The sequence below is a fragment of the Cajanus cajan genome, chromosome 3 (assembly GCF_000230855.2).
Source record: "Cajanus cajan strain Asha chromosome 3, NIPB_CcT2T_4, whole genome shotgun sequence".
Classification (NCBI taxonomy): domain Eukaryota; kingdom Viridiplantae; phylum Streptophyta; class Magnoliopsida; order Fabales; family Fabaceae; genus Cajanus; species Cajanus cajan.
This window is the reverse complement of record NC_138519.1, coordinates 63,452,274-63,524,362: the sequence shown is the minus strand read 5'-3', so window position 1 is coordinate 63,524,362 and position 72,089 is coordinate 63,452,274. Positions and strand designations below refer to the sequence as shown.

Below are 72,089 nucleotides of genomic sequence, written 5' to 3'. Positions count from 1 at the left end.
AAAAATAAACAAATTTATCATTTATTGTGACTTATGATGGGATGAAAATGCATGATTATGCATCACTATTAAATCATAATTATGACGAGTATGCTTACGAAAATTTGATTCATGGGTTGCTGCCTTTGCGTAGTTCTCTTGAGTTGTATAGCCATCGGATTCAGAGAGATTCAAAATTAGTGACCTGAGTGATTGAATGAATATGTGACGAACCTGATTATGTTTTTAAGACAACTTTTTTGACTTATCTTTTTGGTAATGACAAATGAAATGTTGATATATAGTGTTTGATGAGATTACCTTTGCCGTTGGTATAGTCTAAAGAAATCACGAAATCGTTTTATTTTGTGCTTTTGACTAGTCCCTTCATTCAATTACCTTAGTTGAAGTGCAATTAGGGGCAGGGGAGAGGAAAATCTTGAATGTGTAGAATGCATAGTTATGACACGAATTTTCGAAACAAACTTTATAAATTCGGAACCACAAATCAATCAAAAAAATATTCAAATTTATATTAAAAAAATGGCTAGACGAGCTGCCTCAAGCCCTTTCAAGTAAGCTTTAATTAGGAGTGTGTACATTTAATATTTTTTTCTTATAAGAAACTTCTTTTAATAAAACAAATACTTATTTATTTTTTGATGTATTTGCTTAAAAAAATTAAAATAAATATTTTTTTTTACTGCAGTGATTGAAATTATTAAAAACTACAGTAAATAAGTTGATGAAATGTCTCAGTCAAGCGTCATTCAATTTGTTAAGAAACAGGTGATGTAATACATTATCTACAACTTTAACAGTCATATGTGCTATCAATCCCATCATGAATACATTAGCAGGACCAAATTCACAATTTCAAATAACCACTCCTTTTATATCAAGTATAATAAATAAATTTATATTTATTATTTCTTTATTCTTATTACACACTTCTCTTCTCTTCTTTACTTTTTCCATCTACTTTTCCTTTCCCAAACACACCCTTAGGAATCATTTACTTCAATGGATAACTTCAAAAAGGCAATGAACATTTTCTTTTGGAGCTAAATCGGTTGAATGATAAATTTGATTGCCCCTTCTTTGTTTTCATTTGATACAATAGCAAAGTTAATTTCTTTCTCCAAGTTTGGACTTTTATATATTTTTTTTTCAAAAATAAATATATACAATAATAACATAAGTAATACATTTTACTATGCTAGTAACTTTTCCTACCCCTCAAACCCAATTTTTGTACGTTAGAGACATTGTTTTCAAAATTTTCTGTTCAGAAATTGAAATTGGCCACCCCAATTTCTAAAAATAACTATTATTTTATTATTTATATTTTTAAAATTTTGGTTTCCAAATTTAAATTTTCTTAAAATTATTTTATTAATTTAATTTGTGAAATCTATTTTAATAATTAGTTAATAAAATTATTATTTTATAATTAAAATTTTTATTTTGTATAATTTAAGGATTACATTTTAAAAATATTATGATTTCTCTAGTTAAAAATACTTTTTTTTAAAAATTAATTTTATAAAGATTGTGGTAATAAATAATTAATTAGGATTTAATTGGATAACTTTTTGATAATTAGTTCCATAATTAAAATTATAAAATTAAAATTTTTAACGATCAATTAATGTTAATTAAATTAAAAATGATGAAAAAATATTATTTGATTAGAATTTAAAATTAAAATTATATGTTAATGAAAATATTAGTCGTTGTAAAGGTGTCACTACCAAGTAATGAATGTTGTCACGTCTTGAATTTTTATCAGGTTGTTTATGATGTTGGATTTGATTGTGTTTATTGGTAATTGTTATTGATCTACATCTTCTTGTAAATTTAAATGAGTTAATCACTTATACACTATTAGTGTAAAGTCTTTTTATATTGGCAATTAAATATATTTTTTAATTGTGTTATGTCACTATAAACACATTTACTTTTAACAGTGATATGACACAATTAAAAGATTTAATTGGTTGTTAGTGTAAAAAAAACTTTACACTAGCAGTGTATAGATGATTAACTCAATTTAAATTACTTGAAAAGGAGACAACCACCAATAATTTGTGTGACACCCTCTACCCCAACATACATATACAATCATTTAAAAAAATGCTTTAATTAAAATCTTTCATAAATAAAACCAAATTCTCAAATATCTTACATAGAGGATTCACATTCATAAACTCATAAACAATATCTTCAACACGGAAATTACAAAGAAATAAAACTGAGTTTTCAAATAGTTAATGGAAATATAGCATCCTAAACTAAGCCTAGCTACGCCCCAATGTCACTAGGGGTGGGTATACAGACCGATCCGACCCGTTTAAGGCCCGGTCCGTAAAACCCGCATTTTATACGGGCTGGATAAGTCCGGTCCGTAAAATAAATGGACTTATTTTTTAAGTTCGTATCCGGCCCGCCAAAATTCATAGATAACGGACTGGTCCGTAGGCCTAAATAATGGTTCAAAAAAATAAATTTTTAAAAAATAAAAATACATAAAATTAGAAGAAAACAAATATTTTTTATTTATAAGCTAAATTTTATCATACTAAAATTTATCAATAGTTAAAATGGTTTAAAATACTAAATATTAAAATGTTAAAATAAAAATAATTACAAATACTTAAATAATAGTACCAAACTTTCAATAATAAAAGCATCAAAATGTCATAAAAGTAATTCAATTAATTGACAAATACATACTAATTAAACATAATTTTAATGTCATCATAATTTAAAAAATTAAATACACAACTTAATATTAAAATCATAATATTTAAAAATATTAATTAGTGAAGTCCGCAGACTAGCTCGCGAGCCCGCGGATTAAATCTGCCAAGTCCAGACTTCACGGGCCGGGCTCAAAAATTAGACATAGTCATACGGATTTGAAAAAAATGGGCCCGTTATCCGCGAAATCCGCGGACTTACGGATCGGTCTACGGACCCGGGTCCGTCTACCCACCCCTAGATGTCACATATCCTATCAGAGCATGCACAACTGAAGCCTAAGCCTCATCATCAACATCCTCATGTTGATGATCACCTGCAACACAATTTAAACACAGACAAATAACAACAAGGGAGTGAGAAACATCTCACTCAGGTTCAGGTGCAGAAATAAAGGTTAGATAGCACACACACAACAAACATATTACAAGTCATAAACACCAATCACATATAAACAAAACACATACATAATCAGTATCACATGTACACTCATTTATTATGCAATGATATCATGGACTCGACTCATAAATGCATGTGGCGCTAGTCACATGTCTCATCACATATCTCATCATTTCATCATTGGTGACCCAAGGTACACCTTGCTAGTCTGTTACATCACCGGTGACCCTAAGGTACACCTTGTCAGCTTGTTACATCACCAATGATCCTAAGGTACATCTTATTAGCTTATTACATCACTAGTGACCCTAAAGTACACCTTGTTAGCTTGTTACATCACGTTTCACAATAACACATTTCATTCACATCATGTCTCATCATATCTCATGTCACATTATTTCACAATATCATATCACAGATCATACGTTCACCTTTCACATGCTCACATCATGTTCACATAGTCTCATGCAAGAAACTTCTCGTATTAATATACATAAATCATACCAAGTAATTATCCAAAACATGAAGTCATCATCAATTTTACATATATTACCTCAAAATCATCCAAAGATCATATTCCTAATTTTACTTCATAGGGTTTCCCATAAGAATCCACAGAACACTCTAATTCATATCAAAATTTGTCTATTTTCAAAATTAATGGAACACAACAGAAGAATCAGAAAGCGAAACAGAAAACATTCAAATTTTTTTTGTTTCTCATAGAGTTCTCTCAAGAACCCATAGAGCACTCTAATTCATATCAAAACTTATCTATTTTTGAAATTAAACACATCTTTACACTCAACATCACACAAGGAACACAACGAGACATTTAGAAAGCAAAACAAAAATCATTCATATTTTGCCTGTTCCTAGAAGCATGCATCAGGCAAGGGATTGAGGGTCAATCCTACTACCCAACAATTACTCTCACACCCCCGAGCGAGGTTTCTCACTCCCCCCTTACCTGGTTTAGCAGAAGATGAAGCTGGAGCGAAATCTTGTCAATCTTCTTCTCTTGGTTCTCCTTGGTCTCTAGAGAGTGTGTCCAGAAACACTGTCAGAGTGCTCTATTTATAGATTTTAGGAGTGGCCAGAACGCCCGTTTCGAATCCGGAACGGCCCGTTCTAGATCCTTTCATCATGTATTAAATTCTCATCTGGAACGGCCCGTTCTAAAATCAGAACAACCCGTTCTAAAGTTGCACTTTAACACATAACGACCATGTTTGGAACGACCCGTTCTAAAACCATAACAGCCCGTTCTCAACTAGGGTTATAAGCTTTTTTTGGTAGTTTGGAACGTCTCGTTCCAGTTTGGGAACGGCTCGTTCTGGGCTACTAAATCATGCTTGTTTTAGTAGTTTGGAACGACCCATTCCAATTTGAAAACGACCCGTTCTAGGCTACTAAAACCCTGAAAATTACTAAATTACCCTCAATAAAAAAGCATGAAAACTGAGGTGTTACAATTTGAAGTCCAAATCATTTGTTGGAAGTTGAACTATTGCTTATTTTGATACTCCCTCCGTTTTTTTCATAGTCGTTTTATCAGATTTTGTTGTTTTTTTTTCATTGTCACTTTTCTAAAATCAATGATTAATTAATTTTATTTTTTATTTTTATCCTTGATAATTAATACATGTTTACTAAACAATGTGTCTATTCATTTTCTAATGTACCTATTTCTTCTCCAGCCACCTAAAGGGTATAACAGTAAAATATGTAATAAATACTTTGAAAAACTAAAATATCAATTATTGTCTTAATTGTTGTGCACAACCTTAAAGACAATGAAAAAAAAAACAGAGAGAGTAGATAGAATGTAAATAAATGAGACCACTAGGGATAGCCTAGTCGTTGGGTGGGGAGGGGTTCGGGTAGTTACAAGCATGAGAATTTAGTTCAATCCTCATTGCGACCATCTTTGTAATCTTTCCTATCTTTAAAAAAAAAAAAGAATGTAAATAAATGATGAAGCAAAGAATAATGTGTTGGTTTATTGTCTTAATTTATATGTATTGCATTTTTATTTATTTAATATATTTGAACTATGAATGAATTTTATTATTCCTTTTTTAAAATACAATCATTAAATCCTATAAAATATTAATTTTAATCACAAAATAATGATTTTAATCACTTACTAATTATTACCACAAACTGAATTAAATTAATTTTGAAAAAAAATTATTTTAAATTTATAAATCAGATTATTTTTTTTAGAATATAATCCTTAAATTCTAAAGAAATAAAAAAATTTAATTATAAAACAATAATTTTATTCACTAATTATTTAATTATATTTTAAAAAAATTAAATAAATTTTAAGAAATTTTAAATTTATAAACTGGAATTAAAATATATATATTTAAAAATTTTAAATTTTCTTTGAGAAAATGGGTGATCAATCCCAATTTCTCATCAACAAATTTTGCAAAATATTTTTTATTATTATTGAGGGATTGAGATTGGGGTATGAAATAGTCACAAGCAAAATAAAATAAAAATATTAAAATGTTTTATTTATTTATTTTAAAATTAAAAAATTAAAAAATCTCAAATTTGCTCATATTTTTCTCTTTTTTATTCCACATTTCTATCACTATAAATCTCTAATTTGGGAGATATTCATTCATCGATCTCAAGCTTCCACCTGTGGTTTGAAGGGAAATTTTAACGAAAAGTAAATATAACTCAAGCGAAAGGTTTGTGATTAATAAAAGAAATGTGGAACAAAAAGAGACAAATGTTAATGTACAACAAAAAGATTATGAACCTTTTTTCTTTTAGTGAGTCAAATGAGAGAAATTTGATTGCTTCTTTATTTTCGTTTGATACGATAGCAAAGCTAATTTCTTTCTCAAAGTTTGTTTAATCTTATTCTCTCCTTTGTTTGACATTTTTGTTATTATAAATCTCTTGGGAGATATTTATTTATCTCTATTAAAGCTTCCATCAATCATTTGGAAAGGAAATTTGAAGAAGAAAAAAATGAATAAAACCCAAGCAAAAGGTTTTATAGTACAAGAAGTGTTGAACAAAAGAGATAGTGTAACATTGTAAAAAAAAAAAAAAAAAAAAAAAAAAAAAAAAAAAAAAAGAGGCTGATTCAATAGCCAGAACGGGCCGTTCCCAAACTGGAACGGGCCGTTCCACACTACTGAATTGAACTACATATTGTAGTTGAGAACGGGCCGTTCCTTGAAGGAGAACGGGCCGTTCCGGGAAGGAGAACGGGCCGTTCCGGAGGGAGAACGGGCCGTTCCAGAGGGAGAACGGGCCGTTCCGGATGAGTCCCGGAACGGGCCGTTCTGATTTCAGAACGGGCCGTTCTGGGCGTGGATTTTGTGCGTGATCTGGGAGTTCAGAACGGGCCGTTCCGGTATCGGTACGGGCCGTTCTGGCCACTCCGGATTGCCTATAAATAGGGGTGAGGGGGGGCCGTGAGGAGTTCTGGTTCTAGAGAGAAGTTTTAGAGAGAAGGTCTCTGGGTCAGTGAGCTCCTTTCTCTCCCAAATTTCTCTGTTTAACTCCTTTTCTCCTCTAGATCAATAACTCCTTCTGTCTTTTCTTGAAATTCAGATTAGAAAGCTTGTTTTGGGAGGATTGAAGTTTCGAGTTGAGCCTCGAGGGGAAATTCTACTTTTGTTCAGTCTTTGGCTATTTGAGCCAATCTTCAGGTAAGGGAAGCTAGAATGTTTGTTATTTAGGATGTATGTGAGTTTACAAACTCAATGGGATTAGGCCGGGCGCAGGTTGAGTGTGCCAGGCGTGGAAGAGCTCAGCGCTCTTGGGTTGGTGTTAGGCTAGGTGCGAGCTGACTGCGCCAAGCGTAATTATATTTATAAATAATTGTTTTAAAATGATGCTTAGGCATGTTTAAAGTTAAAGTTTTAGATCATATATGTATGTATGGTGCGATATGATTCATATGTATGTTTGTAATGATACGTATGAATGTTTGAATATGAATATATTTATTGATCATAATGATGGATAGATCATTTATGATGAATGATGCATTATTGCATGTGATGTCTTATGACATGTGTATGATTGTTGATCATGATGGTGGGCAGACCATTATGATGTATGATGCATGATTGCATGTGATGCCTATGGCATGAGTCTAGCCTAGGACTTGAGGAGAGGAAAAATATTTTCGAACTGGAAGAACTCACATAGAGTCTCTTAAGAGTGGTGCTTGGATAGACCACTGATATATGAGAGTGGTGCTCTGGGAGGCGACTGGATTTGGGAGAGTGGTGCTCAGATAGGCCACTGGGTTGGGTGAGTCTCCTCTAAGTCCTTAGCTAGTGTTGGAGCGGGGTATGAGGTCGAGGGTTATTCCCTTAACCAAGTACTCGGGAAGGTGCGTGGTTCCTTGCGGATAGTCGGTGGGCGAACTCCACAATTGACTTGGTTAATGCATGCCAAGGTCGTGGTAAGCCCGTACCCAGCTGTGCTATACCTGACGGTGGATCTGGACTTCCAAGTGTGTAAGTGACATCATCCGAGTAAACCCGAGTGAGGATTATATATCCTGTTTAGCTGTGACCGAGCGGGCGCATTGGGCGTGAAAACGATTGGGGTGGTTTCGGTAGGATGGAATGTCACTTGTACAACTCTATTGTTATGGAGATCTCCTAGGTGTATGCTTGACGACGCATTAGATGATTGATATGTATGCATATCTGTCATGAGTTGCATTCCTTGCATGATTATTAATATGATGAAGTGTGGTGTTTGACTTCATGTTTGGTGAATGAATGATTATTTGAGATGAAAGGTTCCTTAGGGACAGGATTTGGGATGCATGTGTAGTATAGATTTTTACTCTGTACTTGTATTATTGATCTTTGAATTCTAGCTTACCCTTCTGTTTTCCATGTGGTGGAACTGCGATGATCATACTTGGTATGGGAGCAGGTCAGGGATAGCTTGGGAGTAGAGATGATCGTTGTTAGACGAGGAGCTGAATCTCTTGTTTTGAGTTACCATTCTGGGTAACATTTTTTTTTGTCAGTGCTTGACCGGCACTAAGGAATATTTTGGGATGACTGTACATATATGGTGCTATATTTTATATACAGAAACTTAATTATTTCGATCTTTATATTTATGCCTGTATGTATGTGTTATCCAGTTTAATATTCTCTTAGTTAACTAGTTTTAGTGCGATTCCACTAAGTGTAGAGACCGTGGCGGGTCGTTACACTTTTATGGTATCAGAGTCGGTCGAGTCTTTTAGGATACTTTGTGGGGAGTGATCCTTCTAGGTTTCTGTTGTGTCATATCTCTGATATGTGCTAGCCTTTGGTGAATTGTGAGGGGTATTATGTTACTAATAGGATGTTTGAATTCTTGTAGTATGGTGAGACCCCAGTATGACCAGATTGCTAGGGCCATGGAGATGATGGCCATGGCGATGCAACAGCAAAGTGCTCACTTTGCTCATATGGAGGCAGGTAGAGCTGCGGCTGAGGCAGCTAGACCGGTGGTCTCTCAGGAGGGGAGAGATTTAGCAGAGTTCAGGGGATGTCAGCCTCCTCAGTTCAGAGGGGATTCAGATCCTGATGTGGCGGATTAGTGGTTGAGGGATATGGAGAAGATCTTTAGTGTTTTAGGATCTTCTGATGAGAGAAAGTTGGCTTATGCAGTTTACATGCTGGGGGGCGAGGCTGAGTACTGGTGGAGAGGCACCAGGCAGATGTTAGAGAGCAGGGGTGTGCCTGTTGACTGGGATTGCTTCAGGAGGGTCTTTTTGGAGAAATATTTCCCGGATAGCGTTAGATACGCTAAGGAGGCAGAGTTCATGAGATTGCATCAAGGGAGCTTGTCTGTTTCTGAGTATGCTATGAGGTTTGAGCATCTAGCTCGTTTCTACTCTCAGGCCATATCTGAGGCTTGGAGATGTAGAAAGTTTGCAGAGGGATTGAGGCATGAGCTGAAGAGGGTTATAGTCCCCATGTCCATAGTGGAGTTTCCTGCCTTGGTTGAGAAGGCAAAGACTGTTGAGAGTTTGGAGGGTGGTGGTAGTAGCGGTAAGGTTGCTAGAGTTCAAGAGGGATCATCTGGGTCCAGGAGGGGAGGCCAGCAGAGGGGACCCTATGACAGACCTGTACAGTCTCAGAGAGGAGCTGTTAGTAGGGGACCTCGACCTGCTACTCCTCAGGGCGGAGCACAGTCAGTGCGGTGCTACCGATGTGGAGGAGCACATATGGTTAGAGATTGTTCCCTTCCGGGGAATGTTTGCTTTAGATGTGGTAGGTCAGGCCACATCTCTAGAGATTGTCAGACACCGCCGACTTCATCTGGGAGTGCCCCGAGGCCACCCAGACCTACAGCTGCGGGGAGAGTGTTTGCATTGTCAGGTGCAGAGGCTTCCACTTCATCAGACTTAGTGAAGGGAAAGGGGAAGGCAGCAAGTGAGGATGTTTTATTTTTATTCGATTCTGGTACCACGCATTCTTTTATTTCTGTTGATTGTGTGAAGAGATTGGGTTTGTCAGTATCTTCCTTGCATGTTGATTTGTTTGTGTCTACTCCGGCTTCAGCTTCTGTGGTGACGTCGGAGATGTGTGTGAGATGCCCGATAGAGGTGTCTGGTAGGAGGTTTCGAGTGAACCTGATTGTGTTGCCCATGGTGGATATCGACATAATCTTAGGGATGGATTGGTTATCTGCCCATCACATCCTTATAGATTGTGCTCGGAGAGAGTTGATGTTTCCTCAGTTGGAGGATGAGGTGTTGGTATCAGCGGGTCAGGCTGAGCAGTTGATGAGGGATGGAGCTGAGTGCTTCATGTTGTTTGCAGCTTTGAGTATTGAGACAGAGAGAGCTATCGCTGGGATCGAGATTGTCAGTGAATTTCCTGAGGTGTTTCCAGATGATGTGCCAGGATTGCCACCCAGGCGTGATGTTGAGTTTAGCATTGATCTGGTACCAGGTGCAGGACCGGTATCAGTGGCTCCTTATAGGATGGCTCCAGCTGAGTTGGTAGAGCTGAAGACACAGATTAAGGATTTGTTGGAGAAACAGATGGTGAGGCCCAGTGTTTCTCCTTGGGGTGCTCCGATACTGTTAGTGAAGAAGAAAGATGGTGGGGCCCGTTTGTGTGTTGATTATCGGCAGCTGAATAAATTAACGATAAAGAATAAATATCCCCTTCCGAGGATTGATGATTTGATGGATCAGCTGAGGGGAGCTTCAGTGTTTTCAAAGATTGATTTGAGATCCGGATATCACCAGATTAGGGTGAAGGAGAGTGACATACCGAAGACTGCCTTTAGGACTAGGTATGGTCACTATGAATATGTGGTGATGCCTTTTGGTGTCACTAATGCTCCAGCAGTGTTCATGGATTACACGAACAGGATCTTTAGACCGTTCTTGGACAGATTTGTGGTGGTCTTCATTGATGATATTTTGGTGTATTCTAGATCATTGGAGGATCACCGTGAGCATTTGAGGTCGGTTTTGGAGGTGTTAAGAGAGAGACAGTTGTATGCCAAACTGTCCAAGTGTGAGTTTTGGTTGTCCGAGGTGAGATTTTTGGGGCATGTGATATCGGCAGAGGGGATTGCAGTAGATCCAGCCAAGGTGGAGGCTGTGATTCAGTGGGAGCGTCCGATGACTGCTACAGAGATTAGGAGTTTTCTTGGGTTGGCGGGTTACTATCGGAGGTTCATTGAGGGTTTTTCTCGAATAGTAATGCCTTTGACTCAACTGACTCGAAAAAGATCAACCTTTTGTTTGGACGGACGCTTGTGAGCAAAGTTTTCAAGAGCTAAAGAGACGATTGACCACTTCTCCAGTTTTGGTGTTACTTAACACTGGTGAGCATTTTGATGTGTTCTGTGATGCTTCTCACCAGGGGTTAGGTTGTGTGTTGATGCAGGGAGGGAGAGTAGTGGCATATGCTTCGAGGCAACTGAAGACCCGTGAGAGAAATTATCCTACTCATGATTTGGAGCTTGCAGCTGTGGTATTTGCCTTGAAGTCGTGGAGGCACTATCTGTATGGTGCAAGATTTAGTGTATACAGTGATCACAAGAGTTTGAAATATCTGTTTGATCAGAAAGAGTTGAATATGAGGCAGAGGAGGTGGATGGAATTTTTAAAGGACTTCGATTTCCAGTTGATGTATCATCCTGGAAAGGCGAATGTGGTAGCTGATGCATTGAGTAGGAAATCCATTCACATGTCGGCTATGATGATTAGGGAGTTGGAGTTGATTGAGCAGTTCCGAGATTTGAGACTAGAGGTGGAGGTTGTTCAGGATCACATTAGCTGTGGTATGATCACCATAACTAATGAGTTCTTGAAGCAGGTGGGAACTAAACAGTTACAGGACCCAGAGTTGTTAAGGACTTTGGGATTACTTGGTACTGAGAGGGCAGCTGGTTTTGAGCTTGGTACTGATGGGATTCTGAGATTCAGAGGTCGGATTTGTCTGCCTTGTGATTCAGAGTTGAGGAGAGCTGTTCTAGAGGAGGGACACATGAGTCGTCTTAGCATACATCCTGGTATGACTAAGATGTATCAAGACATCAAGAAAAGTTTTTGGTGGCCTGGTATGAAGAAGGAGATAGCAGAGTTTGTAGCCGCTTGTTTGACTTGTCAGAAGGCGAAGATTGAGCATCAGAGGCCCGGAGGGGTTTTACAGTTGATGGAGATTCCTGAGTGGAAGTGGGATAGTGTCACTATGGACTTTGTGGTTGGATTGCCTAGGACAACTAGGAACAGTGACTCTATCTGGGTGATTGTTGATAGGTTGACAAAGTGTGCTCACTTTCTTCCTGTCAACAAGAGGTGGTCCTTGGAGAGGCTTGCACAGTTATATATCCGAGAGATAGTACGGCTGCATGGAGTGCCTTCCAGTATTATTTCTGACAGAGATCCAAGGTTTACTTCAAGGTTTTGGCAGACTCTACATCAGGCGTTGGGAACGAGATTGAGGTTGAGTTCCGCCTATCATCCACAGACAGATGGTCAGTCGGAAAGGACAATTCAGTCACTAGAGGATCTTCTGAGAGCTTGTGTGTTGGACAATCTGGGTAGTTGGGAGGAGGTGTTGCCATTGGTAGAGTTTACCTATAATAATAGTTATCATGCGAGTATTGGCATGGCACCTTTTGAGGCTCTATATGGCAGGAGGTGTAAGACTCCATTATGTTGGTATCAGGAGGGTGAGTCAGTAGTGGTTGGTCCAGAGTTAGTTCTTCAGACTACTGAGATGGTGAGACAGATTCAGGAGAGGTTGAGAGCTACTCAGAATCGACAAAAGTCTTATGCTGATAAGAGGAGGAGACCTCTAGAGTTTGAGGAGGGAGAGCATGTGTTTCTCAGGGTGACACCTACTACTGGAGTGGGAAGGGCTGTAAGGGCCAAGAAACTCACACCAAAGTTCATTGGTCCTTATCAGATCCTTCGTCGTGTAGGTCCGGTAGCATATCAGTTGGCGTTACCTCCGATTCTGTCCAACCTGCATGATGTGTTTCACGTTTCACAGTTGAGAAAGTACATCAGAGACCCGAGTCACGTGATAGAGATGGATGAGGTGCAAGTTAGAGAAAACTTGACTTACGAGAAGAGACCGGTAGCTGTAATTGATCACAAGTTGAAAGAGCTTTGAGGCAAGTCCATTAGCTTGGTGAAGATTCTTTGGGATGCAGCTACTGGTGAGGCAACCTGGGAAGAAGAGAGTCAGTTCAAGGAATAGTATCCATTCCTCTTTTCAGGTAAGCCTATTTTCGGGGACGAAAATTCCTATTTGTTGGGGAGTATTGTAACATTGTAAAAAAAAAAAAAAAAAAAAAGGCTGATTCAGTAGCCAGAACGGGCCGTTCCCAAACTGGAACGGGCCGTTCCACACTACTGAATTGAACTACATATTGTAGTTGAGAACGGGCCGTTCCGGGAAGGAGAACGGGCCGTTCCGGGAAGGAGAACGGGCCGTTCCGGAGGGAGAACGGGCCGTTCCGGATGAGTCCCGGAACGGGCCGTTCTGGGCGTGGATTTTGTGCGTGATCTGGGAGTTCAGAACGGGCCGTTCCGGTATCGGTACGGGCCGTTCTGGTCACTCCGGATTGCCTATAAATAGGGGTGAGGGGGGGCCGTGAGGAGTTCTGGTTCTAGAGAGAAGTTTTAGAGAGAAGGTCTCTGGGTCAGTGAGCTCCTTTCTCTCCCAAATTTCTCTGTTTAACTCCTTTTCTCCTCTAGATCAATAACTCCTTCTGTCTTTTCTTGAAATTCAGATTAGAAAGCTTGTTTTGGGAGGATTGAAGTTTCGAGTTGAGCCTCGAGGGGAAATTCTACTTTTGTTCAGTCTTTGGCTATCTGAGCCAATCTTCAGGTAAGGGAAGCTAGAATGTTTGTTATTTAGGATGTATGTGAGTTTACAAACTCAATGGGATTAGGCCGGGCGCAGGTTGAGTGTGCCAGGCGTGGAAGAGCTCAGAGCTCTTGGGTTGGTGTTAGGCTAGGTGCGAGCTGACTGCGCCAAGCGTAATTATATTTATAAATAATTGCTTTAAATTGATGCTTAGGCATGTTTAAAGTTAAAGTTTTAGATCATATATGTATGTATGGTGCGATATGATTCATATGTATGTTTGTAATGATACGTATGAATGTTTGAATATGAATATATTTATTGATCATAATGATGGATAGATCATTTATGATGAATGATGCATTATTGCATGTGATGTCTTATGACATGTGTATGATTGTTGATCATGATGGTGGGCAGACCATTATGATGTATGATGCATGATTGCATGTGATGCCTATGGCATGAGTCTAGCCTAGGACTTGAGGAGAGGAAAAATATTTTCGAACTGGAAGAGCTCACATAGAGTCTCTTGAGAGTGGTGCTTGGATAGACCACTGATATATGAGAGTGGTGCTCTGGGAGGCCACTGGATTTGGGAGAGTGGTGCTCAGATAGGCCACTGGGTTGGGTGAGTCTCCTCTAAGTCCTTAGCTAGTGTTGGAGCGGGGTATGAGGTCGAGGGTTATTCCCTTAACCAAGTACTCGGGAAGGTGCGTGGATCCTTGCGGATAGTCGGTGGGCGAACTCCACAATTGACTTGGTTAATGCATGCCAAGGTCGTGGTAAGCCCGTACCCAGCTGTGCTATACCTGACGGTGGATCTGGACTTCCAAGTGTGTAAGTGACATCATCCGAGTAAACCCGAGTGAGGATTATATATCCTGTTTAGCTGTGACCGAGCGGGCGCATTGGGCGTGAAAACGGTTGGGGTGGTTTCGGTAGGATGGAATGTCACTTGTACAGCTCTATTGTTATGGAGATCTCCTAGGTGTATGCGTGACGACGCATTAGATGATTGATATGTATGCATATCTGTCATGAGTTGCATTCCTTGCATGATTATTAATATGATGAAGTGTGGTGTTTGACTTCATGTTTGGTGAATGAATGATTATTTGAGATGAAAGGTTCCTTAGGGACAGGATTTGGGATGCATGTGTAGTATAGATTTTTACTCTGTACTTGTATTATTGATCTTTGAATTCTAGCTTACCTTTCTGTTTTCCATGTGGTGGAACTGCGATGATCATACTTGGTATGGGAGCAGGTCAGGGATAGCTTGGGAGTAGAGATGATCGTTGTGAGACGAGGAGCTGAGTCTCGTGTTTTGAGTTACCATTCTGGGTAACATTTTTTTTTGTCAGTGCTTGACCGACACTAAGGAATATTTTGGGATGACTGTACATATATGGTGCTATATTTTATATACAGAAACTTAATTATTTCGATCTTTATATTTATGCCTGTATGTATGTGTTATCCAGTTTAATATTCTCTTAGTTAACTAGTTGTAGTGCGATTTCACTAAGTGTAGATACCGTGGCGGGTCGTTACAGATAGTGCAGATCGAACTATCTTGTATAAAAGGACTCAACATTCTTATTAGATAAAAAATAATAATAATAATAATAATAATATAAAAAAAAAAAACAAAGTGTAGCCAATGTAGGAAGACCTCGACATTCTCACATGACCATGCAACTACAAAAGAGATGAATCATGGTTTCTTTATTATTGTCTGTGCAAGCAACGATTCTTTAAGTGAATTGATTACAAATATTTTTTGTTGAGTCTTCATATATACAAAGTCTAGAGAGAGAGAGTGTATTACCTCATAAAGGTGCGAAGGAGATGCATCTCATGAGGCTTAAGATTTAAATGGAAGACTAACATTGATAAAAACAAAAATAAGAGATTATAATGAGAAAATAGTTATATAAGAGATAAATTATTTTATACAGATATATTTTTATCAGAGAGATATAATATTTTATTTATAAAGTCTCTATTTATAAATATATAAAAAACTATGATACAAAATTAAATATTTATTTTATTTTATTTTAAAAATAAGAAAATAAATCCAAAAATAATCAAAATAAATTAAATCTAAATATTTAAAATATAAATAAAAATATTTTTTATAAAAATTAATTTATTTTTCAAAAAATATTTAGGGATGTTCCCAAGCTGAATATTTTTATGACCTATTTTAAATTTGAATTTCAAATTTTTTTTCTCTTTTTGATTGATTTCTTCTTTTTTACTTTTCTTGTGATTTTTATTGTAATCCTTATTGAATGGAATTACCTTAATATTTGTCTCAAATTTCTCTTTTGAAAGTTATTTTTTATCATCTTCATTATTCTCCTCTTGATTATCAAACTTCTTTGGAAGTCATGGATCTTTGTGCTCATCACTTCTATTTCATTTATAATTGACTTCGCCTTCTCCAAATTTAAAACAAAACTTACATTGAAAACTTCTTTGTTGTTTATGCCTTTAAGCACACAATTTTATCTTCAAATAACACTTTATGCCTTTTTCCAACATGCAAACAACACTCAACATATTTTGATTAATATAAAAAATGTATAAAATATCAAATAATAATTTCCAACTTGTATACTCCATTCCCTATTTAGAGTTTAAATATATCAATTTTGTTGAGTTCTTTGAAGAGTTAGTTTTGTTGAGTTCTTTGAAGAGTTCTCACTTATAAGTCATATGGTTTGTACAAACACTAATAATAATTCAAGTCTTTAAGGGTTGTTTTGGTCATAAAACATGACATTGAGAATAATTGTTCTTCTTCCTTTTCTTGTTGATTTTTAGTAATGTCGGTTTCTTCTTCTTACTCATGAGATTTGCATACATATTTTAATTAGTATCATAATTGCCTGCATTTATAACATTTTGTGCCAGGTCTCCACCAACATCTTTGTTGTGGATGACTAGTCTTTTTGCAATAAGGACATGGTGAAAAATTGAGTGTTAATATTTTGGTCGTTCTCTTGGAACAACTCCTTGTAATTTTTACCACCATTGTTGTTCTTCCATTTGACTAATTATACACCTTTTAGAGTTCTTTCTTGTCTCATAAATCTCCTTCATTCAGATGCTTTCAATGCATGTAACATTTCTACCAAAGTGATCTTACTCAAATTCTTTGTATTTTCCAAGACTGTTATTGAAACTTCATATCTTTCAAATACAATTACTATAATTTTTTCAACAATTTTAGAATCAAAAAATTGTGCTCTTAGTAAGCATACCTTATTAACAATGACAAGTAAGTTGTTGAGCATTGTTTGGTTGTCTTAGCAATGACAAGCGTACCTTTATTCTTTGTAACTTAAATTCTCCCATTAAATTCAATACTTGCATGGTTTGAATTCTTTCATCTCCAACATATTTTTCCTTTAGATAATTTCAAATTGTTTTTGTCAATTTGAGAGTCATGTTACTGTTGAAATCATTTTGTGAAACATAGGAAAAGAGACAACTATTTGTCTTTGCCTTCTTGATTTTCCTTTCTTTGTGAATTTTCATTTGAGTTACGATAGAATTGTCTAGCAATGCAGAAACATCACAATCTTCTTATACAACTTCCCAAGATCTAAAGACTTTATGTCCCCATTCTCATCGTCCAAATTAAAATCATAGCTTTCTCCATCAAAGATAGGTGGAAAAATTTGTGAAAAGTTTATTTTGACTTCTATCTCCACATATTGTAACATTTGCTCTAAATAAGGTTATTTTATATTTGTATTTTGTAAAGATATATTTTTTATCGTAGGAGCGTAATCAAATTTTATTCATAAGATCTTCATTTATAGAGAAAAGTTGTGATACAAAATCAAATATTGATATTATCTTATTCTAAAAATAAGGAAAACAAACTTTAAAATAATCAAAATAAATTAAATTTAAATTTGAAACATAAATAAAAATTCTTATCAAAATTAATTTACTCTCTTAGAAATATTTAAACATATTCCCCAAGATCGATGTCGTTGAGATAGTATATTGGTTTGATTATCCTTTTTCTAAAGTGTTTTGGAACTAGGGAATGAAAGTTTAAAAATTGGAACAAAAACAAAAATATAAAGAAACAACTTATAATAAGTTTTCTGGATCAGTTATACTAAGAAACAATGTTAAAATTAGTAATATGATTGATCCAGAAATTCTTGCTAGAATTGGTTAAAACAAAATCCATCTAAAAAAATCTAGTGTGAAATTTTAACGATTTAAAAATGTATTCATACATTGTATATGAGTTGCTATACGGAATCAAAATAGAAAAATATTTTTAGATTACTTTCTCTTATAACTAATATAGAAAGGTTTTTTCTAGATTGATTTTTTTTTTTATCATCCTACCTAAAATATTCATGTCAATGTTACAAAAATTTCACTATTTAAATACTTTATGCGTTTCTAATAAGCTATTGAAGAATGATAATATTAAAAATAAAAAAATAAAAAAAGGTTCTTTTTTTCCTAATAAATTTTGTTGTTGTTGTTTTTTTTTTTTGTTTTTTTTTTATTGAATAAACGTGGTTTCAGCTCCAAACCTTTTGTACTAGTAGTTTATTATGAGTGATATAGCATGGCTTTTTCTAAAAAGAAAAACTTTACCAACTTGATATATAATACTTTAATAACCTTATTTTTGTAATTTTATTTTAAAAGTATCGTTTTATTATAAGAAAATCCATGTAATTTCAATTTATGAACCTGATCCCCTGATCCCTACCAAAGTAATATTTTTACATTTTTTTTATATATATGTGGAAAATAAATTCAATGTCAAAAGAATTTACAACAACTCATACATCCTATTCAATCAACATTGTTAGTTAAATTTCTTGATAAGTAATTTTCACATGCGATTACTTATCAATGTGATATTCACATGTTGGACTTTTATTAATGACTCATTCTTAAGTAAAAATGTATGAATGATATTTTCTTTATTACTCTTCAAATTGAATGCAAAAATGTACCATTGCGATTCTTTGTATGATAAAATATTGAACAACAAGAGTTTAACTAAATTAATTATGCGGAAGTTGGTTATTATGATGAATATCTTATGATATATATCAATTTTCATTCCGATAAATAAAAATATAATATATTAAACAATTTCTTGTACTTTTCTTCATATCTTATTACCTTGTAAGTAAACATGTCTAAATTATTTATTGAAATCAAAATTTAAATAAAGTTTGTTTTGAAAAATAGTTTAATTAAGTATTTATTTAATGCAGTAAATTCCTATAATGTAAGTATTAATTTTATAAATTTGACTATAAAATTTATCAATTAGAATAAATTAAAAAGAATCTATTTTTGAAATGAGATAAAAAGAACTCACAAAAATCATATGTTATTTATAAGCCTCAAAAATTTGTTTTTCAAAGACATATTTAACTTACCAACAAATCGTTACTCTGATTATAATCAAACTTAATTTCCTTATCACTTCAAATCTTGTAAATAAAAAAAAAATGATTGAGAATAAAAACTTTATTAAAAGTGACCAACCATATTTTTTTATATATAGAAATAATGGTTACTTAATTTAGAAATTAAAAAAAAAAAAACTCAATGCTAGAAAAGAAAAAAAAAATCTTCTGTGATGAAGGGATTAGTGTGTAGTGACAGCCAACAGTAGCAAACATATAATTATTGATGAACATGAACTTTTCCTAAATAACTACTTTAACCACTTGTTTTCCGAAGTTACTGCCGCTGAAAAGCCCAACAAGAGCTGCAGGTCCTTTCTCAAGCCCTTGAACCACGTCTTCAACATACACAATTTTCTTTTCTCTAATGTAAGGCAACACAGTTTCCATCAACTTTGGATAGAGATGGTGGTGATCTCGATGTGTGAAACCTTTTATGCTTAGTCTCTTCCATACAATGTGCATCAAATTACTTAGCACTTCTAGCTCAGGAACATTGTACTGTGAAATCATTCCACTAATGGTGATACAACCATGGACTTTCATGTTCAGCATCACAGCATCAAGCATTTTGCCCCCAACTTGATCAAAATATAGGTCAATGCCATCAGGGAAGTGCCTAATAATAACACACCAAATTAATACCAGTGCAGTAACCACTTACTCAGTACTTTTGTTTTTCTGTTTTGAAAAGTTTGTATTGGAAATAGTGAAAATAAAAAATAAAAACAGAATACAAGCTTAAGAAAATACTAGGAAACAAAGTAAAATAAGGTGGCTTTTTGGTTAACAAAAAAATGGAAACAGAAAATGTTTTTTTCAAAGTAAACAGACCCTGGAATATACTTTTTGTATCCATGAAAATTGAAACACGATTTAAAGAAGATTTACTATAATTCAATACGCTACTCAACCAACTGAACTAGATCTCTTGCTACAGACTCAAGTTTACTATCTTTTAAGATGATGGATAATAACTAGCTGCATTTTGTTTGTGCTGACCTTTTCAAAGCAGCATCCAAGTCAGGCTCTTCCTTGTAATTGAAGGCATCATCAAACCCAAGTTTATTTTTGAGCAAATCAACCTAGATTGAAATGATGATCAATTCTTTCAATGTAAGGAAATAGAGGATTTATTCAGTAGACAAATTAAGAGCAATACTTACTCAGTCTAAGATGAATAATATAAAAGAAAATACATGACTGCAGAAGATGTGATGTTCAGAATATATTAACAAATACTATGTTAGATATTTGATTTTGTCTTGCACACGTAGCAGTTTTATTTAGTTTTATTTTAGTTTTATTTACTTTTCTTATTGTTTTGAATTAGTTCTAGACTTTAGGAGAAAGTAACCACTTAGTCCTAGTGACCCTAGACTTTAGGAGAAAGTAACCACGTTACTTTAGTTAGTTTCTTTTTTTTCTACAAGGCATTATAAATGTATTGGCAGTCAGAATAGTTGAATTGAATTCCCATTATTTTCACTCCAGAGTTAATATATTCATCTTAATACTTTGTTTCTTCTCTGTTTTTGTTGCTGCACTTGTCTCTCAAAACCAACAACTGGTATCTAGAGCCCCATTCTTACGGACCTGTGAGCCCTATTCTTACAGACCTGCGAACCATTTTTCGTGCTGACTTGTGAAAATAGAAGCCGAATCAAATTTCTCTCAAATTGCACCTCCGATCTTCAACGAAGAAAATTATGATCTTTGGGCTGTCAAAATGGAGGCTTACCTAGAGGCTTTGGATCTTTGGGAAGCTATAGAAGAGGATTACGAAGTTCTTCCGCTGCCGGATAATCCCACCGTTGCCCAGATCAGAAGCCACAAGGAGAGAAAAATACGAAAGGCAAAAGCAAAGTCATGCCTTTTTGCGGGTGTTTCTCAAACAATCTTTACAAGAGTCATGGCTCTCAAAACGGCAAAATCCATATGGGATTATTTGAAGGAGGAGTATGCTGGAGATGAAAGAATTCGAAGCATGCAGGTACTTAATTTAATGCGGGAATTTGAGTTGCAAAGGATGAAAGAATCCGAGACAATCAAGGAATACTCTGACAAATTGTTAGGTATTGCCAACAAGGTGAGGTTGCTGGGCAGCGATTTTGCAGATTCCAGAATTGTCGAGAAAATTCTGGTGACGGTGCCGGAGAGGTACGAAGCATCTAAAGCTTCGTTGGAGAACACAAAGAATTTGTCTAAAATCACTTTGGCTGAAGTGTTACATGCCTTGCAAGCCCAAGAGTAGCGAAGACTGATGAGACAAAATCATGTTGTAGAAGGTGCTTTGCCGGCCAAGCATCATGAAGTTGAGCAGAGCAAAAAGAAACATTTCAAGAAGAATCAAGCATCAAGCAATCAAAGTCCAACAAGCAACCAAATGAAAGGCAAAGGAGGTAAGAAAAACTATCCACCTTGACAACACTGTGGCAGAAAAGGTCATCCACCTTTCAAATGCTGGAGACGACCTGAAGCAAAATGCAGCAAATGCAACCAGATGGGGCATGAAGCTATAATTTGCAAAAACAAAAATTGTCATGATGAAGGAGCTCAAATTGCTGATCAGGAGGAGGAGGACCGACTGTTTGTGGCTACTTGTTTCCTGAGTAGTGAATCAAATGAAAGTTGGCTAATTGATAGTGGGTGTACCAACCACATGACCTTTGACGAGGCACTCTTTAAAGATTTGAGGCCAACCAATATCACTAAAGTCAGAATAGGAAATGGTGATTATATCACAGTCAAAGGAAAGGGGACAGTTGCAATCACAAGTTGTGTAGGCACAAAATTCATTCCTGATGTTCTTCTTGTTCCTCAACTTGACCAAAACTTGTTGAGTGTTGGTCAACTGATTGAAAGAGGATTTAAGGCTATTTTTGAAGACAAATACTGCTTGATTCAAGATGCAGCTGGACAAGATATGTTCAAGGTAAAAATGAAAGGCAAAAGCTTTGCTCTAAATCCATTGGAGGAGGAGCAAGCTGCCTTCTCACACAAGGAAAATATCACAGAAATCTGGCACAAAAGGCTTGGACATTATCATCACCAGGGGTTGTTACAGTTGAGTGAAAAAGGATTGGCACGTGATGTTCCTGAGCTTCAGGATCGAATTTCAAATGGCAAAGCTTGTCAATTTGGCAAGCAAAATAGAAAGTCTTTCTCAAGGACAACATGGAGAGCTTCAAAGAAGCTGCAATTAATTCACACGGATGTTGCTGGACCTCAAAGAACACCTTCTTTGAAAGGTAACCTTTATTATATTCTCTTTATTGATGACTTTACCAGAATGTGTTGGATTTTTTTCTTCAAGAATAAATCAGAGGTGGCTGAAATTTTCTGGAAGTTCAAAGCCAAGGTTGAGAATGAAACTGGTTCCAAAATTCAGATTCTGAGGTCAGACAATGGCACTGAGTACACATCTGAAAAATTCAATCAATTTTGTGTGAATTCTGGCATTGAACATCAGCTGACTACTCCTTATACCCCACAATAAAATGGGGTTAGCGAGAGGAGAAATCGATATATCTTGGAAATGACAAGATGCATGTTGTATGAGAAGAACTTGCCAAAGGAATATTGGGCAGAGGCAGCAAGTACAGCTGTTTTTCTTCAGAATAGACTTCCCACCAAAGCACTTAACGATCAAACACCATTTGAGGTCTGGTATGGTTACAAACCATCTCTTAAATTTCTCAAAATATTTGGTTGTTTGTGCTTTACTCATGTTCCACAGAGCAAGCGAGATAAGCTAGACAAGAGAGCTTCACCAGGTATCTTCATAGGCTACATCACTGTCAGCAAAGCCTATAAAATATTTCAGCCACAAACAGGGAAGATAGTTATCAGCAGGGATGTTCACCTTGTGGAAGATGAAGAATGGAATTGGGATGATAAAGGGAAGACAGATATGACCTCTCCAAATGAGAAGCTCAAGACTCCATTCTCAACCACATAGAATGAAGATGAAAACTGGCAAAATGAATTGGTGGATGATGTTCCAACACGAGGTACCAGATTACTCTCTGAAATTTATGAAAGATGCAACATTTCTGTATGTGAACCTGCAGATTATGAAGAAGCAAAGAAAAATCCAAATTGGGTAGCTGCAATGAAAGAGGAGTTATCAATGATCGAGAAAAACCAAACTTGGATTCTTGTGGAAAAACCTCAAGGCAGAAAAGTAATTGGGGTCAAGTGGGTATATAGAACTAAGCTAAATGCTAACGGTTCTATCAACAAACACAAGGCAAGACTCGTGGTGAAAGGTTATGCCCAGATTTTTGGTGTAGACTACTCAGATACATTTGCACCAGTTGCTCGATTGGAAACCATAAGGTTGTTACTTGCTATAGCTGCCCAAAAGAATTGGAAGGTTTATCAACTTGATGTTAAATCAGCCTTTTTAAATGGTTTCTTACAAGAAGAAATCTATGTTGAACAACCCCAAGGCTTTGTGAAGGAAGGAGAAGAAGACAAGGTTTACTTACTCAAAAAGGCTCTTTATGGGCTAAAACAAGCCCCACGATCCTGGTATAGCAGAATTGATGATCATTTGCTGAACTTGGGATTTGTCAAAAGCTTAGCTGAATCAACATTGTATGTTAAGCATAATAGAGCTAATATTCTTATCATCTCACTCTATGTCGATGACCTTCTTGTAACAGGAAGCGACACAAGACTTGTAGAGAAGCTTAAGAAAGAAATGATGGATGTATTTGAAATGACAGACCTTGGCTAGCTTAAGAAAGAAATGATGGATGTATTTGAAATGACAGACCTTGGCTTAATGACATTTTTTCTTGGCATGGAGATCAAACAAGGAGAACATGAAGTCTTTATTTGTCAAAATAAATATGCCAAGGAGATTTTGAAGAAGTTCAGACTTGATGAATGCAAAGAAATGAGCACTCCAATGAATCAAAAGGAGAAGCTGAGCAAGGAAGATGGAACTGAGAAAATAGATCAAGCATATTTCAGAGGCATGATTGGGTGTCTGATGTACCTTACAGCAACTCGTCCTGACATTTTAAATGCTGTAAGCATTTTATCCCGATTTATGCATTGTCCAAGTGAAATGCACCTCAAGGCTGCAAAGAGGGTGATTAGATATGTCAAAGGCACTTGTAATTTTGGCATCAAATACAAATGGACTGAAGAATTCAAGTTAACAGGTTTCTCAGATAGTGATTGGGGTGGCTCAATTGATGATATGAGAAGTACTTCTGGATATTGTTTTAGCTTTGGATCAGGTGTGTTCTCTTGGAGCTCAAAGAAGCAAGCAACTGTTGCTCAATCTACAACAGAAGCAGAATTTGTTGATGCTACAGCTGCTGTTAACCAAGTCTTGTGGTTGAGGAAAATTTTAATTGATCTTAACATGGAGCAGAAGGTAAGCACGGAGGTTTTTGTTGACAACCAAGCTGCAATAGCTATTTCTCATAATCCGGTCTTTCATGGGAAGACTAAGCACTTCAACATTAAGTTGTTTTTCTTAAGGGAAGTATAGAGAGATGGAGCTGTTGACCTTGTTTATTGCAAGACAGAAGACCAAGCTGCATATTTATTCACCAAGCCACTTTCAATCAGCAAGTTTGAGTTCTTAAGAAAGAAGATTGGAGTATGCACATCCAAAATCAAGGAGGAGTGTTAGATATTTGATTTTTTCTTGCACACGTAGCAATTTTATTTAGTTTTATTTTAGTTTTATTTACTTTTCTTATTGTTTTGAATTAGTTCTAGACTTTAGGAGAAAGTAACCACTTAGTCCTAGTGACCCTAGACTTTAGGAGAAAGTAACCACGTTACTTTAGTTAGTTTCTTTTTTTTTTCTGCAAGGCATTATAAATGTATTGGCAGTCAGAATAGTTGAATTGAATTCCCATTATTTTCACTCCAGAGTTAATATATTCATCTTAATACTTTGTTTCTTCTCTCTCTCTGTGCTCTGTTTTTGTTTTTGTTGCTGCACTTGTCTCTCAAAACCAACATACTACCTTTTGTCCACTTCCAGCACTTCCTACAACATAACAACCCAACATCTTTGAAAATTGCCCAATAAGCTGACCAACAGCCCCTGAGGCAGCTGAGATGAAAACATGATCTCCTTTCTTTGGTGGAGAATTAACTTCATATAGTGCAGCATAAGCAGTAATACCTGGCATACCTATGGAACAAGTGTAGAAAAAACAAATACAATTTAAATTGGTTTCTTATAATTACAATTCATTTTGCTAAAAGCTCAATTACCAAGAATTCCAGTGTAATAGGAGAGAGGAACATCAGTGTGCTGGATTTTGAAGAGGCTTTCTGGCTTTTGGATAAGACTGTATTCTTCCCATTTTGTTGTTCCCCAAACCAAGTCACCTGCATTGAAGTTTGGATGCCCTGAATCCAAAACTTCAGCTACTCCAAACCCATTTATGGGCTGCAAGGTTAGGGGAAAAAATCAATTGTATATATTAGCACAGGCAAAAGCATAGTAAAGAATGAAAATAAAACCCCTTACTATATCTAATGTTTAATTTTCCGATTTTAAGAATCTTAAAAAAGTAGATTATGAGCCTAACACTACTTCACAAAAATGACTTGAAATGTGATGATTATTTCTCACTTATATAAGACCTGTTTAGATAGACTTCTCTAAAAACACTCTTAAGAGAGAAAAATAAGAAGGAAAATCAAAATAAACTTCTTCATAATCTAAAACTAGCATATACACAAGTTAAAAATAAGATTTGGAGAAGTTAATGCATAATAGGAGAGAGTTTCTATAAATTAGTTTATGCATAAGCTTTTAGAGAAACTTATTTCAATTTTTTCTTCTAATCTTGTTATCCTAAAGTATTTCCAAGAAGTTCAGCCAAACAAGTCATACACTATTTTGGCCTTATGTAAGAAAAATTTCAATTTAATCGATGAAAACATACATAGCCAGGGACATAATACTGGGAGACAGATCCTAGAGGGCCTCGTGCACTCCTCATTCGGAATTGCATGGTAGGATCGCATGAAAGGTACAAGTTCTTAACTAAAACTGCATTGATCCTTGAGGGACCTTGAGCTTAATGGTATTGGTTGCTATATACATGTCAGATTCTTTGGGATAACCAGTAACATAGTCCCTCAATATCACTTGTTTGTTCTTTACCTCCTCTCCCTTCTCCATCATCACTCTCTTAGTTCATTCATAATTGTTGTTTGATTTGTTTCTATTTATAGTTTTGCACTGTTGGTGATATGAGGGTGACTCATGAATCATGATTCTAGGTGCTGCTCTCTCTTGACCTTTAACCAATTTGACGTAACTGCTTACGCCAGCTACATTTATTGGTGTTCTTCTGCTCAAGTATTTGCAACAAATTAAAACCAGAAAAGGTCCGTGTGAGATTTGAGTTATGAAGGCAATTTAATTGACTTTGAGATTTGAGCTATGCTGAAAAGGTGTGTCTAGGAATGAAAAAAAAAAAATACTCTCACATAAAATCTATTACAAATAATAAATAAATAATCTATATACATATATGAGTATTCTTTTATCCATTTATGAATAGGATATGGATGAAAATTCATGCCTATAATTACTAAATAAAATTATTAAGGTATTCGCTTTTTATCTTTTATTTTTTATGTTATTTTTAATATTTCAAGAAAATTAACATTAATTGCAAGTTCAAAATTAATGTCAATTATTTATCTTTAATATTTTATATAATTAATATCAACTACAAATTTAAAGTTATTTATAATAATTTTTTATTTTATTTAAAAAATAACAAATGTTCATGAATATACACAAATATTTATAAAATTTGTGGATATTTATTTAACAGATATTCACATATGAAGTAGGTACATGAAAGAATTTTATCTTTCGGAGATGGATTTTCATATGAAAAGAGAAAAAATATTTTAGTTGTGATATTTCTATTCATTTGTTTAATACGAGATCTATCATATGAGAAATTTATAAGTGTGAATCTCACATCTGTAAATTTCTTTATTTGCAAGATCGAGTGAAAATACAATAGGAAGACATTAGCTTTTTCATTTCATTCGAATGCATGAGTTATTTTATTTCATTTCATTTAAATATGGGCTACTTCATTCAAATAAGGATGTGCTACTTCATTCTATTTGAATATGGTTTACTTTTATTCAAATAGTTGCTTGTTTGGTTTCCATTTATTCAGATATGTTTCTTTTATTATTCAAGAATAATGAATACAAATAAAAATAAAATCAAATTTTGATAAGTAACATAGAAAGGTAAAACTATAATTTCTCTTTTCATTCATACAAAACAATTTTATAATATTATTTCTTTTTTATTTCTTACCTATGCCTCTCAAGTCAAACAGCCTTATTTCTATCTATACTATTCTATTTACTCACTTATTTCACTTTTTTTCTATTTCTCTCTATATTATTCTTCATATATTTCTCTTATATCCAAATACAATGTAAGTATGTTCCGTAACATACATTGCTATCGTTGCAGCAAACTTGAAAAGAAAAATCATAAAATAACATTCACTACAACACAATAAATATTTAGTAATATTTGAAAATTGTTACTTAATTGTATAAAAATGTTACTAAAAGTCTTTAGCAACATATTATCAAATGTTGTATATAGTCCATGTTGCTAAAGACTTTTAGTAACATTTTTATACAATTAGGCAACATTTTTCAAATGTTATCAAAGTAGTATTTTTGTAACATTTTAATAATGTTACTAAATTTTTGTTAATTTTATAAAATAATTAATTTTAATTTAGATATTAATCTCAATTACTATATTTTTTTTATATATCCTATACTCCTAAGGATTCTTTAAGAGAAGATTGAAGATCTCTTTAATTAGTCACCACTAATTACATATAAAATATCAAAGTTTATTTATCTTGAGTATAACTATATGATTATATATACTCTTTATGAGTCATTCGTTTATTCGATGTGGAACTTTAATTATGGATAACATTTAGATATGAGAGAAATATACTTTTTTTTATTCGATGTGTGACTTTGATTTTATAAGCACTTATAGTAACATTTTTTAAAAAAAATGTTACAAAATAACCTATATGACATTTTTTTACTCGATATGGAACTTTGATTTTGAAAACAATTAAAAAGAATAATATTGAAATAAAAAATGTTACTCTATCTAATGACATTTTTCAAAAAAATGTTACAAAATAATTTATTTATTCAATATATAGTAACATTTTAACAAATGTAAGAAAGAAAATGTTGCTAAAGAGTTAAAATGTAGTAGTGATTCAACATTAATCTTTTGTTTAATCTTATTCCTCAAGTGGTTAATTAAGGGGTGTATTGAATTAATTAGGATTTTAAAAGATTTTTTTAGTTAAAAAAAAGTCATGTGAATTTTAGAAGATTTTGCAGGATTTTCACGACTTTTAAGACTTTATAGAATTCCGCAAGACTTTAAATCAGGATTTTAATGGATTTTGCAGAACTTTGTGAACTTTGCAGAATTTCGTAAATTTTTTATATATGATAAGAGTTCAAGATTTTTTCATACATTTAAATTTAAAAAGAGTTAAAGACAAAAATAATAAGAAAAAAATAACAATGTCTGGATAAATAATAATAATAATAATTATCCGTAGTATCATGTCCTTCTAAATATCATTCACCCACATATTCATAGTTATATTAGTCCTCCAAGTATTAGCATCTTTTCGCTTTTGCTCGTGGGTTTTAATAATAGGGTTAAAATTATGATTTTTATTAATCGATAATGTTGAAGATGAAGGTTCGTCCACCACTCCAATTGCAAATTCATCATAATGATACTCTTTACGAAGAAAGTTATGTAGTGTTGCACATGCTAAAAATTATTCTAAACAACATTTCAAATTTGTTATAATTTGTGATTTAAAATAATTTATTTATAAATTTATAAATGATTAAAAAAATAGTGGGACAGCTAGCCTACTCTTTTATAACTAAATATGTTCATGCATTTTATATTGGTATTTAAGTGAAAGTTTGTCTTCATACACTTTTATTCATTTTAAATATCTTACAAATTTACAAACATCAACTAGGAGAAAAAAAAATCTAAAATTTGTTACAGGTACAAAATAATTTTTAAACTTTTTTAATTGCTTTCAATTATTCACCCGTAATGAAATATTTTTAGTATTAAATTCTAAGAAATTGTAATGTCTTGTGTTAATTTTATTTTTTAAATATAAAAAATCCTAATTTCACAATATAAAAATTAAAAATAAAATTCATATTAAAAAAAAGAAATAAAATAGTTGTTGAGTCATGAAAGGGGAAGGATAACAGTAACAAATTCTATAGAGGGAGAGAGATCGCAGTTTTTGTAGTGAGATGGTCCTTCCCCCAACTAAGATTCATTCTTATCTCATTCTACTCTCAAAAATCCTAACTCAAATTCATCTTATATATATATATATATATATATATATATTCATATTATAGTAAATCTAAATTGATTGCAAGGTCTTGAAGATCTACAATTGATTATAAAGATCAAAATATCAATTTTTTAGCTTTCATCTTTCCCTTTTCTTGACACATGTTATTAAAAAAATTACTACTTAAAAGTTACAATTTCAAGTGTTTTCTATGTTATATATCTAATGAACAAACTCAACTAAATAGAGCAAAATAGAGCAAAACAATTAAAGATAACGAAAAGAAAAATAGAGCAACTCAATGACACTATTATTTACACACAGGAGTTTCACCAAATAGGGAAATGGAATGAGAATAGTAGTACAGTATTATATATGAGTAGTAGTGCAATATTATTAGCAGAAAAAAAAATGGAGAAGACATGAGCTTAGAAAAAAAAATGAAAAACTCACTTAGAAATTATTGAAACACTTAAAAAGGGTTAAAACCCTATTTTGGTCCCTTATAATCTTTTTTTGTTTCAATTTAGTCCCTCATTAATTTTTGGTCTCAATTTGGTCCCAAATTAATTAATTGGTTTCAATTTAGTCCTAAATTAATTAATTGGTTTCAATGTAGGACTTTCCGTCCAAATTGTTTTAACGGTGTTAACTTTTGGCCACGTGGACGCCACGTAGATGCATACGTGGCATCCACGTGAATGAGAATTTTTTTTAAAACACCTGGACCCAGAACGGCCCGTTCTGAAACCGGAACGGGTCATTCTGGTTGCAAAATTAAAACATCACCAATGAAGCAGAACGGGCCGTTCTGAAATCAGAACGGGCCGTTCTGGTTTCAGAACGGCCCGTTCCAGAACTGTGAATAAAATATTCTTTACTTAATTGTGTTTTTGATATTATAATTATGCAATTTTGATCTCTAAGGTTTTAATTGAGTAATTTCAGTCCTTAAAAGATTATAATTGTGTAATTTTAGTCTCACAATTTTTAATTGAACAATTTTAATCTCTCAAATATCATAATTGTGGAATTTTAGTCTTTTTCATTAAAAATTTAATAATTTTAAAATTTTAATATATATATATATATATAATGTTTTAAAACTATATAATTGTTTGTTTATTTAAATTAACGTATATTATTTTTTTTAATGTATCAAATGATATATATTTACTATTACTAAATAAATAAAATTTATATATTATTAGTATTTTAATATTACTGATAAATTAATATCAATAATATTTTTACCCTTTTTTATAAATAAACTAATAATTTGATAAATATAACTTAATATATATTAATATACTTTTACAAAAATATAAATATATAAGATCAGATATATATTTCTAATTAATATACTTATATTTTTGTAAAAGTATATTAATATATAACAAGTTATATTTATCAAATTATTAGTTTTTCTATAAATATATTAATAATATTATTGATATAATATCGAAAATTATAATATACGTTAATTTGAATAGATAAATAATTATTTAATTTTAAAACATTATATATATATATATTAAAATTATTAATTTTTAATGGGAGAAACAAAAATCATACTATTATGATATTTGAGGGACTAAAATTGTTCAATTAAAAATTGAAGGACCAAAATCGCGCAATTATAATTCTTTAAGGACTAAAATTATGCAATTAAAATCTTGGAGATTACAAAACTGCACAATTGTAATACTTGAGGGATAAAAAATGCAATTAAACCAATATTCTTAATTAATTTTATTAAAAAATATAATAATTAATAAGATAAAAGGAATATCACTTTATAATTTTTTGCAACTTATTTAAGATTAAAGGAATAAAATGATAAAAATTAATAAGATAAACATAATAAAATAAAATATAAAAAAAATATTAATATATTTATTTTATTGGATATAATAACATAATTAAAATATAATTAATAATATATATTTTATAAAATTATTAATATTTTATATATAAAAAAAATAAAATAAAACCGGAACGGCCCGTTCTGAAACTGGAACGGGCCGTTCTGGTGCATTTTGGGTGTGTTAATTTTGCACTTGGAACGGGCCGTTCCGGATGCAAAATTAACACACCAAAAGTGCACCCAGAACGGCCCGTTCCGGTTTCAGAACGGGCCGTTCTGGGTCCAGGTGTTTTCAAAAAAATTCTCGTCCACGTGGATGCCACGTATGCATCTACGTGGCGTCCACGTGGCCAAAAGTTAACACCGTTAAAGCAATTTGGACGGAAAGTCCCACATTGAAACCAATTAATTAATTTAGGACTAAATTGAAACCAATTAATTAATTTGGGACCAAATTGAGACCAAAAATTAATTAGGGACTAAATTGAAACAAAAAAAGATTATAAGGGACCAAAATAGGGTTTTAACCCTTAAAAAGTTACTTCAAATAATCTTCCAAAATCTGATGGGTTATGGGATTGTTTTATGAATTTGGTATTTATAAATACCAGTAAAAAGTCATTCAAAATCTCTATAATATAACAATCCTTTAAAATTTTTATATTTTTAAATACCAATAAATTATTTTTAAGTTATAAAAAGTCTCAAATGAATACTAATGAATTTTAATGAACTCTTTAAAAAATCTTGAAAATTCATATTGAATACCACTAGATTGATTTTAAGTAACACAAAATCCTGATTGAATACCAACATAAACTAATACACCTACATAAGAGATTATGTATTGATTAATCTTTATATATTTAATATTGAGCAATTAACTGTTTATTAATTAAAAAAAAACGAGTAATTGTTGCGACGGTCATTTTTGTTGTCATATTTATCTAATAGTCTTTTTTTTTAAATAAAAGAAATTGTTAGCTAAACAGAAATGCATGTGGGGTGCCGTGATATTCATGAAGTGCGTGTTTGTTTCAGTTTTTAAACGGACTCTCCACGTCCAATTATCAATTTACGAAGAAGCTATTATTTTTTCCTTCGGTTAAATGTGAAAAATCAGGTTTTGCAGCTGATACAAACACACGGAATACTAGTTAAGTGAAAACTTAACGTTAATTCGTGTATGCAGCAGTTCCCATGTAAAGTTGTACAAGCTGGTTTTTTATAGAGTAGAATCAGAATCAGAATCTATTTCAATACAAATTTAAAAGTTTTTTACGAGTTTATCTGTTAAAAAATGTTCTTTATTCTTAATAAAAAAAAGTTTCAAAAATACTCCTAATTTGTATTAAACGTTTTTATAATTTTATTTGATTTTGATTACATAGTTCAAAATCTGCATTCAAAATAGAATCGTAGGTTTAATTTTATTTGATTTTTTTTCTTACACATACAACAAAATACAAAATGTATGAAGAAAACATTAACTCTGGTGGAACAACAGAGGAGGTTCTCATCTATATATTGCACTAGCTAGGTGATTTAAGAAAATTAATTAAACCCGTCCTCAATGTTTTCAAGCCCTCGTGAACTTTAATTAGAAGAGACGAAGAAGCTGAAAATGGAAAAAATTCACGAAGCATGAGTAACTTTTCAAGCCAATTTAACTGGTTCAATTCTCCATATATCTCTAGCATATTCATGAATGGTCCGGTCACTGCTGAACTTGTATGAACCAGCTGTGTTAAGGATCGACATTTTTGTCCATCTCTGCACCCACATCAATGAAATTTTGAATCACTACATGAGCCACATGGCACGGTTGATATCATAGTAACTACTTGCATTAAAACCTATGTATTAAGCAATATGATATAGAAATGTGTCGAATGAATGCTATTTCATTTATTATGTTCGTGAGAAATTCATGCTAATAAATTTGGACATTTGTAGGAAGATAGGTGCTAATCAGGAATTAAATTGGACAAAGAAGTTCATATGCAAATTCATGTTTAGTTCTTCTTGTCAACTTCTTCTTGGCAAAGATAATACTTACTTTTTGATCACGATATGCCTTGTCAACTTCTTCTTGGCACTCCAAGTAGCTAGGGAAGTCCTTTCCAACAAGGAAATAATCAGCACGACCATAGCCTTCATTCCCTTCCAAGGAACCCATCAATTCTTCGTAATTGTAGGGCCCAAAAACACCACTTCTTACATATGCCTTAACTTCTTCAAACCTTGGGTCTGGTACAAACTGTGCATATTATGTAACAAAACCATACAACATTGAGATTATGATAATTCCACCTGTTTGGAATAAAATAATAAGAGTTTAATTTTTATATATTGTTAATGTAAACCAATTTACACAGCCAATCAATCAGAAATTATTGTTGATATGACTTTTAATGTACTTATTATAAAAATTAACAAACTTACCATAAATGACAATTTGTAATAAGATAATAGTGTAAGAATCTTTTACACTACCTGTGCATATACTATTTATTCAAATAATAATGACTTAGAGGATGTAGAGACTGACTTTCATAGAATCTTCAATTATTAGATTATATATAATTTGTTGCTTCCCACAATGCAAATACAATATTTGGAAATGCATCATGGTAGTTGAGCGTATTAGCAGAACATGAGGGTCCTGAACTTGTTTAAGCTTTTACAGTAGATGTTACTTTTACTTTCAGCCAATGCTATTCACTGATATGGAAGAGTGTGAGAAAAACAAGGAAGGAAAAGGATAGAAAGCATTGAATGATGAATCATTGATTCTTATTTCTTTTAAAATTTAGTTACCTTTCCCTCAGCTCTTTTTTTCCGTAGACCAGCAATTTCTTGAGCTCGTGCACCAAAAAGAAAGAAGTTATCCTCTCCAACCTCTTCTCTTATTTCAACATTAGCTCCATCAAGAGTTCCTATAAGTATGCATCCATTCATTGCGAATTTCATATTGCTTGTTCCACTGGCCTCCATCCCGGCCGTACTAAACAAACAGGCAAAAAAATGTAAGAAACAAAAACTTGTAGCATTAATGATAACATCAGCCGTATAAAATGAATTCAAATTAGGATTTACAAGATTACAAAACCAACCAATTTGATTGTAAACCAAAAGTAATTTATTTTATAAAAGAATCACTAATAAAGAAAAGTACCTGATGTGCTGGGACAACTCACTGCCAGGAATTAGCATTTCAGCAACACTGACATTGTAATCAGGAACAAATACAACCTACAGATTAAGACAAGGACTAAGGTTAGTCTTACTTTATAGAAGAAAAAAAAGAGAGAATATTTAACACCCATTGTCATAATTATTTTGGATTTTCCTTGGAGACTTGGCTAACCAACAACTTAAAAATTCTTGGCCAACATCTTATATTTATATTTTTGTGCGGGAGGGATCTCGATATACTTATGATCATTATGAAGTCTGAGGTATCAGCATGAAGCTGTTAGTTACTTTAGTCCATTTCTCATGAGATGTTTAATTATTTAACTTATAGACATGAACCAAATCCTCCGGACAATAAAGTAGAATTTTTTTTTTTGTTAAGGAAGAGATCTAAGACCTGGTGTGGGAGGGAAAGGCTAAACCAAAGGCAAAGCGGCCTGAATGGGATTTAATCCAGGAGTAAGCTACTTCCAGAGTGGCATTTCAGAGAAAAACAAATAGATTTTTATTTAACCATCATTAGGCAAGTGAAACCAAAATATTGAATGACATCATACTTGTGCTTAGATATCTATCCCCCAAATTGAATCATACCTTCAAAAGATCTCCAATCTCTGGATCATGATTGATTGTAGCTCCTACATCTGTGATGAATTTTACTATCCTCTTGGCTTGAACATATGTTGCAAATGCTTTCCCCCCAAAAATACAAACTCGAGGAACAAACATTTCTTTTCTTTCCTTAGCACTCAATTCTTTCATCTTTTTGTAGCGATAAACAATTCCCATAATATTCAGTAACTGTCGTTTGTATTCATGAATGCGCTTCACCTGAAAATGAATACATTAGATCTATCTCTCATCTTTAATTGAGTGCAGATAAAACATGCCATTGGAATTTTAATTTTATCCATTTCTCCCAAGTAGGATTTTATGCAAGACTTGATCTCTAGTGAAATAACAATGATTGGGTTTTTATGTGTAGTTTAGTAATTGGTCATATCCAGTTGTGATTTATTTTTAGTTAATAATCATCACCTAATTCACCTGTGTATTTGTGGAGAAAATATTACATACTCCAAAAGCATTACATTTAGCCAATAAAAATAAAATATGGAATAAAAATTGAATCTGTGTTGTTAGACTAACTTTAAAACAAAATTTAGATGGTTAATTGCAACACTATTAAAGTATGTAAGAATCTCTCACAAAAGGTTGATGTTATTTTGCAGTACAGGATTTTTTAGCTAACAATACAGGGTTGAGTCCCTTCTCTTCTGTGGCAAATTGACCCCTATTAAATTACAAGAGTTTCTATAACAACTGAGGAGAAGATGACTATGAGTCTGAGATCCTACTGCCCAAGCGTTGCTAGGAATTCTAAATCAATACTAATATCAAAAGCAAACACCTTTGTGAATTATGTATGATTGAGTTGTTATCACTGAAGTATCAAGGAAGAACCACGAACTGACATTTATTCCTTGGTCAAGATGAAAATATGCACTCCAGTCCTTCGATACAAATGTTAACTAAAACAGTAGAAGAAAGAAATTAAGTGGTTGGTGACAGATAACCAACCTGTACATCAAACATCGCATTTGGATCGACAGCATAACCCGTTTTCTCTTTGAGAAATGATGCAACCTTAATCTTATTTCTTCTTTTTGCTTCTATCCACTCTAGCTGTAGATCCTCATTATCTGCAAACTGTTAAATAAAATTCATTTATATGAAAAAAAATAGAAACTATTGGAATATACGAAAATATTTTATCATAGCTTAGATTATCCTCTAAGATTAGTTTCCCTATTCCTCATTATCTCATAGGAATTAGGATTAGTTACCATATTTCCTAAGAATTATGATTAATACAAAAACAGGTTAGTGCTCTAGGTTGTAGAAGAACTAATTTATCAACACACTTTCGTTCTCTTAAATATCATTTAGTGATTCACTCTCTTATATTTTTTCCCCAATATCTAAAATCCCATAATTTCAATAAGAACTAAAGAGTACCATGGAGATTGTGCATAAAAAAATTGTGCACCAACTTTAAACCACCTATATTGCTTGCTGCTACTATAAAGTTATGTATATGATCAGTCATGCACATATATTCATTATCCAACTGTGGAAGTTAAATCATGTCACGAACAACTTACCTAATTCAAATATTATTTTAAATTAATTTACCTTGCGAAGTATAGCCAATTTCTCAAGATCCGTTACCCAGTCTTCTGTTCCAATCCACTTGGTTATGATTTTACTGAGATCAGGATTACAGAAACGGATCCATCTTCTTGGAGTCACCCCATTTGTTTTATTCTGGAATTTCTCAGGCCACAACTGTCAAAAGTTATATGATAATGAAATTTGATTATCATTTTATTTTTTGGATGTATATATACAGAGAGATCCCAAGAAATAATTGTTCTTGAAATCATAGAAAGAGTCTGCTGGTATTGTTACCTTGTAAAATTCATTAAAAACTTCCTCTTTTACAATCTCGCTATGAATTGCAGCTACCCCATTTACAGAAAACCCACCAACAACGCATAGATTAGCCATGCGAACCATCATTGGTAGTTTTGGATCAACTTTGAATCTCACTTCTATTTTATTGTCAATATCCTCTTCAACAGATGGGTTTTCATTATCTTCTTGTTCCTCTTCTCCTACTACATCATCATCATCATCGTCCTCTTTTTCTTCTTTTTCTTCTTCTTCTTCTTCTTCTTCTTCTTCTTCTTCTTCTTCTTTTTCCTTTTTTTCCGTTGCCTTTATTTCATTATCATCAACATCAATTTCCTCCACAGAATCAACAGTAGGAGTGTCTGTTTTAATATTAAGCAACTCCAACACTGAGTTAGGAAACTCGATATTTTCTAGTATTCTCATTTTTTTAAATCTTTGTTCCAACAAGTCGAGATCACCCGTCCCATACTCAGCAATGATCTCATGTATCAACTGCATAACAAAGCAAACATGCATAACATTAAATAAGATAAGATTTCATAAAGAATGACATGTGAATGGACATATGAACTGAGTGTTGGGAACAAAAAAATCTCCTTTTTTTACGCACAATAATAATGAGAAACACATTAAAACAACATCATAAAAGAAATATAAAAGGATCACACAATTTATTTAATGTAGTTCAGTTCTTCATGCCTACGTCCAAGATGTTTATTATTTATCTCAAAATATATTACATATATACCCTGAAAATCCTCCCTTCAAGTTTTGTGGATGAAACTTGAAAATTTCTTCTTCACAAGTTTTATAGGTGAAACTTGGAAATCCAATTCTCACAAATTCTCTAGCGAAACTTGAAAATCCTTCTTCACAAGTTTTCTGACGAAACTTGAAAATCCCCCTTCACAAGTTTTCTAGCGAAACTTGGAAACCCTCTTTCATATGATCTCCTTTCTCATTTAACATGATGACCCCCTCTACAAGTCGAGTGTTTCTTCTCATCTCAAGAGTCTTTATTTATTGACCTTACATCCTAATTTTAAAATAGAAAATAAATCTCTAAAATAAATATAATATATTTCAATTATAAACGATATCCTAAAAGAATCAATATCTTTTAAATCTAAATATCTCAAATATTTGAATTTGAAAATTTGAATTGTTTTTTCAACACCGAGAACTATACATAGCATGACAATCTGAAAATCATAGCCACATATGTTTGACATTACCTCCTCGTCTATCCTTCTTATTATTTCCACATGTCGGGGAAGCAAATCCTGCAGAAGTGTCAAACTCCATTTCTCTAGTGCCTCCGGTAGAACTGTGTGGTTTGTGTAAGCAACCGTTCTAACAGAAGATTCATTAAAAGAGGTATCAGACAATGTTTAAAAATCGACGTAGTAGTGACATTCGAAAGTGAATCAAAAAAGAACTTAATGTGTTAAAAATGGTATTATTAAAATAGGAACCAGCTCTATCTGTGTAAGTTGGCAGATTGGTACTTTGGCAATGTAGCATAAGCAGTTTTGTTTACACAATTGCATCCAAGCCAAAGATTAAAAAAGAAACTTTAGAACAAAACAAGCTTGCTAACCCTTACAAGTAAATAATATTTTTAGGTTAAAATATATTTTTAGTCTTTATAGTTTCACTTACTTTATCTTTTAGTTCTTATATTTTAAAATAAACATTTTTAGTCTCGATACTTATCTTTTTCAATCTTTTTTTTGTCCTTATAGTTTAAGATAGAAATTTTTAATCTTTATACTTTCAGTCTTTTAATTCTTTTAGTCTCTATAGTTTTTTTTTATAATGTTGTCTCTTTTGTGTTGACGTGATAAAGATCTGCAATTTTGTAAGGGTTAAAAAAATGTCTCAACAATGAGTGTCACAAGTGAGGGTGCAAAAGAGATATAAAGTATCGAGAGACCTAATTTAGAATAATTCTAACATCATAAATTCGACATAAGACATAAAGTTGGATTAATACCTCTATCACGTCAACACAAAAAAGATAATGTTACAAAAAAATTAATAACAAGGACTAAAAGAATTAAAATACTACAAGAATATGAACTAAAAGGATTAAAGTATAGGGACTTAAAAGCTTAAACTATAGGGACTAAAAGAGACTGAAAAAAAATAAATATAAAGACTAAAAAGGTCTACTTTAAATTATAGAGACTAAAAAGTAAAAAGTAAGTGAAATTATAGGGGCTAAAAAGTATTTAACCATATTTTTAAACACCAATTCTCCTAAAAGCAACATTCCCCCTTAGGAAGATCCCTTTCGGCTTAAAGCATGGACTAAGCCCTTGCCTCGTGCTGAAATTCAACTTAATCAATGGTATTGAACTAGGAGGCTATAATACCATTTTAATGAATAAATCTACTAAAAGTCTAAACTATTAGCTGAAATCTCAACAATGGTTTATATCTTTCAATATAAGGTGAATACACAGACTTTGCAAAAGGAAGCACCTCTTAGTAATATTCCAGGCTTTCTCCCAACTTAAACCCTTCACATCCATCAATATCCTAATTAGCTCAGGAATGCAAAGAGTTGGATGAGTATCATTCATTTGCACCACCACTTTATCGGGGAGTGTGTCCCAGTTTACTCTCTTTCCCGATCTCTTTTCAAAGCGTGCAACGATGTCCTGGAGAGAGGCAGAGCAAAGTGTGTATTGTTGCTTCAGCCGTAGAGTCTTTCCTTCTATTGATTCATCACCAGGGTACAGAACATAGCAGATCTGATTGCAATATAACATTTTAAAAAAAAAAATTAGCATCATTTGTGATTTATGCAGATAGTCTACTGTAGTTAGTGTTAATACAACAAAATTTATCTGATGAAATAGTGGTGTAAGTACAATTTGTAGCAAGAAGAAAATAAGCTTTTGTTCATAAAACAGCTACAACTTACAATATTCTTAAAGTTAAAGGGAAAAAAAAATGTTCCACAGACCTTCTCGGCATTATTCATAACAGCATATGCTTTGGTATGATCTCCAGAATTATAAGCTCGCAAATCAAATTCTTCAGGTGAAACTTTAGTGGACCACAAACGCAGGTTTATAGTGGTTCTAGTTTTGTATCCAGGTATTGGAACATCATAAGCAACAGCCAATATATTTTCTCCTCCAACCCACTGTTTACTTCCATTTGGCCCTGAAATAACTTCTCCATAGAATTTAACTGGATAAGAGACATCATTTCTCAGAATTTCCCAAGGATTTCCCATCTGCATAGAGACACTTCAGTCAGTGAATCAACATTAGAACTTCTGACTTTACTAAAATAGCCTTCCAAAGCTCCCAAAGAGAGTAATAAAAAAAGTTAAAGAACAATGCATGCCTACCCTAATATGAAAAGTGGCTTCGCCATTAACTGTGAATAGATGCATATAAATATTACCTCAAGCCAGTTTTCAGCAACTTCCACCTGTCCATCCTTCGTTATATGCTGTTTGAATAAACCATACTTGTATCTAAGTCCATATCCCCATGCAGGGTAATTCAAAGTTGCCAAGGAGTCCAGAAAGCAAGAAGCAAGCCGACCTAATCCCCCATTCCCAAGGGCGGCATCTGGCTCCTGTGGATTGCACATATATTTGCATTCAAATAAACTCTACTTCATTATTAACAGCCTGTGCATAAAACTGACATTCCTGAAGTGTTATTATGCGGTTCTTCTGCAGTTTTTCATAGTCCTTTAGGAGTTTGTTTCCATAAAAGATAAATGCTCTTTACTGTTAAACTTGATTACTTGTTTCCTAACAATATTCTCTAAAAAGAATCTTTAATGATCTGGGGAATCAAACATGAAACTAATTATTTGAAACTATAGTTATTGTCTAGATAAATCCTAGCTTACTAATAGTTATTAAAGAAACGGTGAATAATAACAGCAGAAAATCCTCAAGATAATAGATAACAATTTTGTTAAATGGACACGGAAGCATTAGTCTTGCAGTCTTGCTCAACTTTCACTTAACATGCTATCTTTAGGGCTAATTGATATACAAAAATTAACAAACTTTATAGTTTCTGACAAGAAGTAATATGAATAAACCTGATTAGCCACATCTTCTAAATTGTGACCCAGCTTTCTGAGAGCCTCTGCATAAGGACCAGAGAGCGATAAATTCCCAATTGCATTTAGCAATGCCCTACCCTTCACAATCAGGAAAAAATAGTAATTAAAATTGGAAATCACTTTCGCAATGAAAATGACCTATGCCTCAATAAAGAGAACTCAATATGAACCTGTAGAAACTCCATAGACATATAATAAGCTTGCTTAACATTCATCCTTTCATAGTAGTCATTTGTTAGATTCCAATTTATGATGAGGGAATCACGAACACTCTCTGCAGTTGCAAAGTAAGCCTTACTGAGTTCGAACTGCTCTGGAGAAAAAGGGGTGGTGAACTCGGCATGGAATTTGATGCTTGAAGCAATAGATGCAGAGTCTGGTATAAATTCATTGAAAGTGTCTGCAAGTTTTACGAGAGAAAGAATTGATAATAATTAGAACCTTGTTTACAGAAAAAAGAAAAACAAAGCGAGGTCTATATTGTAATACTAATAAATATATTTTAAGTTCAATAGAAACATAAAGATGAGGGGTAAATCTGGAGAATACTTCAAGAGGACACTGCTATATTGGCTGTGAAATTCCTTAAAAGAGTTGCTAGCGTGATTAACTGAATAAATAAACACCGAATTTATTCATCTAATATGAGGTTTTACCACTAATCCCATTAAGAATCAGAGAAACTTGTTTAGCATGAAAAGACTAGGAGAATGGAGCAACAGCACGCTAATCAGTCGAGTACCAGTCCTATATATCTCACGATACATCACCTTCAACAAAACTTACAATAATATAATGTTTATTTTAAAATTTAAAAAATTATGGAGAAATATTTCTCATGTTCTCTGAAATAACGTTAGTATGCGTTGTAAGCCATCTCCTATAGTGCCGCATTTTAACCCAATTAGATGTTCGGTGGAGAAAATGTAGTAAACAAAAAAAAAACACTATTTAGATCAGCTATAATGTGCATTGACAGTTAAATTAACTAAATCTATGCTTGAACATGATCATGGGCATGGTTCCCCACTTCTTATTTCTAAGAACACTAATGCCTCAACAACCAATTAAACCTAAAAATTGTTTCCCCAAAAGGAAAATATATAACTCCGAATTAGTAACTAAATAGAAAATGCAAGCAAGCAACCTTCAGTGGGTGGATCTTTCAGTTCCCGCTTCTTGTCACTGGCAACATTCTTCACATAGAGCTTTCGTATTGCCCTTCTGGAATTTGACTTTTTGATGGCAAACAATTGCCAAATATTGTGTCTTTGACTGAAACCTGTGAAACTTGATTTTGAATTGTGATGTAAAGGTGAGTTGGAATGCCTGCAGGGTGTTGAGAAGGGTAGAGCAGCCATTGCTGCTAGTCTTTATTTTTCCAAGCAGCGTGTCACAGAGGAAATAGCAACACGCAGCACAGAAATAATGTTTATGCCATGCTGCTTTGACTGGTGTGGAAGAAAAATAAAATGAGTGAAAGTGGAAGTGTGCAAGTGTGTTTGTCTTCTTATCTTTATTTAATATCTTGGTACTCTCAATCTAATTTTGAACACGAGCCAAAATATTGGTTGTCGCTATCTCCATTCCTTATTGTGACACTGGTTGGTTGGTCCTCATTCTTCCTTTCATGATCAAGAATCATCAGGATTTAACTGTATATACATGGAACTAGCTAATGACCAAATCACCCCTCCGATATTTTTCGGTTTCTGTCTTCCTCATTTTGATTTTTCAGTAATTTTTATCCACATATTGACACTGCACGCTGGCTCCTTGTCTGAATATGGCCACTTGGAGTGCAACGCAACATTGCTACTCTCCTATCCCTGGCTTAAAATCCTACACATGAAAAACAAGCTTTGGCTCGTAACAGCGCTATTTGCTCGTAACAAACACGATTCGAATTTGAATCTAGAACATTTTATTAATTGATGGGTTACATGTAAGTATGCCGTAAATGTTCGTTGAAACCAGAGGCTTGCTTGACTTTGTGAAGTGGTACAAGCATTTCTCCCTTCTATGTTTATGTATCAAAAAAAGACATGGCATACAAAATTCATTGATCAAATCATCAAAGTTACACTCATCTAACTTTTTTTCTTGCAACAGCATGGTCTCATCCGACAGATTATATTAACCTTAATGTACAACACAAGTCCCTAAGAAAATGCCTCATGCGGCACACAGCAAGAAAAATTGAATATATACAAAGATAGTCTCCCTTCTAAGTTTATGTATCAAGAAAAGACATGGCATACAAAATTTATGGATTAAATTGAGTAAATTCCTATTGCGACATCAAAGTTACACTCATCTAACTTTTTTTCTTACAACAGTATGGTCTCATCCGACAGATTATATTACCTTGAATGATGTACAACAACACAATAAAAATGCCTCATACGGCATAGTTCAGCAAGAAAATTTGAATATATACAAAGATAGGTCCTCAAGTATATGAGGTGACAGCTTAGGTATTTTAATCAAACAAGTACGAGTGGAACTCTATCAATTCCAAACCTTCATTCCCTCGTTTTTTTTGGGGGTGAACCTTCATGGCCTACTTAAAAAGGTGGTAAATAGTAATATACAGTTCAACTTTCCTCAGTCTTCACTGGAGTCCAATTGCTCGGGGCCTCAGATTTCTTCCTGCTTGTAACGTAACCAAATACGTAACCCATGAATGCCCCAAGCAACAGTACACTTCCTCCTTTGACATACCAAGACAATGTGGATTCTACAACCTGACTTCCAGGTTTAGAATTAGCATCACTAATAGCATCATTGATACTGCAATCTCCATTCCCACTGACAACCTCACCAGATGCCAGAATTTCCACCATATCATGCACCTCACCATCATGGTTTCCCACATAAGAAAGAACAAACTTCTGCTTTGTAGCCACGAGTCTAGTGTACCCAAACTCACCCCCTCGGTACAGAGACCGTTTTGGTTGTGGAAAGATTGGGTCCTCAAGATGATTGGGCCTCGGTTCCCAGATGGGTTGCCAGTCTTGCCCTGCCATGCCAATCACAATATGAACAGTATATGATTTTCCGTCCCCTGCTTTCTGACCCACATTACCACCACACGTGAAGTTATTCAGTGGACAAAACCTCTCGTACCTATGAACATGACCCCAAAGAGCAAGTGTGACATTGTTATTCACCAAAAGAGGTTCCAAGTGCTCAAGCATCTTTCCTCTTAAAGCAGCATCCCTATTTTCATGGCTGGTAGTGTACATTGGCCTGTGCCCTTGAACCACCACAAAAGGAGTCTTGTTCCTGTCAACTGATTCCAAATCATGTTTCAAGAACTTGTACTGGTTGCTCCCGGGAAGGAAATTGGTCTCTGTGGAAATATACACAAAGTGCACTGATCCCATATCAAATGAGTAATAAAGATTCTTAGTCGGTGGGGCTCCAGTTCCAGTGGGTTCTGAAGAGTTTCCAGGCATGTTGAACCTTAAACTGTAAGGCACACCACACTCACCACCCCCATCTTTCCCATAACCAGCCCAATCAGGTTTGAACGGCTGCAAAGGCCAGTTATACTCATGATTGCCAATGCAAACATGGTATGCCACTCTGGCCGCAACAGGTTCAATCTGAGTGAAAAAATGGTCCCACAACCATGAATAACCTCTTGCATAACTAATGTCTCCAATGTGAGAGACAAAGGCTGGCTTTTCACCTAGATCTTCAAGATCACGGAGGATCCATTTAATGGTTGATATGCTTTCATCTTGGGTTCGCAGATATGTATTATATGGTACAGCTGTTCCCATGTCACCAAACAGAAAGGCAATTGTTTCATCTGAATCACTATTCCGCGACACAAAACTATGAGTTGCACTCCAACCTCCTTTATCATTTCCAACCTGGCACATATTAAATTAATCTAATCAGTTAATATCTCAACATTTTTCCATTCATAAGGTATCACTGTTTGGGAGCAAAACATTAATTCTGTTCCTGAAACTGAATAACAGCAGGCAATTTAATCCTAATTCCTTACAAAAGCAAAATCAATCCCTCAAATAGGCAATAGCTCAATTAAACACTTATTCGACATTCTTTTAACAAGCAAAAACTTATTTACCAGTATAACTTTGAAACTTATTCATTTCAATAAGGTTTAAATAAAATTGAGTTTAATAGGCATGTAGTGTGAATATAAAAAGCTTTTAGATTGTCACTTAATAAAAAATCATGTAATATTACAAAAATTAACATACTCTCCGTCCATGATGATTTGTGATGTGACTAAATGACAATATTAAAAAAAAATTCAATAACAATTTATCTTATCACTACATCATATTAATGAATAAATTGACTGGATAAAGTGATCAAATCCTATTGAATTTATGTATACACTTATGGTGGAATAACGTAAACTCTTTAAAAAAACTAAAACCACTTTCACAGATGTTATAAATTAAACTCTTTCAAATGCTCGCGTGACCCATTAGTGCCCACTTCCAAATGTAGCATTTAAGCGGCACGGCATCCCACTTAATGTGATCCGACGAGACACATTAGCATCAGAGCCATAATAACCAAAACATAGGATAGGACCCTACTTTTAGCTGAGTGAGAGGGGTGGGTAAACGGACCGGTCTGGCCCGTTTAAGGTCCGGTCCGTAAAATCCGTGTTTTATACGGGCCGGATAAGTCCGGTCCATAAAATAAATGGACTTATTTTTTAAGTTCGTATCCTGACCACCAAAATCCGTTGATAACGGACCGGTCTGCGAGCCTAAATAATAGTTCAAAATAATAAATTCTTAAAAAATAAAAATACATAAAATTAGAAGAAGAAAAAAAAAATTTATAAGCTAAATTTTATCATACTAAAATTTATATAGTTAAAATGGTTTTAAATACTAAATATTAAAATAAAAATAATTACAAATACTTAAATAATAGTACCAAACTTTCAATAATAAAAGCATCAAAATGTCATAAAAGTAATTCAATTAACAAATACATACCAACTAAACATAATTTTATTGTCATCATAATTTAAAAAATTAAATACACAACTTAATATTAAAATCATAATATTTAAAAATATTAATTAGTAAAGGTCGCGGACTAGCCCACGAGCCCGCGGATTAAATCCACCAAGTCCGCAGACTTCACGAGCCGGGCTAAAAATTAGACATAATCATACGGATTTAAAAAAAACGGACCCCTCGTGGACCCGAATCCGTCTACCCACCCCTAAGTGAGACACTTAAAGTGCAACTTCTTATCACGTATTTGAAACTAGAAAAACTCTAAATAAGTCTACAAAATTTCTGATTATTTTATTTCAGTCTTTAAACTTAACAACTGTGACCGACAAAAAATAAGCATGTCTCTGAATTAGGAAAGTATTGTCCTAACAGTTTTCGAAACTAAGAAATTGCAAGACAAGTCCTGGAAAGTACATTTGGTCCAAAACTCGAAAAAAAAAATGTGATTATTGACATATGTATTATTTAGGAACCAAAATTGTAGTTCTTAGTTAATATAAGACTTATTTAACATTCTAAAAACTTATTCAACAATTTCTTTGTTTCAGAGACCCATAAAAGTGCCTTCTAAATTTATGACTAAAATGAATGTCTACTCGACTAATGAATTGCACCTTCATCAGAATTTATTTGAAATTTACTTTTGGGGAGTGCTAAAATGGTTTCCTCTAATATTTCCAACATTGAGCATCCCAAATTAAGATTTGTTTGGATAAACTTCTTAGGTAGCATTTTTAGAAAGAAAAAAAATAAACTTATGCATAAACTAACCCATACAACCTCTATCACATAACTTCATCAATTTACAAATAAGCTTCTATATACGCTAATTTTACTTATGGTAAAGCTTATTTGCTTTTTCTTTCCTATTTTTTATCCAAACAGGTGAAGTTTTATCCAATCCTTCACCATAATTTTACTTACGGTGAAGCTCATTTGCTTATAAATAAAATAGTTTTAGTTTACTCTACGGTGAAACCTATTCGCAAATCCAATCAAACCAAAAACATTTACTTCCCTAGTAAAATAAATAAATAAAAAATAAGTTTCATAGTTGAATACCCTGTAATAATACTTGTGCCCCTTCTTCAAGCCGGTGAGAAGCGCGTCGTGAACGTAACCGGGGTCCCTCCAGCCCACAGAAGAGTTGGCAGGCGCGTCGCACATGTGGTCCCTCTCGTACCTGCCCACGCGCGCGACGGCGACGCCCTGGAGCTCCTCCTCCCTCTCCCCGAACCTCACGTAGGTCTCGTCGGGGCCCCCCGTGACGTACATGACACGCATCTCATCCTGGCGCTCCGCGAACGCCAGATGGATCTGGTTGGGCCCGCGGCCCGGGAGGAAGCCCACCTCGGGGGAGAAGGCGAGGAGGCGGCTCGCCACGGGGAGCGGGTTGTGGTCGTGGTCCTGGCGCTTGGGGTTGATCTGGTCGCGCGTCCAGCGGAAGATGCGGAAGGAGTAGTTGGCGCGGAGGTTGACCACGGGGATGGAGAGGGAGCCGGAGCCCGTCCGCCACGTGGCGGATTCGTTGAGGAAGCGGTAGCCGAGGTACTGCTCGTGCGGGGAGGTCGCCGGGGAGTAGATACCCAGGAAGTCCAGGTCGGAGGGGGCGGAGACGCCGGTCCACGTCAGGTGGACGGTGTCGCCGGAGTTTGTCAGGCTGGTGGGAACGGCGGAGAGGGAGGGTTTGGATTGCGTGAGGGGGAAGTGGAAGAGGAAGAGGAAGAGGAGGATCGGAATCATGGTGGTTGTGGTTCGTGGATTTGGGATTATGGATCCATCATTTTTCTTTATTCATTCTTCGCCTTTGTTTCCTGTTGAATTTTCTGCGATTTTATTTTATTATAATAAACAATTCAATTACTGCTTCCTGAGAAATTAAATTTTTGTTGTTGATTATTTATTCTTAGCTGTTGGAATATTTTCTTCCCGGTTTTTTTTTTTTTTTTTTTTTTATCAAACGAAGAAAAAATAGATTGAGTTAAATATATTTTTTCCCGAGTTAAATTTCTTGGGATTAATTTTAATTTTTGAAAAATTTTATCCTATTTTGGTCATTTAATATAGAAATGTAGCATTGAGTGATTTGAATATTACTTTGAAGAATAATACATCTTCTGATATCTAAAACATATCCAAAATATTAAAATATTAATATTTTATAATAAATTTATTATAAAATAATTATTTAACTGAATATTTTATAATATAAATTAATATTTTATTTAATCGAAACGATTTTCGAAAGATCTTTTGAATTATTTATCATTTTTCTATCACTTTAATACATGATTCTAAGGCTTTGATGTGATGCAGTAATATACATAAAAAAAAAATTTATACCACTTCGATCCAATCAGGGGCTGAGGCAGGGGTAGGCATGGCAACGGGGCGGGGGCGGGTTTTACGTTCCCCGCCCCCGCCCCCGCAAATTTAAACCGCTCCCGCCCCCGCCCCCGATACCCGCCGGGGGTAAAATCTAGGTCCCCATCCCCGTCCCCGGCGGGGTTCGGGTTTACCCGCCCCGTCCCCGCCCCCGCTCCTATTTTTTTTCTTTTTTTTTTCTTCTATTTTTCTTTTAAATAAATATGAATAATTTTAAAAAAATAAAAGAAAAGAAAAATAATATAAATTTTTACATATAAATATTTTTAATTTTGGTTTATATATATATATAAATAATTTTTTAATTATATTATTAAGCGGGGCGGGGGCGGAGGCGGGTATGGATGCGGGGGCGGGGTGGGTATTAACATCCCCGTCCCCGCCCCCGCCCCCGATTTTATCAATCGGGGAAAACCCGAACCCGAACCCGAACCCGATAAACACGGGTTTTCCCCGTCCAAATCGGGGCGGGTTCGGGCGGGTACCCACGGGGACGGGTTAGATTGCCATGCCTAGGCAGGGGGAGTGTCCATGGCCACTAGGCAGGGGGAGTGTCCATGGCCACAGTTTTTTAATTATTAATATTGGTGTCAGGATATATTTTTTTTAATAAAAATATGTAAATATTATCAGTATTTATTAAATTAATTGATATTATATTTAATTTTTAAATTTTAACATCTCATAGTTAAGTCTTTTATTTATAAAGTTAATTAATTTTTAATATTAATTTTTATTATTTAAAAATTTAAGAATTAAATTATCTAAAATATTTATATATCAAATCAAATTATCATTTTTACATGTATTATAAATTGTATATAAATTATATGATTTTGATTTCTTTCATTTTTTTTAATTTTATGTTCAATATAATTAATAATAACTTTTTTATAAAAAATGTTAATTATGTATAGAAATCTTATATGTGTTGTATATGTGAAATTTTTTATTAAAAAAAATGGTGTAATTTCTTTTTATAGTGGTCCCCCTAAATGAAAATTCTAGCTCACTGGGTCCAATAAAAAAAATCAAAAAAAATATAAAATTTTTATGTAAGACTAAAATTAAATTTTAAAAAATTTAGAAACACATAATCATATTTTATTATGCAAAAAAATATATTATGAAAATGTCATCAGAGGTACCATTTTGATTCAATAAAAAAAAGTTCTAAAATAAATATAAATTTTATGTATGACTAAAATTGAATTTTGAAAATTTTAGAAACACACAAAATATATTTTGTTATGCAAAGATATATTATGAAAATGTGTCATTTTCTACCTTTTGATGAAAAACAAATGGTGAATAAAAGGAAAAAAAAATTGAAAGCTTTTCAGCGAGATATTTAGGTTGAGATTTGTTTCAAGAGCAGCAATCGAACATCTACTAAGCCATTTTTTTTATCCAATTAGGTTTAATCATGTTTTCAAATGTGTTGAGCTTCTAATTAAAAAAAATGCGTTGAGCTTCTAATTACCAAAATAAAAAAATGAGTTGAGCGCTTTTTACTAACTCTTTTATTTATTTGTATGGCAAGTATTAAGTGTATTTGTTTTATATTTTTAAGATATTAAATGTATTTAATTTTTATTTAATATTGTGTGTTTGGATACTAAGGGGGGTGTATTGGATTAAGATTTTAAAGGACTTTTTTAGTGAAAAAAAATCCTGCGGATTTTAAAAGACTTTGCAGGATTTTCATGACTTTTAAGATTTTGCAGGATTTTACAAGATTTAAAATCAGGGTTTTAATGGATTCTACAAGACTTTTAAATCAGGATTTTAATGGATTGTGTGGGATTTTGTAGAGTTTTGACATTTGATAAGATTTAAAAAAAAATTCATACATTCAAATTTAAAAAGAGTCAAAGATAAAATAATTAAAAAAAACAATAATGTCTAGATAAATAATAATAATAATTCTCCATAATATTCTATCATCTTTTTATAGCATCCACTATCAATTGTAACAATTCATCGGAATCCTCCTTGGTCCAAGTTTCATAGTTTTCTTTCTCTTTTCCTTTTTCTTTATTATTTCCATGTGAATCTCCCATTTGAATTACTAAAATAATATATGTTGAAAACCAGTTATATAAATAATTATGGATAAGAGACAAAATCAATAAAATTATATTATTATTTTTAGAAGCACACCAATTATACAAAATCGAATATATCTTGGCTATCCAAATGGATCAAATATCTCAATCATTATAAAAAAATGTAAAAACGAAAATATAGAAACAAAAGATAATTTTTTATATAAAAAAAATTAGTATATTCGATATTGAGAAAATATTTAGATATATAATCTTTTTATATAAATGAGAGTATTTAGATATAGAGAATATATATATATATATATATATATATATATATATATTTATTTTAGTTATATATTATATGATAATTTTTAACGATATTTATAAATTTAAATTATTCTAACAAATATTTTAACAATGTTTTATTTTTTAAAAAATAAGCTAATGAAGACATAAATCCTAAACCCTAAAAAATTAGATACTGCAATGTCTTATGTTAATTTTCTTTTTTAAAAATATAAAAAAAAATCTTAAATTCACAATATAAAAATAAAAAGAAAAATTCATAGTAAAAAAAATAAAATAATTGTTGAGTCATAAAAGGAGGGATAAGAGTAACAAATTCAAGGAAATGAGAGAGTTCGCAGTTTTTATGCTGAGAGGGTTCTTCCCCCAACTATGATCCATTTTCATCTCATTCTACTCACAGAAACCCTAACAAATTCATCTTATATATATATATATATATATATATATATATATATATTTAGAGATTATGATATCAATTTCATCTTTCACCTTTTTTTTCTTCTTGACGTATGTTATAAAAAAAAATACCACTTAAAAGTTGAAATTTCAAGCATTTTTTTTGTTATATAAAGGAACAAATTCAACTATATAGAATAAAATAAAGCAAGTTAATTAAAGAGAACGAACAGAAAAATAGAGCAAGTCAATGACACTATCATTTACATATCAGAGTTTCACAAAATAGGAGAATGGGATGAGAACAGTACTACAATATTATATATGAGCAATGAATAATAGTATAATATTATTAGTAGAGAAAAAATGGAGAAGACAAGAGCATAGAAAAAAAAAGATGAAAAACTCACTTGAAAAATATTGTAACACTTGAAAAATCACTTCAAACAATCCTTCAAAATCCGTTGGGTTTGGATGAGATTGTTTTATGAATCTGGTATTTATAGATAACACTAGAAAGTCCTTCAAAATCCCTCTCACACAACAATCCTTTAAAATCCTTATATTTTTGAATACCAATGGATTGTTTTTAAGTTGTAAAAAATCTCAAATGAATACCAGTGGATTTTAATAGACTCTTTAAAAAAATCTTGAAAATCCATATTGAATACCACTGGATTGTTTTTAAGTGACATAAAATCCTGATTGAATACCAATGGACTTTTTTACTCAAAAAAAGTCTTTTAAAATCCTACGAAATCCTAAACCAATACACCCCCCTAAATCTAAATATAAAAGTATTAAAAAAATTATTGTTTAAATTTAATTTTTATCAAACCTGAATATCAGAATAGTAAATAAAGGAATGATTTAGTGTGTGTTTGTTTTATTGTTAAAATTTTGCAAACTTATGTTAAATGGAAAAAATAAAAAAAAATTGTTTTATATTTTAGTACTTTAGAAAGAGTGATTTTATGTTTTCGTTAAAAAATAGATTTCTAAATACGCTATTAATGTTCATATATTTTTTTTGTTAATTTTCCTTTTTTTTATAATAATTTTTCACTTTTTAATTAAATTATCTTATAACTCTCAAGTATTTTTCATTTAAACTAAATAAGTTTTATGTATTTTATAAGATATAAGATGATAAATACAGAATAAATAAAGAAAATAAGTTTTACTAGCACAAAAGGAATGATACAAGTTTTTATAAGATGGATGAAATCAATTGTCAAGATGGTGGGTATAAGGTAAAAGTGTCACATTGGTTATTATTGTTCTTGGAGAATGGTTTATATATATCAAGTTGTGATATAGGTATGTAAAACGGCTTGCATGCATGTAAAGGTTCATGTGTGTTTACGTGGGTTAAGTGGGCATATCATAGTGCAAATTAGTTAATTTACTCTTACACGCACGAAATACATGGATTTCTTGTATTATAAAAGAAAGAGAATGTATAGAGAAAAAACAAGATAATATAAAATGGAGAAAAGAATTTGATTGGCCAAGTGAGCATATCATAGTGCAAATTAGTTAATTTGCTCCCGCACACCCGAGATACATGGATTTCTTGTATTATAAAAGAAAGAGAAAGTAGAGAGAACAAACAAGATAATATAAAATGAAGAAAAAAAATTTGATTAATGTAATGTGTTTGAAAGATGATTAACTTATTTATAAGTACATGTAATAAGTATATTGCCTTTGAAAGAGGACTAGCCTATTTATAACAATTTGTCTATTAAAAAAATCTTAATATGAATTTATTAAGAAAATATCATTTATTTAATAACTTAAATTTTATATAAGTAAATTTATTTGGTAGCATATAATTAATGTATCATTTTAGTTATTATTTTTAAATATGTAATATATATTAAAAAATAATTACTATATTAATATGAATCAAATAATATTTTGAAAAATCTTACTATAGTGAGCAATTTCTCTTACCAACAATATAGTGAGAAACTATTTTTCATATTATATTTTAATTTATACTTTTAAATTATTAACACTTACCTACTATTTCTAATAATGTGTTCGCTCTGTTCCATTATCTTTTTACATGGTAATGAAGTTGTCTATACTAAGCTACTCCTATGGAATTATGTTAAAGGAAAGTTGTAAATGACTAAAAGCAGTAATAAAATTGTAAATAAAGCTATGAATAAAGTTATAAAGGAACCGAAGAAAATGATAAATTTATTGATTTTGTTAAAAAAAAAAAACTCAATTATACAGTGAATTCTAACATCAATAATTTAATAATAACTATATGTTACTCCCCCTTTTTTTTATTAGTTCAACCATGGGTCTAAAAAGTAAAAACTATCTCTAATCATTAAGGATGGTAACGAGGCTGGATGGGTACGGGTTTCATGATATCCGTCCCCGTTCTCGCAAGTCAATCTCATTTTTGTACCCGTCCCCGTCCTTGTCGAGTATGTGATTTTCATCCCTGTCCCTGTTCTCGTCGAGTATCGGGTATACCCGTATCCGTACCCGTACCGTCAAATTTTTTATTTTTTATTTTTTGTAAAAAAAATGAAATTTTAAATTATTTTTTTATTATATTATAATTATAATTAAATTATTTATCTATTTCATACTATAATAAATAATCACAATAAAAAAATATTAAAATTCTTTAATATAATTAAATTAAAAGTGAATATTAAATTAAAAATGGGAACGGGGACGGGTACGGGTACGGGTACGGGTATGGGACGGGTAAGTACATACCGTATTCGTACCTGATTTAATATATCGAATTTTATCCGTACTCGTACCTGTACTCGTACCCAGTCAAACTGGATATTAACCACTGTTCATGTCTCAATCATTAGCCTGCTATTGGATTAGACAAACTTCGAACCATATTGAGCCCACTCGTGTTTGGCTCACCCAACCATTTAAAAGTAATATTTTTCACTAAAAAAAAATTAGGACAAGGCAACCATTTAAAAGTAGTTTAAATTCTAACTAACGTATGATAAATTATTCTTAATGTTATATTTCTTTTTTAGGTTTAATATATCATTTAATTTTGAATTTTTAAGATTTTATAATTAAGTTTTTAAACTAAAAAAATATAATTAAATCTTTATCTTTTTAACTTTTTTAATTTTATCTCTTGATTAAAAATTTGTTAATAATCTATAAAATTTTACAAAATATTCTTAATACATATGAATGATAATATTAAATAATATTTTAATATAATTATATTAGTATGTAGATATTAAAAATATTTTGTAAAAGTTTCACTAGATCTAAACAAATTTTTAACTATAGATACTAAATTATAAAAATATAAAAAGATGAAGACCTAATTTTATCAATATAAGTCATATGTGTATATGGTGAACCCTTGGAACCCTTCGAGTGCACAACAGTTTGAGTAGTGTCCAATTGTGCACAATAGTTTGAGTAGTAAATTTTGATCATCAACGAAAATAATCTTTAACCAAATTAATATAAGGTGAAACTTTAGAATATTGATGAAAAAAAAATTACACTAATTTGATGACTATTGTGGAGACTGTGCAAGATTTTTTTTTTTTTTTTTATGTCACACAATGACAATGGAATGGACACACCTGTAACTCAAAGCCCAATTCACTTCTACCGTTAAGGGTACTAACGTTGGTACTTCCTTTCATCATTTCATGTCACACAATAAAAATGGAATAATAAACACAATACTATTGGAACCAACTTCATATTCTCGTAGTGGTGGGGTAGTACAGTTTGCTCCACCAAACAATGTCTTTCAATTATCACTTCAATTACAAGGATTACTTCAACTTGTATTCCTTTCACAAATCACCCAATATTGCCCAAACTAGAAACTGCCCTATCTTTTCCAATCCATCCCCTCTTTCTTTTATGGAGTATCAAATAATTCAACTATTATATTATATACTACATTACGCTTAGGTCATCAACAAACCATAATACAGCATAATTAGATCATCATACTACCATCACAAATTGTGCATTCTTTTGTTGTATTTATTATTAATTCGTGAATGGAGACCAAATATGTAGTTTCTATTACAATGGATTTTTTAAGAAAACGATGACCGAAGGTTGGTGTCACTTTTTTTCATGTTCTTTAAGATGTCAGAATGAGAAGACTTCTCGATATTATAAAAAGAGCGTAAGTAAATGTTAAGATATTGTTGGTAGAAATATACTAAAAAAAATTATTATACAGGTCTAAATCACAAACAGTTTTACTAATCGTCGTAACTATTCAATTAAACTCTTACAATAAGATTTTAGAGTTCAAGGAATTTTTCTAAAAAAACTTTACATTAAACAAAGTTTTATTAGCTTAGGAGAAATTAAACCCACATTCACGTAAGAATAAGAGTTAACTTCATATGCTTAAACACTTATGTTAACATGAGTTAATGAGGTTTTTGTCACCTTTTTCTTTTATTTTTGTTCTCCTCCACATAAGACAGAATCATTACAAACATTTTCTCCCTAGTAATAGTAAATCAACTGTGAAAAAATCCGTGAGTGCAAATCAACTACAATTTTTTTTTTTTTTATCAATTAGTAGTTTTGACATCAAGTCTAGTTAAAATTTAATAGGAAAAAAATAGTATATTAGTAATCTTGTTCAGTAAGAGTCCAAAAAATGAAGTGATGGAATAAAATTCGAAAAATAAAATGGACTAAAAATCAAGAAACAGCAAGGAGTCAAACACATTCATCCATATGCATAATACATAGCACATAGCACTGATGCACCATTGCAGTCAACAATAATTAACGGAAAAACTATTTCACTAGCACTCAATTTTGCAAATATACATTCAAATGTGTGACATCCCCTTTTATTGTGTACCAATCAAATCAAATGACATGCTTTAAGCAACTACTACCTTCATAGTGGATCAAGTTTCAAATTACACATCAATAAAAACTGCTTTGGTGTAATCTAGTAGAATCTCCATCAGATAAAATTATTCGACCTAAAATACCATTCCTCTGCTTCTGGCAACTCAACTAACACTTGAATTCCATGTAAAAAGTTCCATTTGATGAGATCAAAGTTATAGAAGAAGCAGATATGCCCCAACCCAACACTTCCATATAAACTTCGTGACTCATTTGATGATAGATTGTGATTGCTGACAAATCACAATTAATTGGAGAGTTGAGTGAGGCCCCCTCCGTTTCCAAAGCAATTATATCACTTCATGTGTCTCTTGCTTCGCATTTAAACACACATTCACACTCACCCTCTTCTTCCCTCTCTTTTTCCCATCACTTTCTCATCCCTCACTTTCTCCACAACCCATCCTCTGCCTCTTCAGTTCACCAATGAAGACCCCTCTTTCTTCACTCGTCATCTTCACCTTTCTCTTCCTCTTCTTTCTCTCCTCAGCAATTTCCACACCTCTTCCATCTCCAACCTCCTCAACAAACACTCACTATTGCGACTCTTTTTCCCACTCAAAGCCACGTTCTTTGTGCATTGGACTTCAAAGAATGCACCACAACTTGCCTCCACTTACACCCCAGCTTGATCCAAGGTTCGTGGAAGAGAAGAGGCGAGTTCCCACTGGACCCAACCCACTTCACAACTAACTCAACCAATTCCAAACCCTCTTCACTACTAGTGTTTTTTTTCCTTTATAACCATGTTCCTAAAACCATATTTATCAGCTTTACTGATGACTAATCTCTGTGGAGTAACTCACTGCCTCAGTGCTAGGTGCTAGTATTATACATATACTAAGGTATCTTTAATTTGCACTTACAATTTTAATTTGACCCTACCCTTTTTCTTGTTGCTTCACATTTCATAACCATCTATCACCACCTTTCTTGGTATTATTCTCATGGGTCAATAGTACTATCATCTATAAACATGCTCAACATATCATCCATACACTTGCTCGACACCAACAACGCCGGAAGAATGATTATACATCAATTGCAACATAGAGCTACCATAGCATGCAGAAAGACACAATCTTTGGCAAAAATGGTTCCTCGTCAGCTTAGTTTCCTCCGTTTCTTTAGTTGTTGACTACTTGACTTGTTCAATTTTCCTTATTTTACCTTTCTTTAATTTTATCCGTGACCTATAGTAGTACTGAGATCGAGTTTTGTGTAACAGACACTATAATTTTTACTGTTTATAATAGTCTTATTTAGTTCCATTATAATTAATTTAGTCATGAAAAAGATATATATATATATATATATATATATATATATATATATATATATATATATATATATATATATATATGGTTGTAGACTACCCACAGAAAAAGGGGTGGTATAACGTTAGAGTTTGTATCTATCAGTTTTACTTTTGTGTTGCCCTCTAGTGTAGGACAATGAAGTTCCATTTCCATGCTTGTTTTTGGTTTTTTTGATGATGCAATTTGGAGGTAGCACACGGAGAGAGCGTGTGGGAGAGAAGGAAGAGATGAATCTGAAAACAAGCATGGAAATGGTAAGGGAATGTGGTTGGGAAGAGGACCCACGAGTTTCATTAATGCGGAGCCACCGAAAGAGAAGGGTGTATCTATTTATTATGAGTGCTGCTACTGCTAGCTAGGGTTCATGCGCTCATTCTTCGTGTCATGTTAGTCAACTACATTATTTTTATTATTATTTTTTTAAAAAAATTTAAATGCTTATGTATAGTTGAACTTTTATCTGAATTGAATATATGGGATACTGTGTTGCTTTTATTGCGCTTCTGTCATGCTATTCCTGGTATGTTTAATTGGGTACGATTCACTATGTAATTCCTGTGTATGATCACAAAGATTCAATGATGGAATGTTAATGCAGCTTATTGGTTATGTTTCATCAGTGTCTCATTAAATTTAACTATAATATTAAATTTGGATTAAAAATATTAAATTTGATGTATTGTGGTCTGATTTATATGACTTTTTTTTTAAAAGTATAATATTTTGAATAATTATGTATCAATAAACATCAAATTCAAAGTAAAACTTAAATTTCATATTTTAAAAAATAGGTGGACTAAATGTCTCTATTTTAAAATAAAGAGATTAAAATTTCGAATTGTCAAAAATAAAATGAGAAATTGCAATTTAGTCAATAAAAAAGAAATACTTAATTCATCAAAACCAATAAAAATAGTTAAGTTAGTTTGTTGTATTAATTATGTCATAATTTGAAATTTTATTAAGTATTGATAGAATTAAATAATATAGGTGGTAGTAATAACACTACTCATAAAAAGTGTCATTCTAGATTATTTTATACATGCAAAAAAAACCCAAATAAATAGATGAAAGAGTGTAATAATTTTACAAAATAATCCTTATGATTAACATTCTTTATTAGAAACAATGTAATATAATAATCACTTTTTAAAAAATGTTATGAAGGGTATAAATGAAAAATATGTAATTAAAACTACATTAAAAACCTATCTTGACACTTAATTTTATTTATTTTTTCTCCAAACAAGACACTTATTATGAGATGAAGAAAGAAATAAACATGACTTATAGTATTAGTTGCCCAATAAATGCATTCACTTTAACAAAAAATGAATAAAAGACTCATTAATAATCTCATAATAAATTAAGAGTATAAATTAAAGACAATTATCAATTAATATATTTAAAAGTAGACTTATACTTCTTATAATTAGGAACAAAATAGAAGTCTCAATTATTTTTTATATATAAGAACAAAATAATATAATATTAAGATAAATATAATGTCAATAAGTTGTGTTCACCTCGTTAATTGTTGATGCTGTCCACAACAACTTGAATAGATTTGGATTAATATAATTGATCCTATCAAAATTTTGGATCGATGATTCCACGAGCACTCCTTATTGGTTATGATTAAATTTTGTTTTGATTTTTTTTCATAAATATTAAATAAACTCTTTAATATTTATAAAAATAAATGTTAAATTTAAAAATAAGTTATCGTGCATATAAGTACTTAATATCATTTCATGAAATGTAAATAGGTTTTTTTCTTTTTGTAATCATGGTATTAATATAGAGTATTCACCACCGAAGTGACTAATCTCAATCAAGATCAGTGACAGATCTAGAAAATTTAAATAATGAGGACAATATTTATTCATATATTTGTAGTATTAAAAATTTTATATATAATTTTTAAAAATATAAATATATATCATAATTATTTTTTACAAGTTTTTATATCTATGATTACATTTAAAGATGAAAATAAATTAGATCAGACTAGATTATATTATAATTTAGTATGTTTAAATCTAACTTTCTTTAAAAATACCTACCCTAAATATGAATTATTTATTTGTCATAAACATTTTTAAAATATTTAATTAAAACTACAATCCTAAAGACTTACTTTATAATAATTTAACAATAATAAAAACATAAAAATAAATATGTTAAATTTTATAAAAATCAAGTTTAATTATTTATAATATAAACATGTTTTTAACATCTAATATAAAATTTTAAATGATAATTTATTTTAAAATATATTTTACAATAAAAATTCTAAATAAAACATAAATCTTCCAATATTTCCTATTTTGATTTTTTTAATCAACATATACAATCTTACTATTTTTATTTTTTTAATCAACGTATACAATAAATAAAAAATACAAAAGGTAAACATGTATCCTATAAATTTTATTTTATCAAAAATTGATTCTTTAATAATTACATGTGAACATTAATATATATATATATAATAATTAAAAAAAATTTAAAAATTGATTTGTTATTAAAGAACATTCTTTATCACATATAAAAATTAATTTCTTTCGAAGGTTTTACGGATATCAAATAAATAAACATCTCCACCAAATTTATATTTTATACATACAATAATATATATATATATATCTTATTATAATATAATTTTTATTTTTTAAAAATATATTATTTTTTTAGATAAAAAATATATGTATCTATCAAATAGTAGTGGGGGCAAGTGCACCCTCCCCCCCACTATATTACAAGTAGATCTATCCCTGATCACGATCATGGGTATGCACACATTGATAGAGAAAGCCCAACACAATAACAACAAATCAATAAAAAAGGAATAACTTAGTGAAAATTAAATCTTCCTACTTGCAAGAATCAACGAGGAACACCAATAAAATAAAGTAAAAATAGATAAGCAAAACATGTAACAAAAACAGATTTTTAACGTGAAAACCCCTCAATGTAAAGGTAAAGATTATGAGCCATACATACAAAAAAGAACTCCACTATGATCAACAAATGGTACAAGAGAGTCTCCAAAGAATGCACCAAGTAATGCTTACAATCAGTCAAAGCAAATTAAGCACAATTACTAAATAAGAAGATGAAAAGTCTAAAAATAGAACTATTATTGCAGACACATTTCTCCCACTCCAAACTTCCTTTCGATGATCCAACCATTAAATAGGAAACTCCACGTTGTATAAACCTTTTGTCCAAAAATCGGCCTAATCCAATGATGAACGAATCTCTAATTACAATTAAAAAATGCTACCGGGTGGATATGCAACCTGAACAATGAAACTTTCTCTCTTTACATCTCTTTATATTTTGTTATTGTTTTCTCTCAAAATTAGTCATTCTCACTATGTCCTAACTTAATCCCTCTCTACTTAGTTAAGTGAGACATAATAAACTTACACAATTTGAGTCTATTCTCCACATAGGAAGAGAGCCTAAAACCTAATAAATCTCCCCCTCACAATTATGTGGAGATAATCACTAAGCATTCAACTCATCATATCAACACCATTATCATTAGTGTGAATTTTGTCCAACTCCAAAAACTTAGCATCCAAAGCATTACATATTCAATGATATCTCACATCAATATGCTTAGACCTTGAATGAAAAGTTAAATTCTTACTAAGATGAATAACACTTTGGCTATCCACAAATAGTAGATATTCATCCTGAATAAAACCAAACTTCTAAAAAAAAAAAATTCTCCCATATCAACTTCTTACATGCTTCATTAATGTCAATGAATTTTGTCTTTATAGTAGACAAAGCTACACAACTTTATAATCTATACTGCCAAGTCATAGCTACCCCTACAAATTTAATCAAATAGCCTAAAGTGGACTTCTGGGAATCAATGTCTTTAGTCATATCAGAGTTCGAGTACCTCACCAAAGTAGGTTTATCACCTCCAAAACAAAGCCTTATGTTTGTAGTACTATGAAGATACCTCAAAATTCATTTCACAACATTCAAATGCTCTCTACTTAGGTTTGACATAAATCTACTAATAATACCAATAACATGTGATGTATTTGATCTTGTGCACACCATTGCATACATCAAACTACCCACTGTAGATGTATAAAGAACTCATTGTGTATCTAATTTCTTAGCTTGATTTGATAGACTTTATTTAAAACTCAACTTTAAATGAGTATCAAGAGGAGTGCTCACCACCTTGACATTTTCCATCTAGAATCTCTAGGACACTCTTTTAATTTATTATTCCTATGACAACCAAAGTTTCTTCTCTTTTCAGTCACACATGATTTTTATACCAAGAATCCGTAAAGTAGCTCCCATGTCCTTCATGGAAAATGACTTGCCCAATTACTGCTTCAACCTGTCAATTTTAGAAACATCTTTCCCAATAATAAACATGTCATCAACATACAATAAAAGGATAATGAAGTCATTGTCAAAAAAATTTCTAACAAAAACATAATGGTCAAAAGTAGTCTTCTTGTAACCATGCTCACACATAATAGACTCAAAGTTCTTATACCATTGCCTCGGAGCTTGCTTCAAACCATATAAACTCTTTCTCAACCTATACACATAGTTTTCCTTGCCTTTAACAAGAAAATTATCAAGTTGCTTCATGTAGATCTCTTCCTCCAAATCACTATGAAGGAAAATAGTCTTCACATTCATTTGCTCTACCTCCAAATCAAAAGTAGTAGCCAAACTCAATATAGTTCTAATGGATGTCATTTTCACCATAAGTGAGAATATCTCATTAAAATTGACACATTTTATTTGACTAAAATCTTTCACCACTAATTTGGCTTTACAAATAGATCTGTTCACCTGCCTCACAAAAGGATTCTTTCAAAATTATCATGGCATTAATAGCCCATTATGACTTGTAGCTACACCAAATGGATGTGAAAACCATATTTCTAAATGGGGACTTAGAGGATAATGTTTACATGGACCAACCAATGGGGTTCGTAGTTGAAGGAAAGGACCTCATGGTGTACAAATTAAAGAAATTAATATATAGACTTAAAGCAAGCTTCCTAACAATGGTATTTGATGTGTGTATAAATTGTCTTTGCATTCATACTTTAGTTCAGACCATTTGCATATATTATTGCATTGTTTGAATGATTTTATCATGTATTATCTTTGTTTTATATTAAACTTTTGGTTTTCTTGTTTTTCTTTGTAAATAAGTGTTTTAGGTGCTTAAATCATGGTTTAAAGAGAGCAAGTATCAAGATGGAAGAGTTGAAATCAGAAAATTCCACAAGCAGGTTGTGGGCTTGGGCCAAATGAAAAGAAGAGGAAAAGACAACTCTTACGAATTAAAAAAAAAAAAAAAAAAGAGTCTGAAAATAAAAAAGGAATAATTAGAAGAACAAAAACACAACTGATCGTCAGGGAGAGGAATGACTCATCAAGAGGAGATCAACTCACCATCGAAAGATGAACAACTCATCAGTCTCTTTTGGTTTTTCCTTTTACATTATGCAAAATTAATTTTTCCTTTTGTTAGAGTATTGATGTAATATTCTGAATCATAGTTTCTGAACCTTTTCAGTTGATGTTTAGTTAATTTTAATTATCCATGTCTCCAATGTTTATTCTATGAACAATTTTACAATTGGGAGATTGAGGATTGTTTACGATTATAGACAGAACAGATTAGGTTTTGTCACAATTGGGAAATTGGGAATATCTAATTAGTTTGTGTTTGAGATGATAATTGTTCTTTATAATTCTATTGAATTTCATAATTGTCCTAAGGAATTGGGGATTAGGGTTCAATGAATAGATTTACTTGCCTAAGGGATTAGGGGTAAACAACTCTTAATAAACTCAAGTGGGTAATTACAATTCTTTGATCAATTGAAAAGGGTGGGAATCTATAGGAAAGAATATGAAATCAATTCTCTATAATACTGAGTGAATTTTTTTTAATTTTCTACGTTCGTTGTTCCATCTATTTTTCAATTGCTCAAAATTAATGTAAATTAGTAATCTAGTATTCAATAAGTTCAATTCCTGAGAACGATAATATTATTACTACAATAACGATTGGTACACTTGCCAAATGTGCAACGATATTTGAAGTTTAATGATATCATTATTTCCTTTGGATTTAAGGAAAACACTATTGATTAGTGTATATATTGAAAGGTCATTGGGAACAAAATTATTCTTTTGATTTTGTATTTTAATCATATCTTATTTGCAATTAATGATTTTAGTTTTCTTCATGATACCAAGAAGTTTCTCCCTAGTAACTTTGAAATGAAGAATATAAGTGGGGCAAACTATGTGATATGAATGAAAATATTTTGAGATAAATCACAAGGACTGTTAGGCTTGTCTTAGAAAATATATATCAATAAAATACTAGATAGATTCTGGAGAGAAAAGTACTCAATATCACATGTTTCAATTCAAAAAAGAGACAAGTTTAGTCTCACTCAATGTCATAAAAATAACTTGGAATGGAAACAAATGGAAGTATATCCATATGCACCTGTTGTTGGGAGTATTATGCATGCTTATATATGTACTTGATCATATATAAGCTTTTCACCTAGAATGCTAGGAAGATATCAAAGTAACCCAAGAGTAGAACATCGGAAAGTTGCAAAGAAAGTTCTAAGATGCTTATAGGAAATGGAGGGTTACATGCTTACATGTGGAAGGTCTAATCACCTTGAGGTGATTGGCTATTCAAACTCGGATTTTGGTGGATGTGTGGATTCAAGAAAATTCACTCTTGGCTGTGTATTTGTTTTAGCCAAAAGAGTAATATCGTGGAAGGGTGTAAAATAATCAATCATTGCTCCATTGACCATGGAAGTTGAATTTGTAGCATATTTTTAAGGTTACAATTTAGGCTAATTGGTTGTAAAACTTTATTTCAGGGCTTGAGATTGTTGACAGTATGGCCAAGTCACTGAAAATGTATTGTGATAATTCTACAACAATGTTTTTCTCTAAGAACAATAAGTACTCTAAGGGTTCTTAACATATGAAATTAAAGTACTTTATCGTGAAGGAACAAGTTCAAAGATAAAGAGTGCCACTAGAACATATTAGCACAAACCTTATGATAGTTAAACCTTTAACAAAGGGATCACCATTCAAAACATTTATTGAGCATGTTAAAAATATGGACATTATTGTTAGTAATGACTGTTGAGTGTTATATTTATTTTATATTAAGTAATTAACACTTTAAGCTCATTAATGATATGTTTCTGATTATCTATTCTATATGGCTGGAAGCATATTTGTGTTAGTGTAATGTAAGCAGGTATTATCTTGAATAAAGACATTATGTTGGACTAATTATGTACTCCTTATTAATAGTTATATTAAAGAGAGTAGTACATGTGTCGCAACCTAGATTTTTCCGATCTTGCGACTAATGGTTTAGACATCTTTTTAAAGATCTCATTAATTAAGGAATGCCCAGACACTAGACTAATCCTTAATTAATGGTTTTGAAAATAGGTTCTATGGAGTCGCCACCAATATTTTACTCAAAACATTGGAAAAATAAAAGGTTTTTTAAAAGTCCAATAATGGCCTTGATAACCAGAATTGGGTTCGGGGGTCGGTTACGTGTAGGGAAGGTATTAAGCACCCCTACAACGCCCTCAATCAGTACTCTATGATGAAGTTAACGAGATAAGAAATAATAAATTAAATATTAGATCCCCTTTATGAATTACTATTTACATGCTTGAAATTTAAATTACACGGTAAACCCCTATAATATCTACATAATTGTGTTTATTATAGTAATATGTAAAATAAAAGAAGAGAAAGATAAAACAAGAGATTGATGAGTAATACCTCGTAACAAGCTTTATTGGATCTTCAACTATGGAGGTTTTAGGTGCTTTGTGGCAACCTTTCGCACTACAATAAGCCTCACAAAACTCAAGTACAATAGGAGAGAGAGAAAAAAAAGGAAGAAATTTCGAGCTCTATGGAGCTTTGGACGAAATTTTGGAGGGTCCTCAAAAAATGAGCCTCAGCTGCCTATTTATAGCCTTTAGAAAGGGTCCAGAACGGCCCGTTCCAAAATCGGAACGGCCCGTTCTGGATCCGAACGTTATATGCAAAATTCTTACCCTGGAACGGCCCGTTCTGGAGTGCTAGAACGGCCCGTTCTGGATTTGGAACGGCCCGTTCCAACCTAAGATTTTTAGGCTTTCATCTTAACTTGGAACGACCCGTTCCAGTAAAGCTTTTAACCCACTTTTTATAAGCTTGGAACGGCCTGTTCCAATTTAGTGCTTTTTGGCCTTTTTAGAAACTTAGAACGGCACGTTCCGAATTGGGAACGGCCCGTTCCGGTTTTGAAACAGCCCCGTTCTAGTCTTCTAAAATCAGCGTGTTTGGGCTTTTGGGCTCTCTAAAGTCCTGTCCCGTTGTTTGCATGCCCCCGGACGAAATTGGGTGTCTACAGCTGCCCCTCTTTACTTGTCCTTTGGAATAGCTGTGTTGCTTTTCCAAAGGCAAGTAAAGATGTAGACATTTCGTCCGGGTCTTCTTCTCGTCTCTGTGTTGATGCTTCTACGTTGCTTCCCTTGGACAAATGTATTTGCTTGTATCCTCACCCTTTAGAGCAGTTGAGCATTGATTGCGTACTCTATTGGGTAACAAGGTTGACAAACTGTACACCTGATCTTCAGTCTTCGAGTAGAAGCTCCATTGTTTCTCTTGTGATAGTGAGGTGGAGATCCGGTTCTTCAACCTGCTGATGTTGAGTATTGTTGTGCCGGCCTCTCCAAGCCGTCTGCTGATATTGTAGTATTATTGTGCCGGCCTTTTCAGGCCGCCTGCTGATATTGTAAGTATTATTGTGTCGGCCTCTCCAGGCCGCCTGCTGACGTTGTGAGTGAAGTTGTGCCGGCCTCTCCAGGCCGCCTGCTATGTTGTGAGTATTATTATGCCTGCCTCTCCAGGTCGCCTGCTAATGTTGAGTATTATTATGCCTGCCTCTCCAGGCCGCCTGCTGAATGCTGAGTATTATTATGCCTAGCCTCTCCAGGCCGCCTGCTGAATGCTGAGTATTATTATGCCTAGCCTCTCCAGGCCGCCTGCTGAATGCCGAGTATTATTATGCCTAGCCTCTCCAGGCTGCCTGCTGATGTTGATGATGCGATTGCCCTTTTTCTATGGGAGGACGTCTGATGAAGATGAGGATTGCTAGTAGGTGGTGCCCTTGTGATGGTGGGCAAATGAGTAAATGATGAGTATTATTATGCCTGGCCTCTCCAGGCTGCCTGCTGATGATGATAATGTGATTGCCCCCCCCCCCCCTTTTTTTTGGAGGACGTCTGATGAAGACGAGGATTACTGGTAAGTGGTGCCCTTGTGCTAGTGGGCAAAGGAGTTGATGGGTGACAAAGATTCTAGTGTTGCCCCTGCCATGTGAGTATTGTGATGCCTCTCCAGGCGCCTTTATTGTGGGATGGTTGGTAAGAGTTTGGTGTTGTTCTTGTCAAGGTGAGTATTGTAATGCCTCTCCAGGCGTCTGCTTGTGGTAGCTTTTTTTTTTTCTGAATTTCATTTTTTTGTTTAGCTTCGGCTCTTTCAAGTTTGAAGCTTGCCTTTTTTGCTATTTTTTCTAAATGCTTCGGCTTTTTCAACATTTGTGAAGCTTGCCTTTTTATGATATTGTTTTTGCTTTTTTATTGTCATCATTACTGGAGGGATCTATTCCCATGATGTTATTTGCTAGATCTTTATTGAGGAGTATTATCTTGGAAGCCACTCCTGGCTTTGGTGAGGAAACCATGCATGATCTTGGCATTCTCTTGGATTATCCTGCATTTGGTGAAGAGTAGGGCGCGATGGCCTCTTCATGCTTATAGGCTTACTTGTTTGGTCGTTGAGATTTTACGAACGCTTTGACCTGATGACTTCCTTTGACCATGGCAAGTATAATGGATGGATGCATGGATGCACATAAAAATGCAAGATAGGAATGATTTTTATTATTTGTTCATTTTTTTTGTAACGCCCTTCCATATGCCCCTACCTCATATGCATGTGATGCATTTTATGCTCATGTGTTTGTTCCTAAAGATGCAATTCATTTTTTTTATGTCAGGAAATTAACCTGTACGTATTAAGGTTAATGTTGACGATTCCTTTTTATTCGTGCCGTTCGTGATTGTTGTCGGGGTATGTTCTCTTGAACTCAAGGTTTCAATGGCTCCTAAATTATCAATGTGTAGTCAGATGTCTCTAAACTCCGTTAAGGGACATCTTAGTCTTCCCTTTGTGAGTATTCACTGTGCATTTTCCATGTATCCTTTCGGTACCATTTTAATGCCATAAAGGTCAAGAGAAAAAAAGAAAAGGGATGTTTGCATTTTTTCAAAAGGTTGTTAGAAGGGATTTTTTTTTCAAAAGGGGTTTTTAGAAGAATGGCTGGCCAAGGTGGGCTTTAGTGTTTATGGCTACTAAACAAAGCATATTTGCTACAAAGAAGCTATCATTGTGTTTAGCCTTTTTGGAAAGTGAGGTGATGACTCGGGGTCGTACTCTAATTGGATGATTCCTCTGAGTTGCCTTTCGGTTTTCAACTCAGGTTGCTGCTTTAACGTCCTAATTTTTGCCTAGGTCACTTGAGATGTGTTCCCTAGCGGACATTTTTCTTTTGATCTTTTCTTTTGCCTAGGTTACCCATTTTTACTTGTGGATTGCCTAGCAGATCTTGCCCTAACTTTTGCGCAGCCCCCTTAGTGGGTTTCCTTCTAGGCCTTCATTTTTTTTTGCAGCACTCATGAGGTATGAGATGTCTTTTTTTTATCAAACCCTAGTCATGTTTGAATTCCTGATTGTTCCTTTGTTATCCTTTCCATGCTATTGAGTAACATCTTTGTTGCAAATACATTTTGTTTATTAAGGGTTGATGGATGAGGCCTAAAGTGGATACCTAGAGGGAGAAGAGAAACGAAAGAGTGTTATGGCATTTAAAACAATACTTTCAATTTACATGTGCCCCTTTAACAAAGTTTGAAGGCCCGGGCATGCCCCGAGTTCGTGATTCATACATAGAGAGATAGACGAAGGTTGCCCCTTAGAAAGTCATGGATGATTTGACAATTTCAAAAAAACCATTCCACTTGCTTGGACGTCGGTGTTTCGAACTAGGAGTGAAATCTTTATGAATTCTTGCTTTCGAAGGGAATACTCGAACCACCTTTCGATTTCAACTCAGATAAACATTTTTATATATCCCTAACTTTTGCATAAGACGTATCCTATCGGGATTTTTATTCTTTTCTTCTTTACCCTAATTTTTGCCTAGGATGCCCTTTACGGGTTTTCATCCTAGCGGGTTTTTGTCGCACAATGTCTTTACTCCTCAATAGGATTTTGTCTTGTAATTCCCTAGAAGCAAGGATTCGTCCATTCTTAATCATTCCTCCTAGCCCGGCAATTGTCATTTCGTCATGGGAAACTCTTGCTATTTGAATCGTCGATTTGGGCGTGTGATGCCCCCAATTACTGATAAATGTTTCCCGATTTGATGTGTCAGGTTCGCATTTGATTACAGTAATTTCCATTATCCGGCTTAACACGCACAAGTTAGATTTCCATTTTTATTCTTATTTATTATTTACAAGGAAGGCGTGTTATCTATATGAAACGTAAAATAGGATGCAAAGACATATGAGAAATTCGACGGATATCATTCTCATTGATTTTTGTTTAGAGAACATTCTTTGCATACTATTATACGGGCCTTCCATTTCTAATGAATGTATGCTAATGTACTATCCTAGGAAATGCATGATATTTATTTTCTTCCTAAATTTTATCATGTTTTTGGCTAAAGGAAATGATGCATGATTTTTGCTATATATTTATCTTTTTTTATTTATTTAAATAAACTATCATATATGATGCTTTGAAGTTTGGGTATATAGAAGGGAGTTAAAATTTTATCATATTTTTTATTAATATTTATTTGTTTATAATTCTTATCCATTTGAAATAAATAAACACAAACAAATGCAACACACATATGCTCAAACAAATGTACACCCGCGAACAATCACGTTTAAATCCTTGGTCTGTGGTCCCTGCAAGAAAAGTGCATTGTATAGGATAGTTCTAATCTCACTAGTCTTAAGGCCCCCAAGGTGCCCCCATTATAGGGACCCAGTATCTCTGTCGTCGTCACCTGACAAACTCTAAGGTCTGTCGCAGTATTTCGGGCTAGAGTAACCAGTTATCACCTTGAGTGTGATTTCCGACAAGGCTCGCAGGCTCCAAGGCCAAACTTGGGCCGGTCGTACGTCAACCACTCCCTATGTTTATTACCCTCATGCCCCCGAGTGTAGGGGGAACTGTTGTGTGCAAAGGATTGTGTACAATTTTTATTTCGAACAAATGCTGAATTTAAACAGGAAAACAAATACTAAAGCCAAATAAATAAAACAAACAAAGTAAAGGGGAAAAATATTTAAATTATTATTTTTATTTTATCAACTTCATCAGTTAAATGGGCCTGACCCTCTTTAAACGTCCCCAGCGGAGTCGCCATCTGTCGCAACCTAGATTTTTCCGATCTTGCGACTAATGGTTTAGACATCTTTTTAAAGATCTCATTAATTAAGGAATGTCCGGACACTAGACTAATCCTTAATTAATGGTTTTGAAAATAGGTTCTATGGAGTCGCCACCAATGTTTTACTCAAAACATTGGAAAAATAAAAGGTTTTTTAAAAGTCCAATAATGGCCTTGATAACCAGAATTGGGTTCGGGGGTCGGTTACGTGTAGGGAAGGTATTAAGCACCCCTACAACGCCCTCAATCGGTACCCTATGATGAAGTTAATGAGATAAGAAATAATAAATTAAATATTAGATCCCCTTTATGAATTACTATTTACATGCTTGAAATTTAAATTACACGGTAGACCCCTAAAATATCTACATAATTGCGTTTATTATAGTAATATGTAAAATAAAAGAAGAGAAAGATAAAACAAGAGATTGATGAGTAATACCTCGTAACAAGCTTTATTGGATCTTCAACTGTGGAGGTTTTAGGTGCTTTGTGGCAACCTTTCACACTACAATAAGCCTCACAAAACTCAAGTACAATAGGAGAGAGAGAAAAAAAAGGAAGAAATTTCGAGCTCTATGGAGCTTTGGACGAAATTTTGGAGGGTCCTCAAAAAATGAGCCCCAGCTGCCTATTTATAGCCTTTAGAAAGGGTCCAGAACGACCCGTTCCAAAATCGGAACGACCCGTTCTGGATCCGAACGTTATATGCAAAATTCTTACCCTGGAAAGGCCCGTTCTGAAATCAGAATGGCCCGTTCTAGAGTGCTAGAACGGCCCGTTCTGGATTTGGAACGGCCCGTTCCAACCTAAGATTTTTAGGCTTTTATCTTAACTTGGAACGGCCCGTTCCAGTAAAGCTTTTAACCCACTTTTTATAAGCTTGGAACGGCCTGTTCCAATATTGGAATAGCCCGTTCCAATCTTGGAACGGCCCGTTCCAATCTTGGAACGGCCCGTTCCAATTTAGTGCTTTTTGGCCTTTTTAAAAACTTGGAACAGCACGTTCCGAATTGGGAACGGCCCGTTCCGGTTTTGAAACAGCCCCGTTCCAGTCTTCTAAAATCAGCCTGTTTGGGCTTTTGGGCTCTCTAAAGTCCTGTCCCGTTGTTTGCATGCCCCCAGACGAAATTGGGTGTCTACAACATGGAAGGGACTATATCGATTAAAATGATGTGTAACTGTCATGACTCAAATTAGTTCATATTCTTAATTATGAAATTATGATGAACCCAATATATGAAATGATTTAGTCATTTTTAATGTGCATTATGTTAGTTTAATTGATTAATTTATTTTCTTGTTATGAGAATTTCACATGAGCCAAGTAAGAGAATGTAAGATATTTATGCCTTATGTGAGAGACATGTGACATATAAAAGGACTAATACATAAATAATCAAGGACTAAATTCTAAATGGGCTTAATGAAGAAATTTCTAGGAATAATTGTTATTTGATGAGAATAACAATTTTAAGGGGTTATAAATACCCATTAGTGTGAAACAAAGTCCCCTCCCCAACAGAAAGTATTCTCTAAAACCTCAACCATTATGGAAGATAAAGAGAGTAGAAAGAAGAGAGTATAAGGAAGAGTCAAAATGAGTGAAATCTTGGTTTTCTTCTTCTCTCAAGAAGGTCAATGTACTCTAAGGTTCAAAGGGATTCCTACTATGTAGAAAGGTACCAATAGTAACACACTATTTCTTTGTTATGTAAGAAGGTATGCATAGTAACACACCATTCCTTTGTTATGTAAGAATTATGAATTTTAAATATCCTTTTAATTCTCTATAATTGATAGTCTTAAAAAACTATAAAACTTATAGAACCAATTAAGGTGGGAATCTCAACCTATTCCTTGTCCTTGGAAACCAAAAATGCAACAAATAATTATTAATACGTAAATATAAAAGATTGTAAAAACAAAACTTTGTAAAACACATGTTAATGGTTCCATACCATATCTTAAGTGACATTAATAAAAGTCTTGGGACTCGTAGTGTAGACTAATTCACCATTGTTGGAGGGCTGATTAGCC

At 33.1% G+C, this 72,089-nt stretch overlaps 3 protein-coding genes, 1 long non-coding RNA gene and 1 pseudogene across 6 annotated transcripts in view; 1 reads left to right on the top strand and 4 right to left on the bottom strand.

Moving 5' to 3' along the window:
* Positions 1–194, bottom strand: part of LOC109797694 (2-alkenal reductase (NADP(+)-dependent)) — a 2,691-nt gene extending 2,497 nt beyond the window's left edge. The window contains exon 1 of the mRNA XM_020357812.3: positions 99–194. The gene's annotated coding sequence lies outside the window, so the exon portion shown is untranslated. The remainder of the gene's footprint in view (positions 1–98) is intronic.
* Positions 195–19,007: 18,813 nt separating this feature from the next.
* On the bottom strand, positions 19,008–26,202 carry LOC109801385 (2-alkenal reductase (NADP(+)-dependent)-like; annotated as a pseudogene). The gene is made up of 5 exons (XR_014432567.1): positions 25,897–26,202; positions 25,217–25,394; positions 24,964–25,133; positions 19,967–20,049; positions 19,008–19,583 (listed from the first exon to the last, which is right to left on the bottom strand). The product of XR_014432567.1 is annotated as a 2-alkenal reductase (NADP(+)-dependent)-like (transcript).
* Positions 26,203–32,655: 6,453 nt separating this feature from the next.
* On the bottom strand, positions 32,656–42,541 carry LOC109795682 (alpha-1,4 glucan phosphorylase L-2 isozyme, chloroplastic/amyloplastic). 2 transcript variants are annotated; one of them, XM_020355175.3, is made up of 15 exons: positions 42,183–42,540; positions 41,206–41,435; positions 41,012–41,113; positions 40,355–40,531; positions 39,906–40,181; positions 39,419–39,690; positions 38,167–38,284; positions 36,926–37,423; positions 36,650–36,802; positions 36,035–36,163; positions 35,048–35,284; positions 34,434–34,510; positions 34,076–34,262; positions 33,315–33,515; positions 32,656–33,028 (listed from the first exon to the last, which is right to left on the bottom strand). In XM_020355175.3, the coding sequence occupies exons 1-15, from the start codon at positions 42,394–42,396 to the stop codon at positions 32,912–32,914; spliced, it is 2,988 nt and encodes a 995-aa protein (XP_020210764.2). In that variant the 5' UTR covers positions 42,397–42,540; the 3' UTR covers positions 32,656–32,911. The 2 variants fall into 2 exon arrangements, with proteins under 2 accessions (XP_020210764.2, XP_020210773.2); XM_020355184.3 differs by lacking the exon at positions 32,656–33,028 and having other exon boundaries at positions 33,429–33,568; positions 42,183–42,541.
* Positions 42,542–43,300: 759 nt separating this feature from the next.
* LOC109795696 (putative inactive purple acid phosphatase 2) lies at positions 43,301–47,911 on the bottom strand. Its single transcript, XM_020355197.3, has 2 exons — positions 47,125–47,911; positions 43,301–44,919 (listed from the first exon to the last, which is right to left on the bottom strand). Exons 1-2 carry the CDS (start codon positions 47,803–47,805, stop codon positions 43,633–43,635), a joined length of 1,968 nt encoding a protein of 655 aa, XP_020210786.2. The 5' UTR covers positions 47,806–47,911; the 3' UTR covers positions 43,301–43,632.
* A 7,630-nt stretch (positions 47,912–55,541) lies between these two features.
* On the top strand, positions 55,542–57,940 carry LOC145955839 (uncharacterized). Its single transcript, XR_014432566.1, has 2 exons — positions 55,542–56,971; positions 57,086–57,940. It is a non-coding gene; the product is annotated as an uncharacterized LOC145955839 (long non-coding RNA).
* Positions 57,941–72,089: the final 14,149 nt, after the last annotated feature.

Coding starts and splice junctions, on each gene's coding strand:
- LOC109795682 (XM_020355175.3), bottom strand. CDS start 42,396: ATGGCTGCTCTACCCTTCTCAACACCCTGCAGGCATTCCAACTCACCT. Junction 40,532..41,011: donor TAGAAGATGTGGCTAATCAG/GTTTATTCATAT, acceptor TGCAATCCACAG/GAGCCAGATGCCGCCCTTGG. Junction 34,511..35,047: donor AGATTGGAGATCTTTTGAAG/GTATGATTCAAT, acceptor CTTAATCTGTAG/GTTGTATTTGTTCCTGATTA.
- LOC109795696 (XM_020355197.3), bottom strand. CDS start 47,805: ATGATTCCGATCCTCCTCTTCCTCTTCCTCTTCCACTTCCCCCTCACG. Junction 44,920..47,124: donor GGCACAAGTATTATTACAGG/GTATTCAACTAT, acceptor AATATGTGCCAG/GTTGGAAATGATAAAGGAGG.